General features: G+C 37.5%; 4 protein-coding genes across 12 annotated transcripts; 2 read left to right on the top strand and 2 right to left on the bottom strand.

Moving 5' to 3' along the window:
• Positions 1-725: 725 nt before the first annotated feature.
• Positions 726-10,412, bottom strand: LOC124630149 (zinc finger protein on ecdysone puffs-like). Of its 3 annotated transcripts, none has more exons than XM_047163889.1 (13): positions 10,269-10,412; positions 8,583-8,822; positions 7,950-8,027; positions 6,678-7,060; positions 6,174-6,282; positions 5,058-5,210; positions 4,655-4,984; positions 4,331-4,448; positions 4,144-4,247; positions 3,693-3,879; positions 3,361-3,480; positions 1,365-1,473; positions 726-935 (listed from the first exon to the last, which is right to left on the bottom strand). In XM_047163889.1, exons 2-13 carry the CDS (start codon positions 8,817-8,819, stop codon positions 815-817), a joined length of 2,049 nt encoding a protein of 682 aa, XP_047019845.1. In that variant the 5' UTR covers positions 8,820-8,822; positions 10,269-10,412; the 3' UTR covers positions 726-814. The 3 variants fall into 3 exon arrangements, with proteins under 3 accessions (XP_047019845.1, XP_047019851.1, XP_047019848.1); XM_047163895.1 differs by having other exon boundaries at positions 6,678-7,027; XM_047163892.1 differs by having other exon boundaries at positions 8,583-8,819; positions 10,269-10,368.
• A 2,512-nt stretch (positions 10,413-12,924) lies between these two features.
• On the top strand, positions 12,925-22,834 carry LOC124631134 (exostosin-1). Its single transcript, XM_047165334.1, has 8 exons — positions 12,925-14,051; positions 16,614-16,815; positions 19,150-19,269; positions 19,696-20,013; positions 20,137-20,258; positions 20,330-20,510; positions 20,915-21,159; positions 21,863-22,834. Exons 1-8 carry the CDS (start codon positions 13,171-13,173, stop codon positions 22,041-22,043), a joined length of 2,250 nt encoding a protein of 749 aa, XP_047021290.1. The 5' UTR covers positions 12,925-13,170; the 3' UTR covers positions 22,044-22,834.
• Positions 22,835-27,791: 4,957 nt separating this feature from the next.
• Positions 27,792-43,737, top strand: LOC124634105. Of its 7 annotated transcripts, none has more exons than XM_047169854.1 (7): positions 27,959-28,071; positions 36,007-36,123; positions 37,964-38,149; positions 39,788-39,913; positions 40,852-40,923; positions 41,980-42,123; positions 42,589-43,737. In XM_047169854.1, the coding sequence occupies exons 3-7, from the start codon at positions 38,069-38,071 to the stop codon at positions 42,658-42,660; spliced, it is 495 nt and encodes a 164-aa protein (XP_047025810.1). In that variant the 5' UTR covers positions 27,959-28,071; positions 36,007-36,123; positions 37,964-38,068; the 3' UTR covers positions 42,661-43,737. The 7 variants fall into 7 exon arrangements, with proteins under 7 accessions (XP_047025963.1, XP_047025810.1, XP_047025645.1 ...); XM_047169689.1 differs by having other exon boundaries at positions 27,964-28,071; positions 38,033-38,149; XM_047169624.1 differs by lacking the exon at positions 27,959-28,071 and adding an exon at positions 28,088-28,294 and having other exon boundaries at positions 38,033-38,149.
• A 220-nt stretch (positions 43,738-43,957) lies between these two features.
• LOC124634020 (probable leucine--tRNA ligase, mitochondrial) lies at positions 43,958-53,403 on the bottom strand. Its single transcript, XM_047169455.1, has 6 exons — positions 53,154-53,403; positions 52,520-52,969; positions 47,544-48,894; positions 46,964-47,202; positions 46,587-46,823; positions 43,958-44,191 (listed from the first exon to the last, which is right to left on the bottom strand). The coding sequence occupies exons 1-6, from the start codon at positions 53,241-53,243 to the stop codon at positions 43,964-43,966; spliced, it is 2,595 nt and encodes an 864-aa protein (XP_047025411.1). The 5' UTR covers positions 53,244-53,403; the 3' UTR covers positions 43,958-43,963.
• Between the last annotated feature and the right edge of the window lie 3,497 nt (positions 53,404-56,900).

Raw genomic sequence — 56,900 nt, 5'->3', positions numbered from 1 at the left:
CTGCGCGAACGCACACCAATAATTAGTTTAATCATTCAACTATTCACTTGCAAAATTTAATGTCATTAAATTCAGTAATTAAAGAAAGACAATTATAATACTGACGGAGCATCGAAAACCTACATAATCCGACCAAGTTCGGATAGCTACAAAAAAGCGGCCGTGCCATATGTCTAAGAAACATTCTTAACTTGGAAGGTTAGTATTTATTAATATGGTACAGTTGCGTACACAAGCGTTAGGAAAAAATAAAACAAGTATTTCTTGATTGAAAAATATTTTTTTAATAATAATGCCACTATCTACGATAAAAATAAATCTTCAATTAACAAGTACTTCTCTAAATTACTTACATAAATTACTTAACTACGTGATTAAAAATAACGTTAATAAACGTTACGCATTTTAACTAAAATGTCGTAGATAGTGGCGTTATTATTTTAAAAATATTTTTCATTCAAGAAATGCAATTGTTTTATTTTTTCCTAACGCTTGTGTACGCAACTGTACCATATTAATAATTATCCTAACCTTCCAAGTTAAGATCGTTTTTATAATTCCGCTTACTAAAACAATAATTTGTATACAACAATAGTTGTTCGGATGTTATGTCGGACGTTAAACTTGGGCTCTAGCAGATGATTATTTTCTAGACCAGGGTATCAATTGGCAGCTAATCTTTATTTATTTGGTGGGAAAATAAGACTGACAAAGAAAAACAACAATGTATTGTAAGTATTTAATTCATATTAGTTTAATAAAATATTGCTAATTATTACGACACAAATAATTCTTACCATAAGTAGGTTACATTTTAGACAGATGTGTTATTCTCTGTGTTGCTTTTTTCACTAACAGCATCTGCTGTGTCAGCAGGATTTTCACCATTTTCTCCAGCTTTAGTTTTCTTGTCACTCTTCCTGAATTTATCATACCTAAAGATAAACCATTTAATTATTAATACACACATAGCACTTATCTCGCGGTTTCACCTGCGCCCCGCTGGGAGCTACCGCCGCGATAAGAGTGTAGCTTTCCAACAGTGAAAGTGGTCTTGGGAACGCTGGAGAAGGCTTGGACAGTTTCCTCTTGGACTGGCCACAAACGGCGACCGATAGAGCAAGAGGGAAGGACAGCATAGCTTTTGAGTTTATTCATTACAAATAACCAAAAATATTATTTTTCATCTATAATATCAGTATGGATAATTATCGGTTTATTCCCGATCTTTCTTATCGTTTAGCAAACTTTTGAAACGTGAACAAAATTCCCAAACTCCTTCACTGAATTTTTATTTCAGTTAATAGAGCTGAATAGTAAGAAGCTAGTGATAAAAAGAAAGTTAATTTAACAATAGAAAATACCTTCCAAGATCCTCGTCATCATCACTGCCCTCATTGCCTTGAGGATCTACTTCTCTCAACAGCTCACCTATATCTTTATCAACATCTGCCCATAATTTATCTTCACTGCCTGAAACATCATGATAGATAATGAATGAATGACACTGAGATAATTGGAGTACCGCTACATCAATTTTTAGTCAATTATGTCGCTTAATTAAAATCTAACACATGCGTTGCCACTTGATGGTAAGAATAAAAATGGACGGAGATTCTACAGGTCGTGGGATAATGTTAATGTTATTTTTTTAAGGCATTCTGCTAGCCGCTAGAGCAGTGGTTCTTAACCGGTGGTCCGCGGACCACTGGTGGTCCCTGGAGGCATTCGAAGTGGTCCGCGAAGCTTTGCTTCTCGACGTTGCTATATACGTTATCTAGCTTTATTTTTATCGACTTACCTATGCGCGCGCGGGTTTTCGCAACATTTTACGTAATTTTGGTTTTGAGTCTTAAAAAATAATTAAAATTTCGCGCTCGCTTCGCTCGCGTACTCAGAAACTATATGCCCTTATTTTTGCATATGATAACAATCAAAAAGTTAAGCACGTTTGGGCTAAATTTTACACACAGAGAATGCAGTCACAAAAATCTCATTAAATTTAAATCTGTAACTTTTAGTTTTTTGCAAAATAATGAAGAAATGAGTGCTAATTATAAAATATGCTTGTATTCTTTATCAAGGAACTCTTAATTTAGGTAAACCGATGGGGGATTGACTTGCCGGGGACCACCCGGCAAGACAAACTTTAGTTAAAGTGGTCCCTCATGTCAAAAAGGTTAAGAACCACTGCGCTAGAGTATATACGAGCGCTCTGTGGAACAGGCACACCAAAGGATCGCTAGAAAACCTGCGCATCCATTACAATAACGTCTTTAGGATGATACTTTCCCCTTTTTAACTGACTTCCCAAAAAGGAGGAGGTTCTCAATTTTTTTTATGTATGTTCACCGATTACTCGAAGATGCCAGAGCAGATTTGGAAAATTATTTTTGTTTGATAGGGTATACCTCCCAGGTGGTCCCAAAATCATCAGGTCAGGATCTAATGATGGAAACCCTGATAAATCGAGGGCAACTTTCGAAAATTGTAGGCGTGTCGAGGGAGTGTCAGACTCTTACTGACTAAAAACCGTCGTGTTCCGTCGTAGGCCTTTCATGTGCCAGCGTCGCGGTATCTTTTTCGAACAACCCGCAGCCCCGGGAAGGTTTGGAGCTGACCTGATGATGGAGACGAGGGAAGGTCGGGAAGGGAACTCGACAACTGAATATGTTAACTACCCCGTGTTTGGGCTTATATTATTTGTATTGACGAGACCTTTGCAACAGTGAAAAATATTACGAATATTATTCAAAATAGGATAAACTGCATGAAAGATGAGTTTAGCAAGGTTTTGTATAAAGATGATGAAATTAAAAAAGTGATGGAAGGCTTACTTTGAAAAGCATATGAAAGGTACAGGCAAGGAATAATGAATATCCTAATTAGTTAATTTTCTAATCTGATAATCTTAACCTCAAAACAACAGTTTTCAAATGGACAACCCTTCTATCCCAAATCTTCTATCTAAAAAGATTTTGATTTTCATTTTTGGTACGTTGCATTACCGTACGCAACTGTCGAACGCACTTGCAGCAACTGCATGAAATCGGTCAATATCTGAGAGGAGCGATAGCACCTACCTCTGCCGCTAGGATCCTAAACGGTTTCATGTGAATGTGAATACATACAAACGAGTAGTTCAGCTGCGACCGATTTCATGCAGGTAGCAGGTAATGATGATTGAATTTTCCTTAACTTGTAGTATTGACAAAATAAAAACTGCCTCAGAAATTACAGCGTTATGTAATTACACTTTTTTGCAAATATCTCCTAAAAGGCTAGAGAGGATTTACCCGACTTTGAAGTTAAGTGACACAATAATAAGGAAATATTTGTTATGGTTAATGTATTACTGACCAGATGCAGTGGAGTTGTCCGCGCCATTGTCCAGTTTCTTTTTAGTTTCTTCAACAGCTTCATGTTTATCTGACACATTTTTATCCCCAGTCTCTGAAGCTGAAGGTTCTTTATCTTCTTCTGAAAAAAAAAAAAAACAATAAATTCTGGTATGTACCAAAGTGACAATATGACTTAAGACCTACCTAGCTGGGGTATGGACAATAAATTTTGGTGTTCTTTTGCGGACCAATCTCTACTGAATGTTACTCACAATATAACGCGTATTGTTTGCGTAAAGATAATATTTTTGGTGGCTCTGTTATTAAGCAGTGACCACACACTGTACATACCTTTTTGTTGATGTAACTGACGATGAATTCTCTCAGCATGTTTCCGTAGTGTACGAGTGTCGCGATGCTGTACGTAGCGGCCCAGGTGAATACGTAGGCGACAATGACGTCTCAGCGCCTCAGCTTCCTCCGTACCTCCAGGTTCAACTCGAGGCAAGTACACGCGGCATAATTCACACCACCACACCTACATGTAAATGATGGAATCAGAATCTAATCCTTATTACATATTTTAATAATTGTAAAGCTAATGTTTCTATGTTTTCTTAAGGTTTCAAATAGGAATACAATAATAAACCTCTTATACTGACACATTAAAGCCACCACTTGATCAAGGCGAAAAGTGATTTGATTTCATTGATGCTGAACTAGACGTTGGTCACGCATGAAGGAGATCCTAAGCTAGAACTTAAACATTTATTCAGACAGAACTCAATATTTTTCGAAGTACCTCCATCTTTTTAATATGTTCACTTCCGATGTTAATTTCGACCTTAGGCTTTTTTGGGGAAGATTCGTCCTTTTTTTCGCCGCCGGAGTCGTCATCCTCGACTTCTGTAATAAAAAAGTTTATTCATTAATAAAAAAATATTTATTTCAAGACTCTATGCCAAATAGATATTCTACAAAATACTTACCATCAACATCGCCAACAGAGTCAAGAGTCATGAAATTGTCCAAATCTACGTCCATACCTTCGTCGCCACTAGCTTCAGCTTTGGGGCTGACGCGGCGAGCTGATTGGCTAGCCTTTCTCTGAATTAATTAAAAAAAAACTTATCATAATGCAGGCACCAAATAATTACAAAATATTTGGTCAGTAGTAAAATTATAGCGCTCAAAATAATGTACTGGGTTGAAAACGAAAACATGGAGTATCGTTATATAGCCCCACAAATATTACGTATATTTGTGTCTAGTTTATGTATGGATGTTCGGATGGTTATCGAACTGCAGCTAACCTTAAGGTGCTCCAGGGAGCAAATGTGGTGTTCGTAAATCATGGGCGAACGGAAAGTGAGACGACAAATCTGACAGAACGGCATGAGGAAGCGCTTCATGGCGCGGTGCGTGTCGGTGAGGTTGTGCGCGTGGCGCGTGGTGCGGTGGTTGAGGCGGCACACGGGGCAGAACGTGGTCCGCGCCGCCAGCTGCGCGCCCGCCGCCGCCTCCAGCTCGCGCTGTGCGCCGCGCTGCGCCACGCGCATGCGCAGCAGCTGCGCCTTGTGCCGCCGCGCCACGCCGCTCATGGCCGCGCGGTGCTTGCTGGACACCAAGTGCTTCACGTACGCCTGCGGCAGACACTCAACGTTATACCACGATTCGTTCCGTTGACGTCACCCGCGAGATCACATTTCGACTCACCGCGAAGGTAGCGCATTTTTCTTTGCAGTGGACGCACGCTAAGTGCACGTAGGGTCGCGGGCGTTGTGGTGCAGAATCCGAAGCGGCGTCAGGTTCTTTATCAGTATCTTCACCGCCATCCACTTGCTCACCGTCCGAAGGCTCTGGTTCCGCCTAGTACGAAAAATGATATCTAAATGATATCTTGTAAATTCAAATCTGAAGAGTCCGTAAGTGAAACCGTGGGTAAACAGCTAGTAATGGGGGTTGGGGGCTGTCTTTTGATTTGACGTTCGAAAAGTGCTGATTTATCAGCCTAATTTGAATAAACGTTTTTGAGTTTGACTAATAGATAAAATTATTTAATGTACAAACAAGTAAGTCTCGCGTCATGCTTTTATAGTATACATTTCGTAGAATGTGTATCAATTGAAGATTTACAAACAAGTAAAAAATTTAGTTTTAGTCTAAAAGTATTTTTCTTCGTGTTAGTACGTCTCTAGTTTTTTTACTCGCGTTATTCTCAAAAAAACCCTTTCTTTTGATACACATATTGCAGGAATGCATTAAAAAAATTTGGTCCGCCATCTTGAGTATTCGGCAGCCATGTTGGTTTTAATTTCCGCGAAAAACACAATTACTGTTGATCAGGGGTGAGACCATTGTAATTGTGTGTGATCTGAGTCATTGTGTTTAACGTCTTATTTTTTTAGAATTCCAGTTAATCCTAGATGTTTTGATTTGATTCCTAGATTATTTGATTAACCGAGTTGATTTAACTACAACATACTACAGCCTGACTCTAATTTAATTAGTGTTTTTTATTTATTTAAAAAAGTAACAACTAAATGAAGAGACACTAAAACCCAATAACAAGTATATTCTATATTTTTTTTAATTATTTATGGGAGAATCGTAGAAGCTGGAAAGACTGGTAACATTATTTACGTAGACGCGCTGTGTAAAACTGCACCTACACGCACAAATGCAAAAAAATGTTGCTTCATTGTCTTTGTTGTGATTGTAGTGCAACGCTCCATCTAGACATTTATATAATCAAAGCCTAAATGTAATTTTATTTAATGTCGTCCTGTTTAAGCCAACAAAAGATCGTCAAAATCTATTATTATTTATTACCTTTGGAGACTTGATCTTGATTTCCTTTTTTTCTTCAACTGCTTCTTCCTTCTCTTCAGCATCCCAATCCTCTTCTGTCGAGGAAGCATCTTCCTTAGACTTGACCGAGCTGCTTGTTGATAAAAAATATATTAGTGTACATTCTTAAACTAACTATCTATAATCTTAATTTACTAACTTTAATAAGATAATAATAACTCAATATCCCATACAGTTGTTTCTTGATTATGCCTTTATTTCCAATTTATCATTTCTACTTTTAGTTATGAATTGTTGTTGTACCATCTCTTTTTATCACAGTTCTACATTTCTTTGATCATCTCCTTTTACTTAGACGGATATCTATGTATCTATATCTGTATACCGTCTGTGATATTGCAGTGGTTTTTATTTCAATAGCGGCATATATTTCGGCCTCAGTCAAACCACGTATATCTTGTTTTTGAAAAAAAAAAAAACTAAATGTAAGCAATGGGTTCATACATACTCAATGTATCGAATTACCTTCGGCCCTTGAGAGATCGGAACGCACGGGTATAACCGAGCGATCTTTCGGTGTATCGCCTAGAGGTAAATGTACCGCGAGAGCGCGGCGCGCCTCGGAAAGAGGCCCGCGAGCGCATAGTGCGGCCGCGGAACGATCGGCGCACGGCTCGCGGGCGCGTCGCGGGCCTTACCGCCTCTCGCGGCGGGCCCATACCGCTTGGCTTGCGGTAGCTTTCTCGGTTTGGCGAGCGTCTCCGATCTTCGCCACCGAACGATCTCCTTTCGCTGCTGTAACTTTCTTGTCGAGCGCCATATGATCCACCGTAATGGCCACCACCATCATGGCTACGTCTATCGCTCGAAGAGCCCTGTACATAACTCTCTTTGTTTCTTTCGACACGCTTTACATATGAAATAAAATAAAATGTTTAATGAGGATGAAATGGTAATATTCTTCATTTCTAGCCCTCATCAGAGTGCAAACATACAAGTCAAAGGCACTAACTGACTTCTTATACAAAGTGCCAAAGTCCAATGCCATAAAATCTCTTATATTCTCTAGTTTCACCATCTCACCTTTACTATACATAATATGGAAATAAAAAAAAACATCTTTTCTTTTGATTGTACTCGCCTAGCTGTAAATATTGCTCAGGCACGTTTTTATAAAAGGAATGCATGAGATTTACACAGCTTATGCTCACATGATGAAAAAGTAGTCCATATAAAATGAGACGATGGTCTGAAGAATAATAATTCTAACTATTCATTATTCCTCATGATAGATCACACTCTTAGTAGTGGCTTGAATAGTTTTAATTTATCTGTATCCTCGTCAAATTCTTGAAGCAACAATTCAAGCTCTTATGCATCTTTATACAATCTGCTTATTTATCATGGTACCAAAGATCTGCATTTCACATCCAAGTAAATATTTTTTCTTATTCCATTATATTCGAGATAACCCATACATAGCTATAAGTCACTAATTTCGCCAAATATTTCATATTGATAGCCTGCCAAAATGCATCTCTCTATAGACTTTCCTTGAAATTTGATTTCCATGACAATATACTTTAGTTTTTTTTGTTTCAAATTCTGGGACAAATTCTATGAGCGTGTCCTTAATTACCTGTGTTTATTACAGTTGTTTTGACGGCCATTAGGTACGTTGTTCTGAGCTTTCGTATTTTATTGTTTTTTTGTAAATTAAATATTGCAGGTATTCTATCAAAAATTCAATTTACAGTAAGTGCTATTTCCGGATCCCAAAAACTTTGTAATACTGACCTCCATCCTCATTCTCTTTCTGTCTGGAGAGCCTGAGCGACCACCATAGTCGCGGTTGGAATAATTAGCGGAGCTTTCCTACAAATAATGAAAAAATTAAAAACATTTTATTCACATCTCTGAATATTTCGTGCGTTATGACAAATTGAGTTTAGAGGTTTCATTTTTGTAGTATAGGAAATACGAACTCCTGACGCAGGTGAAATAGAAGAAAAATTATGTACAATTACACATAAAACAAACATTATGTATAATTTACAGTGGACGGTCACCGAATTAAACACCGCCTGATTTGCAGAAAAACAAACTTATTAAATAAAATGTAACATAATGAGGGATTTTCTTTTATTATTTTCCTAGCTGATGCCTAGATGGGAAAGGAACAGAGTGTCAGTTCTTATCAACGTCATCAAATTTTGAGGTCCTGTAACGATAAGTACTTGCCATCAACAATTATAAAAAAGGATAAGAGATTGTTGGGCCACGTTTAATGTAGGGATCTGTAGTTTCCCGGCCATAGCTCATACCTTTCCCCACCCCTTCAACTCAGAATCTCAAAATCGGATTTTGACAGCCTCATTGCTAATATTGCGTTCATTACAGCAATTGGGTTATCCTAAGTAACATACTTACAGATCGATACACTTTTTTGTAGGAGTCTTCCATCCTGTCACGGCTGGAATTATATCTGCTTGCACTGCCACTTGTATAACGGGAATCATTATTGTATGATGAATAGCCCCCACCACGTCCCCCGCGACTTTCATAGGATCCTCGACTGCTACTTCCTCTGTAGGACCCTCTATAACTGCTTCCGCGTCCACCACTGTAACTGCCCCTGCCTCCATAGCCTCTTCCCCGAGATGACATCTTCTGGAAAAGCAAAATATGAACTCAACATTAAGATACATGAATATAATTATGTAGGAACCCTTCCCGGCTTGACATGTGAACAAATGATATAACTACATTCAATCCCCAAATATGCACATAAAGACTCCAAAAAGGTCCATATGCATCATAGATGTGGATACCTGGAGTATGAGCCCATTTTTACCATTTATACCTAAAAAAAAATGTCTTTTACAGGATTTAGTTAAAAATTTGAAAAACTTAAAGCAAAATATGAAAAAATCGGAAATGTTAATTACACTTATTATGATTAGGCAAATTGTATTATTTTCATGTTTTGCTACACTCCTACTGGCATTTGTTAAATCTCTCTAAGTACATAGTCTCGAGGTGATAATTATCATCTCCAGAGCCTTTTCCCAATCACATGGGGGTTGGCTTCCAGTCTGACCGGATGCAGTTGAGTACCAGTATTTAAAAAATTTAACAAGGAGCGACTGCCATATCTGACCTGTCTGATTACCTGAAGTGATAATTAATATTAAAGAATTTCTTAAATATTTTAAGAAATTCCCATATTTGTTTATTACACTACAGAATTATGTCTGCATATGTATGGGCCCTCAGTTCAGAATTGTCAGTACTGAAAAATCTGCAGTAATTAATTTATCATCTAATAAATACAAATAAAATAGTTGCATAATTAATTTCCAGAAAAATATATGCTGTTGAAGATGATAAAAGAATTATGACAATTAACATCAGTTGCAGAGGGATAATGTTACTGTGATACTCAATGATTGGTTCTTATGAATATTTTAGTAATTGGTGATTGTTATTGCGAAAACAAATATTTGATTAAGGATACATTGTTTACTCTATATAACAAACCAAACATGAAAATAATTTTAATCGATTCTAGGTTTTTGGTTCATACATTTTTTAGGCATTATCCTTTAGCTAGTGGGTACATTACGTACGCAAAATTAACCTCTCATAAACTTCGAGAATAAATACATTTGAAAGCCGCTGTACTGATTCTAAACATAATGATTGCAACAGTAAGATGAGTCATGCATAAGGTATTTCGTCGCTAATTATGATTAAAATCCCTATTAAAATTTCATATTGTAATCTTAAAGAATAATAGAACACCACGATAACTTACAACCTATTTGAGTATATATAAGGGTAACAAAAGGACATGTAGTAAGTGGCATTCTTTCTTACAGCCTGTTAGTGGGCTAAACTCTATTAGCAATTGGGCTTTAGAGATGTATTGATAGAAATGTAAGAGATTTTGGAAGTATTCAGCAGGCCGTACGGCAGCTAACAGCATCGAAAATGGCGTCAACCCAGAAACGAAACGATGCTAAAACTATCATTATATATATATGCATATTAAATAAATCAATAGTAAATATATGAAAATACCTAATAAAATGAAGATTAAATTATTATACGCACCACAGAGGGAAACCAACAGGTAAATTAACTATCCTTCTTTAGGCGTCGGCAGCTCTGCGTTGCGAGTTTGCGACTTGCGTTTTCTTCCGCCCGTGTACCACAGACCACAGATACTATCATAGCCGGTTTACACTATAGACATAAAGGCCCCAGTACACGTTGGCCCAAGTGCGGCCAATACACGCCATCACCAATGTGTACACGGGGTATTGGTGCAGGTTGGCGGACATTTGTCAAGGTTGGCGCGCATTCGGCGAGTTGTCGGTTTTTTGGGCACACATCAAAGGAATCGTGGCCCTGCTTGGCGTGTGGTGTTTACACATTCGGCCAATGTTTAGTTCGTCACCGGCCGCTGAGGATAGTACACTTTTGTGTTGCTTATAACAATAAATAAAGTAGTAAATAGTAGTGTAGTATAATATAAATATAGTAGTACAGTATAGTATAAATATAGTAGTATAGTATACAAATAAACAGCCGCAGCCGTAACTACCTCGACGTCCATCGCAAGTGGTTTGCCGGGCAGCAATGAGCCATGCGCCATCGTGTAAACACCATTTGAACGTGGCCTACATTTGTGCATTGCAAAGCTTGGCCCAACACAGGCCAACGTGTACTGGGGGCTTTATATAGTAAACAGGACTGCGCACTTTTACCCAAAAAACGAGCCGGGTGAAACAGTTAGTACGGAGGTCGCTATGTAGTAGGACAAATCCGAATTTGCAAAGATTATTAAACTCAGATTGGTATTGAAATTTTAACTTACGCAGTTTGTGACCTCAAAAGACTAATATTGGCTTTTAATAATTAGCAGTATAAAAGCAGGAAGATTCGAAGTGGAGACTGTTTTTTTTTTGTATTTTTGCTTCAAATATAGACTGCTGAGGCTGAGCCGTTTATGTCGCCTTTCTTCATTTTTTGGGAAGCTATAGGTAACAATAGTACAACAGTTTTAAAATCCATCACCCATATTTTGACTCATTACAAGAATTCATGAGCACCCTAGTTGTTTGATTTACGAAAATGTTTTTATTAGCTAACCTGTGGAACGATATATTGCAACCACCATAGGATTCACTTTCACAAGTATAAAAGCAACACTTTTTCACCATTTTAATAGTTTAAATTGATTTAATACAAAAAAATATAAACAAAATTTTGAATGCTGATAACGCGCCAAGAATGTTCAGGGTTACCACTAGAAAATAAAAAAAAAGCTAAATAAAAATTTATGTTGTTTATGTTTTAAAAATAAATACGAATAAATTAATGCGATTGTTATTAATTTGTTGACTTACAATTGTTAAAATAAGATAAAAATATAAGTGATTCAATTGTTTTTTTGGGCAAAAAAAACTTGATCACAACATTTTTTTATGCTGGCAAGGTGTTAGAAAGAGACAAACGGCCTCCGTTCTAACTATCCCTCTCGGCTCGGATTTGCCTCTGTGTATTATGCAACCAATTTAGTACCTTATTGCGTTGGAATAGAGTTCATTTTCGTAAATATATATTTTGAGAGTGCGCAATCTTGTTTATAGTATATTACATCTATGGTGGTCTGTTTGTTGCTACATATAGTATATAATCTGTGAGTGGAACTCATAGATGTAATATAATAAACAAGATTGCGCACGCTCGAAATATATATTTACTAAATTGAACTCTATTCAAACGCAATAAGGTACTAAATTTGTTGCATAATACACAGAGGCAAATCCGAGCCGAGAGGGATAGTTAGAACGGAGGCCGTTTGTCTCTTTCTAACACCTTGCCAGCATAAAAAAATGTTGTGATCAACAGTTTTGTCTTCCCAAAAAAACAATTGAATCACATATATTTTTATCTTATTTTAACAATTGTAAGTCAACAAATTAATAAAAATCGCTTTAATTCATTATACGAATAAATTATTTATATAAATTATTATTCTTAAAACATAAATAACATAAATTTTTATTTTGTTTTTTTTTTTTTTTTTCTAGCGGTAACCCTGAACATTCTTGGCGCGAAATCAGCATTTAAAATTTTGTTTATATTTTTTGTATTAAATCAATTTAAACTATTTAAATGGTGAAAAAGTGTTGCATTTATACTAGTAAAAGTGAATCCTATGGTGGTTGCAATATATCGTTCCACAGGTTAGCTAATAATAACATTTTCGTAAACCAAACAACTAGGGTGCCCATGAATTCTTGTAATGAGTGAAAATATGGGTGATGGATTTTAAAACTGTTGTACTATTGTTATAGCTTCCCAAAAAATGAAGAAAGGCGCCATAAATGGCTCAGCAGTCTATATATGAAGTAGAAATACAAAAAAAACAGTCTTCACTCCGAATCTTCCTGCTTTTATACTGCTAATTCCCGCTAATTATTAAAAGCCTTTATAAGTATCTTAAGGTCACAAACTGCGTAAGTTAAAACTTCAATACCAATCTGCGTTTAATAATCTTAGCAAATTCGGATTTGTCTCACATAGCTTAATCTCATAGTCACCCTATTAGAAAGGGACAGACAGCCTCCGTACTAACTGTTTCACTCGGCTCGTTTTTTGGGTTTATATGCGCAGTCTTGTTTACTAATATTATGTCTATGGTGGAACTAATCTCGTACAATTTGACTGTCCCATCTGTAGCTTGCTACATATAGTAATCTGTGGTCTGTTTGTCACTTCAACAAACACTTAAAAATATTGTTATAAATAAATACATAATTTATTTATTATAGATTCTCTCTAAATGTAAATAACAAGTTAGGTACTTGTGTTATGAAAATAAGATGTAAGCTGTGCGGCCGTAATGTTAACAGTACCTATGGTTTATTGAATTTAAATATAAAAATCTCTGTAATCTATATAATACCTAATTAACATTGCAAGCGTAGAGCTCCTGAAACTGCATATGGTTTTATTTTCAATTATGCAAGCTAAGAAGCGCTTTATTATACTTTCACTGACCAGCGGAATTTTGGTATATTGCTACTTCGGCACATATCGTTTAAAACCAGACCGGACTCCCAACAGCCGAGAGACTCAACTTCCCAGTTTTGCTTCTTTAGAAGAGTTGTCAGAGTTACCTTCGCAACCACATAGAAAGTTAACTACGGGCTCAATTCCATGTAGAATGGAAACATGCTTTGATTTCTCAAAATGTGGTAAAGATCCAAAAATTTATGTATATCCTAGTGATGGTCCTGTGAGTGCATCATATCGTAAAGTTATATCAGTTATCAGAGAGTCACGATATGTAACACGAGACCCGAATGAAGCTTGTCTATTTGTACCTGCAATTGATACCTTAGATGCTGATCCACTATCTCCAGAGCATGCACCTGATGTAGCATCACGTTTAACTCGTTTACCTTACTGGAATAATGGTCGAAATCATCTCATATTCAACTTGTATGCTGGGACATGGCCTGATTATGCTGAAAGTGCCCTGGGATTTAACCCAGGAGAAGCTATCTTAGCAAGAGCAAGTGCTTCTGAAACTTTTTTCAGAGATGGATTTGATATTTCATTGCCTTTGTTTCATAAAGAACATCCAGAGCGTGGGGGTGTTCCACCAGCTGCTACTTACAATTTCTTTCCAGCACCAAAGCGGCATTTGTTAGCATTTAAAGGCAAAAGATATGTTCATGGTATTGGCAGTGAGACTAGGAACTCATTGTGGCATTTGCATGATGGTAATCATCTTATTTTGGTTACAACATGTCGTCATGGCAAGTCTTGGAAGGATTTACGGGATGAAAGATGTGATGAAGACAATAGAGAATATGACAAGTAAGTGTTTATTTCTACATTTCTGAATGAAATATAACTTGCAAAATAGTTGAGATAGGTTATTGTAACAGAGGGTAACATATTATGTACATACAACATTTTTGTTTACATTCACAGTTTTACGATCTACACACATTTGTCACATTTTAGTAGTCCAATGCTGTTTTGTACAGTTTCTGTAAATTTGGTGTATTTTTTGGAAAGTATATTATTGGGGACTCCTAAACTATCTGGGTTACATACCTACACTTTCGTCAACTTGTAATATCTAAGTCAATTTTATTAATTTGGTTATTCTGATTTTCCTCATGGCGTTTAGATCATACTCATTAAAAAAAATTGTTGTGTTTTTTACCTACCCTTTGATCACTGATCACGGGCTTGCACATAAATTATAAGTTTAACCCCTTTGAGCCCTGTACTTGCACTGTATGGGCACTTCTGTAACGCCCTGTATACTCCCCTATAGATATAAAAAATCTTCCTATAAACTCACAAATGTGCTCCGTTATATACTCCCTTTTGAACTTTCTTAGGTACTTTGGGTGCGTCTACTCTGTGCATGTAGCTGGAACAAGTTGACATCCGCAAGTGAAAATAGCACGCGGGTTGTTATTTGCTTGGTACATGCGTGAGACGCTGGACCCGCACGTATTTAAAATGCATGTAACCTGCGCATGTGCCTCAACATGCGCAAGCTACTTGCACCGTGCATATGCACCCTTACTCATAAACTTCCTTGTGTGCTTTCTTATGTATTACCCTTACGTACTACCCCTGCTACTCTTATATACTACTACCCCTCTACATGGGCGTAGCCAGCTTTGGGCTCAGGGTGGGGCAGCAGTCAACCTATTCTCCAGGGGAGGGCGGGAGCCCTCCTATTTTTTTTATCTTGAGCCGCAAACTTGTTAATCTCTTAATTTGAGAGGTTTATATTTTCAGGTACAGAAAATAAACAATCACACACAGGACAAAAGCCAAAAGTAAGGGCACATAGTTTCTAAATACGCGAGCGAAGCGAGCGCGAAATTTTTATCGGACTTAAACCAAATATTACGTAAAATTTAGCCCAAACGTACTTAACTTTTTGTTTGTTGACAAATGCAAAAATAAGGGCATATAGTTTCTGAATACGCGAGCGAAGCGAGCGCGAAATTTTTATCGGACTTAAACCAAATATTACGTAAAATTTTGCCCAAACGTACTTAACTTTTTGTTTCTTGACAAATACAAAAATAATATAGTTTCTGAATACGCGAGCGAAGCGAGCGCGAAATTTTAATTATTTTTGTAGTAGTACGTAAAATGTCGCCCAAATATACATTTTCATGAATGGGGGGACTAGGTACGACACACCCGATTTACGTCCATACGAAAACCTCGCTCGCATAGATAAGTCGATAAAAATAAAGTTAGATAACGTATAGCTACGTCGCGCAGCTAAGCTTCGCGGACCACTTGGAATGCCTCCAGCGACCACCGGTTAAGAACCACTGTGCTAAACGATCGTTCTATTGTACAGGGGCCCGATTCTCCTAATTTTACTAAAGCGACATACGATTCACGTTCGACTCGATTCGACTGAGATCCAATCCCGACTCGATTACGATTGAAGCGTATGTGGCATTCCGCAATTTTTCTTTGAAATAAACGTTTTTATCCTTTTCTGTCATTCAATAATGAATCATTTTGTCTGCAAATGATTTACGATTGCAAAATGATTGTACAGCAAACTACCGTATAGACCAAAATCACCAAAATAGCAGACCAATCGCACTCCAATCAAATGTCAATCGAATACGATTGGTCTTTTATTAGTAGCAGAATGCCCGATGTGGTTAAAACTGCTATTGCGATCATATTGCGATTCGATTTCTATTCGATTTTGACACTATTAACTTAGGAGAATCGGGCCCCTGGTCGTACATGGCTGGGCAAGCAAAATAGCGAGCGCGGTTTTTACACTAGGATAAAATTGCATTTCCGAAATTTTGATCACATCCACCAGTTCCATCTCCTTCAATGCATTATTTTTTGGATTAGATGGACGGCTCGGCTCGCTACGCCACATAGAAACTATTCTTTTAGGGAATACGGCTCGCTTTCAAATGACGCGCGCACCGATTACGTTCGGGAGCTCGAGCGTGCATTTTTATACGACGACTGTTATTTTCTTTTTAATATTATTTTTGTTAATTGATTGTTAGGCTGTGTCACACGCGTGCGTGAATAAACGTATTTTCTTTCTTTCTTTCTTCTTTCATTTTGTTTTGATCGCGCTCTTTTCAAAGTCGACAATTTTTTTTGTGCAATAACTTATGGATAGTACATATGATTGTTGATGATGTTAGTTAGAGTTAGTAAAAAAAACATTGTTTTATCAGACAACTTATAGGTCAGAGCCAGGGCCCAGGGTGGGGCAAGTGCCCCAGCTTGCCCCAGTGTGGCTACGCCCATGCCCCTCTATACCTTTACCTCTGCCTCTACTGGCGTTAGCTATAGCAGACATGGTGACAGGTGGACTGGTGGCATTTAATAGCGTGATTTCTTATTTCGTAGATTTGACTATGAGCAGTTATTGTCTAACTCAACATTTTGCCTTGTGGCACGAGGGCGACGTCTGGGTTCATATCGCTTTCTTGAGGCTTTAGCAGCAGGTTGCATTCCTGTGTTATTAAGCAACGGTTGGCGGTTACCTTTTGATGAGCGTATTGATTGGCGTCGTGCCGTTATTTGGGCTGATGAGCGTCTCTTGTTGCAGGTCAGTACCTAATTTCTTCTTACTTTATACCTACTGTCGGCTAATTATGTCTGTCCACAGTGTCCACCTACTTCCTTTTGTCGTATTTGAACAAATACTGGGGTTACTTGTAAGTAGACCGCATCCTTTCATGAGGTGATAGTATAGGTCAATAGGGACAAATTTGACCATGGCATGCACTGGGCAAAAGTTAACTCGTTTCAAGATAAACGAATTTCAAGATCCGTTCTTAAAAAGTCGTCTAGGTACACGTATAAATTTTTATTATTAGTCAAAAGTCTCGTTTTTGTGTGTTTTTGGATAGAAGATGAATCACTTGATACTAACAAACCATAAAACTGTACAAATCACAGAGGGAATTATGGCGAACAGCAATTACTTTTTTAGTAGCAATTTTCTCAAAAATACTACTCTTCATTTTTTTGTGCAGAATACTTAAAACATCTACATTTATCTAGCTATTCAAACAGGCACAAAACACACAAAAATCCGCAAAAACGAGACTTTTAACTAATAATAAAAAATTATAAGTGTACCTAGACGACTTATTAAGAAAAGATCTTGAAATTCGATTATCTTGAAACGGGTTAACTTTTGCCCAGTGTATCCCATGGTCAAAGGACAATGCTCAAAAAAAACCCAAGCCCGGCGCAAACGAAAAGTAACTCAAATTATAGGTAATAATAAGTAATAAAATACTGCATAGGAGGCATCATCGAAATCAATGGCTATATGTGTGAAATTGCTATTTGATTTTTAAAGGGGTACCATGAGCAGCTGGGGCTTATAGTTTAATTAAAGTGCTATCTGATATAACAAACAAGTAATATGGCAAGTAATAAGCCTCTCCAAAAAGATAAATCAATACCGAAGTACAGCTCGGGACTTTGGGATGCGACGCAAGCCTTGTCCAAACCGGGTTAACTTCACTTTAGCAGTGTTCCTTTACACCTAAATTCTTTATACGAAGGAAAATGGCAGGAATGGCATATCAGGATATTACTGCTCCTGTATTCATGGGTGGAGGACATTGGGCTGCAGCGCCCACGTCATCGCGTCATGAGCGTCTTACATTACTTAGGGTGGGCTAGACATGAGGAACAGTTCGCGCATCCCGCAACATTTTTGGATCATGTCGTGTTAGAAATAAAGAATCGATGACTTTTAGAAGTTATTATTAAAATTAAAAGTACATTCATATCGTTTTTAGTTCTATCATCCTATTATCTTATAAAAGTAAGTAGAATAGTGGAGAAGTTGCCCTAAACATGTCATTATGTACACTCTTAAACCACAACTGTATCTGTTTGCTGTTCCTTTTACTATATAATACATTATGTTACCTCTAAAATCTCGAGTAGCAATGTACCGCAGATGTTAAAATTCGAACAGCAATTTCAAACATATAGCCACTGATTTCGATAATGCCCCCTATGTAATATTTAATTACTTATTTTTACCTATATTTTGAGTTACATTTCTTTGGCGCCGGGCCTGGGTTTTTTTCTCATACTTCATGAGCATTGTCCTTTGTCCGTATTGACCTATACTATCACCTCATGAAAGGATGCGGTCTACTTACAAGTAACCCTGTATATTTTATTTATATTTTAAATATTTTGTTGTGCAATCCGTAATGTTAGCTATTATAGGAATTGTGATTTTATTGCATAAAAAAAGTATTTTATTTCTGTTTAAATAAACTACCAGTGACTTGTTTAGAATGGTAGCTAACTATCAGTGACTTGTTACGATGGTAATTTTACGACAATTAAAGTTGAAAGTTCCTGAACACTATTAGAACTAAAACAAAATTAAGTTGATCATTTTTGCTTTGAATAATGGTAATTCTTTGGAAAATAATCGTATGAACTAGTAGCTATTATTTTTTTTTAAAGAAATTGTGCCTTTCTAAAGATGAGCAAATTCTGCATCTTCATCGTTTCGTTGATCTCTCTAGGGTTATTGTAGCTAGGACTAAAGATTTAAAAAAAATCATAGACATATCCGAAAACCCGACGATTGACCCTACAATTTGCTGGTTTTCTTTACACCTACTGTTTTAGCTTCTTGAAATTTACTTAAGAAAATCGTCAATGAAAAAATATTCTTAAATTTTAATAAATAGGTATAATATGTTAAAATTTTTCTGAGTTTTCTGTTTAGGTCCAAATTATTGCCTATTTCAAAAGGACTCAGTTTTGTATACTACAATGGCTTAGGGTACAGAGCATGCGCTTGATTTGATTAAAAAGTAACATTAATAATAGCGAATTGGTGCATGTCCTGTATGTGTGTGTTATTTGTAAAAGCAAAAACATTATTGTTTGTTAGGTGCCTGAGCTGGTTCGCTCTGTACCCCCAGAGCGCATTCTTGCTCTGCGGCAGCAAACTCAATTCTTGTGGGAGCAGTATTTTTCCTCCATCGAAAAAATTGTCTTCACTACAATAGAGGTAATTTAATCTATTTCATATACCTATACCTATTTATAAATACTATAGTTCGGCCATTCAGAGAATGCGTTCCTGACACGTCGCGATTGAACTGACGACGTAACTACATTCATTGATTATTGATATAATAATGTTGTTTTAATGCTCCTCAATTGTTAAAACGGTAAACAACCAGCAAAAATATTTTTATCGTAACTGCAACGCCATTGCAAAGTTACGTCGTCAGTTCAATCGCGACGTGTCAGGAACGCATTCTCTGAATGGCCGAACTATAAGTGTTGATGACAATACGACAGTAAATGCAATAAGTTCAAGGGTCTGCTAATAAAAATAAAATATAATCTTACTGTAAAAATATCGAACCTTAAGATAAGTAGTATATGATAACAAAAATGAAGAAGAATACCTAATTATTTCTATTTTCAGATTTTGCTGGAGCGTGTGCTAGAACATAGGTCGTCGAAACAACGAGAAGCATTAATTTGGAATGCATTTCCTGGTGCCCTGGGAACTTTAGCTACTTATGGTGATTCCCGGGTTCATTTCCCTATATCGGCTCCCATTCTCCAAGCGCCGGTTTGTCCGTCCACTCCACTGTCTCCTCTGCCGGCTCCTTCGGTACCTCTAGCAGCGCCTCCGGCCACACCGGGCAACACGTTTACAGCTTTATTGTATGTCCAAACTACGTCACCAGCGTTGCATAAACTACTCGCCAACATCGCAAGTAGTGAATATTGTGAAAAGGTAAGTCTCTCTCGGTAAATGTTTAATTATCTATACTTTGTTTATTTATCATTGATTTTGATTGAACTTTACTCACTTGTAACACTAATAACTATTGAAATACTACATTTAAATGTTTAATAGGTTGTACTAGTGTGGGACAGCGAACGCGCCGCGCCTTCACTAAAGTCACTGTCGCGGTTAGCGGGCGACCCTCGGGATCCATTACCTGTTCTCGTTGTTGACGCCACCACTCATTATCCCGGGTAACTTGTTTTTTAGTTTGGGCTTATTATTACCTATATAACAGTTTTTACCCACTATTCATTGGTTTTAGGGAAGGAGTTTCAGCCCGTTGGCAACCATTGTGGGCAGTTCCAACGGCTGCTGTGTTCTCCTTAGATGGCGATGCTCCGCTTCTGGCCGAAGAACTAGATTTCGCTTTTCGGGTGTGGCAACATTTTCCTGAACGCATAGTCGGCTACCCAGCTCGGACTCACTTTTGGGACGAGGCAAAGGTGATATTTTATGTAAAACCTACAACCTGCAGTTGTACGTTGTAGGGAGATAGCTTGGAGTAAATATGTGTCTTAGCAACCAGTTCCAATAGCCATTCTATTGAACAGCTAGCCTTTTGACTCAAAGTAATATTAATAATATTTCAACTTTGAGATTTTTTGACATTTGAGTAAAAAACTTTCATTTGAGTAAAAAAAAAAACTATAAATTAATCAACAGTGTGAGTGCTATGTGTAACTAATACAGAATGTGCGCTTATCTTCGAAACGAGGAAATCTATGCTTAATTAACCCGCGGTATGTCGATAAGTAAATAGTACAACGCGATGTGTCATACTATTTACTGGAGACTTGTATTATTTAATTTTATGTCAAATAAAAAATAATAATAATCATTTGCCCAGGGTGCTTGGGGTTACAGCAGCAAATGGGGCGACGCTTATTCTATGGTGTTGCCGGGCGCGGCGCTAGTGCACCGCTCAGTGCTGGCGCTGTATGCCGCCGCGGCGCCGGCGCTGCGCCAAGCCGTGCGACGTACGCGTAATTGCGAGGACATACTTCTGAATTGTCTCGCTTCTCATCTCACCCGTCGTCCGCCGCTGAAGTTAGCACAGCGACGGCGCTATAAAGCTACTCACCACAGATATAAGTATGTTCATATTGAATATCGCACTTGCACCCGCATCTCAGGAGAATTTCTCCCGTACTCGAGACAAAATATAACCTATGTTACTCGAGGGTAGTTTAGCTTCCCATCAGTGAAAGAATTTTTCAAATCGGTTCACTAGTTTCGGAGCTTAGGGTTCAAACAAACAATTTAATTTTTTCCTGTCTACAGGTACTCTATACTAATCCAAACTAATATTATAAATGCGAAAGTAACTCTGTCTGTCTGTCTGTCTGTCTGTCTGTCTGTCTGTCTGTCTGTCTGTCTGTCTTTTCTTCACGCCTAAACTACTGAACCGATTTGTGTGAAATTTGGTACAAACATAGTTTGAACCTTGAGAAAGGACATAGGATAGTTTTTATTACAAAAAAAAAAAAAATATTCCGGACATATAGCGCCATCTATTGGTCAAATCAAAAATCTGCTGGTAGTCACTATTCCACGCGAACGAAGTTGCGGGCAAAAGCTAGTAATATTATAAAGCTGAAGAGTTTGTTTGCTTGAACGCGCTAATCTCAGGAACAACTGGTCTGATTTGAAAAATGTTGGCAGTGTTAGCTAGCCCATTTGTCTAGGCTACTTTTTATTCTGGTTCGTTCCCATGGGTTGCGGGTGAAACTGCTGGCGGAAGCTGGTTTAATACATATATTATTATAGATAAAAACATAACATTTTTATATTTCAGATCGTCATGGAGCGACCCTGAACATTTTGTTCAAAGGCAATCCTGTCTCAATACTTTTGCTACTGCTTGGGGTTATATGCCACTTATGCGATCTGTTTTGAGATTAGATCCTATATTATTTAAGGACCCTGTATCGACGCTTAGGAAAAAGTACAGAAAAATGGAATTAGTAACTTCTTAAGTCTCTTCTATATTAAGTGTAAGAACGAATCCAAGTATCGATTTTGCTTGTTCAAGCGATGACGCAAGCAGATTTACCTACTCATTTAACATTTGCAAGCAGAGAGACTCCTAACGCGGTCAGTATCTTGTTTCAAAATATACAATCAACGAAAACGTGATTGCGTAGCGATCCGAAGGCGGTGTGGTGCGCATGCGACAGGCTGCGGCGTGGTATGCGGCATCTCTGCTCTGCGTGCACAAAAATTTGCGCACATGTTAGTTGACATTAAATAATAATGTCATAGAAATGTCAGCCTCCATTATACTTATGTTAAGTACGTCACGTACGTAGCGAATCCTATAGATATCAAGTATTTGTTGACTACGCGTCGCGCCGCGCCGCCTCGCCGCCTCACGTTTACATCCAGGTCACTCACATTGGACGCGTTAAACAACACTGCCCCCACCAGGCAAAAATAATATTATTAAGAACTTGTTCGAATATGGGCTTCAAGTGTTGCTCTTTAGATATATTTAGGTACATTTGCAAAGTTAGCAGACAGCTCGCGGGCTCGTCCAGCAGTCCAATACCGCTCTTAGATTGTTAGTTGATGCAAAGTAGATATATCAAAGATCGATAAGGTTTATGTTAATGATTTTGTATAATATTATTTTTTGATGTTGGGAGCAGTTATTTAAGTGAGCTATAACCATAACACTTTATACTTTTAATGAGCCACCGACACGGTATATTTCTTTCGAGTGACATAACATGACTGTGGTTTTAATAAAATTATTCACGCCAAAGAATTATATTTTTTTAATCATACACTTATAGATGTATTTAGATGTAATAAAACCTGTTATTTTTCCTAGTGTCCTCTTTTTATGCTGCATGTTTTTCAATTGTCAAACCCGATCTTCTCAATAGGGTATTACATGCATTTTTGAAATATATCTTAAATAAATTCTTTAGTCTTGATATATCTCTAAAAAATTAAAAATATTTTTTTTTCTCACGTTATGTACGAATATAAATTAATTGTTTTATCATAATTTCAAATTTCGCGCGTATTTCGCGAAAACGCGGCACACAACGGACGCCATGATTGTTTTTTGGTCATGACGTCATTACGCTACTACAGCTGTCAGTAATACATATTTTGATAGGGTCATTTCGCCTGTTGGCGACCATTTAGTGCAGTTGGCAAGTTTGACGGCGATAATTAAAATGCTTCAGCACTCATTTCCATGTCAAATTTGTGTAATGTATTCCTTATATACTCTATTTTAAGATTAACTTTCAGTTGTATAAGAAATATCTTACGTTTTCTATTTAAATCGATAAACCTCAGAATTAGGCGTTTTACCCAGTTTGCGTCCACAAAATCCAATTCGCGTCCACCCATGGTCCAGTTCGCGTCCAGCGGCTTTGAAAAGGAATATAGGGGTGAAATTGTTAAGAATTAATAAAGAAAGATTGTATTTGAACAATTTCTTTATTTAACAATACACTTAATTATTAAAAATCAACATTATCATCATTTAAAATTCACTTTACAAAATAAAAATAATTCTTCTCAACATTGGTTTAAGTAACTTAAAATTAGGCAATTAATTTTGAAACTTGAAGAATAAACAGTAATCAATTCTGTTAATTTTACTCTAAATCACAGGGAATGCTTAAGATCCGCCTTGATTATACTAAGTTTTTGGCCATATTTTTTTTTTTTTATTAGCCTATGCTGTCCCACTGCTGGGCAAAGGCCTCCCCCATAGCCTTCCATTTTTCTCTGTCCATCGCTATTTGTGGCTAGTCCGAGAGGAAGCTGTCCAAGTCTTCTCTCCAGCGTTTTCTTAGTCTCCCTCTCGGTCACCTTCCATCCTCAGGGATCCAGTGTGTGGTGATGTTGGCCCACTTGTCCGGGTGCATTCGACTTCAACTTTGCAGACTTATTGCCCAAATCTACTATGCCCGGATCTTGGACCGGATAATGGTGTTGCGTAGGTATCCGGTCACTAAGCCGTATGCTGAGCAGGCTACGCTCCATGCTCCTTTGGCATACTTTTAGCCTGGACTTTTGAGATTCTGTCAAAGACCAAGTCTGAGCGCCGTAGGTTAGGATGGGCAGAATACACATGACTAGTTTCCGCTTCAGACATAAAGGGAGTTCTCCCTTCATGGACCAGTAGCTCTTCCAGGCGTTTTCGATCCGTAGATCGATTTCCTTTCATATTAAATTAACAAAACAATTTAATAATTTTGTGTAAACATACAACTAAAAGAATTGTTGAGTCAATATGTCAATAAATTATCAGACAAGGTAGCATATTCTTTGCATATTTTTTATCGATTTATTCTTCTCTCGAATAACATTTAACGCTTTATTTAAATCTTCTTCTGTGAATGTTGTCTTTTCCTTCTTTTTTCCTGTATCGGAAGAACTTATCTTAAATGAAATTACTTATATCAGTTGATAATTTAATTATAACCACGTATATATCTTAATAAAAAAATGTACTGTTTAATATATTAATATTAAACAGTATGTTTTAATTATTTTTTATAAGCAAGTATTTAACGAAAACAGTGGACGCAATTTGGTTTATTATTATAGAGGATAGTTTTAGTTCGCGTCCATTGTGGACGCAAAGTGGAAGTTTCGTAAAATTCGATGTAGTAATTCGCGTCCACCTTATTTTACTCGTTAAATATAAAAAAAAAAACATTACCAAATTCATAATAAACATTATACTTTTATTCATCATTAAACTGTAGAAATAGCTATCTATCCTAAAATTCACATAAAACAATATAAAACTTACCATCAAACACGCCGCTGCACACTAATTTTTATCTAAAATTCTGCGTGTTTTCGCTTTCTTGTTGAAGAGCCTAGACTAATTATTTTTTCTAAAAGGATTGGTTGGACGCACAGAACGTTTGTCTATCTGTGCGTGCCTCTTATACATTAACGTATTAGCGGTAATGACTTTTCGTTTGATTAGTGTGTTAATTGACTTGTTTTCGAGGATTTTTAAAAGGAGATCGGCAAAATGGACGCGAACTGGGCTATGGACGCGAACAGGCGAAATGACCCTATGTATTGAAAATTTTAACTGACACTACCGTAATGACGTCATTAGCATGGCGGCGACATTTCGTAGTGTTCAAAGACAGATAAAAAAACCTAAAAACTTAAAACTGCAATAAAAAATATATTTATGTACCTTACGAAGTGAAACTAACATTTCCCGATTGCTTTTCCTCTAAACAATCATTGTAATTCACTTTTAATTTTTTTCTCATCTAGACTAAAATACCCTATTATCGGGGGCTCAATGCAGCTAGCATTGAGCCCCCGATAATTGAGAAGCAGCAAGCAAAATTTAATACTGTGTCAATTGGATATCAATTGAATCTCAATAGCTTTAACCTTCGCGGGCATTCATCTACTAATATAAGACCAATCGTATTCCAATGACATTCCATTGGACTCCCATTGGTCTAAAAGGTAGTCGGCTCTATAATGTTACTGCAATCGTAAATCGACTGTGAACTGTGTATCTGACCTCTCATCCTCAACCCAGTTAACTGGGAAATCCAATACATATTTGTCTCATTTGATAATTACATTTACTCTCTTCGAAAGCTATTTTAAACCGTTTCTGTAAAGTTTTTTTTTAGACATCAATTGGCTATTTATATGAGCCCATTTAATCCCCTTTAAGCTTTACGGGTACTGTTTACCTTATACAGGGTTACTTGTAGGTAAGTAGACCGCATCCTTTCATGAGGTGATAGTATAGGTCAATACGGACAAATTTGACCATGGCATACACTGGGCAAAAGTTAACCCGTTTCAAGATAATCGAATTTCAAGATCAGTCGTCTAGGTACACGTATAAATTTTTATTATTAGTCAAGTCTCGTTTTTGTGGATTTTTGTGTGTTTATGGATAGAAGATGAATCACTTCATAGTAACAAACCATAAAACTGTACAAATCATAGAGGAAATTATAGCGAACAGCAATTACTTTTTTAGTAGCTATTTTCTAAAAAATATTACTCTTCATTTTTTTGTGCAGAATACTTAAGAAACATCTACATTTATCTAGCTATCCAAACAGGCACAAAACACACACAAATCCGCAAAAACGAGACTTTTAACTAATAATAAAAATTTATACGTGTACCTAGACGACTTGTTAAGAAGATCTTGAAATTCGATTATCTGGAAACGGGTTAACTTTTGCCCAGTGTATCCCATGGTCAAATTTGTCCGTATTGACCTATACTATCACCTCATGAAAGGATGCGGTCTACTTACCAGTAACCCTGTATAACCACTGAAAAGTTAAAAATAAAAAATGTAAAAGGCAGACTTCTAAAAACACTAAAAATCAAACAAATAAATTTTTAGGTGCATCGGTGGCCAAATAAACTGGGGCCCGATTCTCCTAATTTTACTTAAGCGACATACGATTTACGTTCGACTGAGATTCAATCCCGACTCGATCACGATTGAAGCGTATGTGGCATTCCGCTATTTTTTCTAAACGTTTTTATCCTTTTCTGTCATTCAATAATGAATAATTTTGTCTGCACATGATTTACGATTGCAAAATGATTGTAGAACAAATTACCGTATAGACCAAAATCAACAAAATAGCAGACCAATCGCAAACCAATCGAATGTCGTTGGAATACGATTGGTCTTATATTAGTAGCAGAATGCCCGATAAGGTTAAAACTGCTATTGCGATCATATTGTGAGTCAATTTCTATTCGATTTTGACATTATTAACTTAGAAGAATCGGGCCCCTGAACTGGGGCTCGATTCTGCTAATTTTACTTAAGCGACATACGATTGACATTCGACTGAGATCCAATCACGACTCATTACGTTAGGAGTGAAGCGTATGTGGCATTCCGCTATTTTTTCTTTTAAATAAACGTTTTTATCCTTTTCTGTGATTCAATATAATAAATCGTATAGTCTGCAAATGCGATTGCAATATGATTGTAGGGTAGGGCAGACTACCCTATATATGTATATACCAAATGGCAAACCAATGAAATGAATTCAATTTTACCATTATTAACTTAGCAGAATCCGGCCCCTGTTTCCAGTAAACACCAACTTTTTTAAACCTTTTAGTGTTTTTTCGAAGGATTTATTTTTTGTAAAAATTACCGATCTATCTAATAAATCCTATAATCTACCCGAGATCCCAGAATATATTATAGAATTCTTAGTTTTAACAAAACTAGCTTACCTACTTATGTCAGAAAAACCCATTAATCATCTTCATGAATAGATAGATACTGTAAATATTCTTTGGAAAATAGAATTAGCAGTTTTCCACTCAGAAATGTATTGCTTAAACTAAAATGAATCATTCAAATGCAGACTATGATGCAGTCAAGAATATCAAAACAAGGCCATAATCACAGATTACTAAATAGTTTGCCATAATGCTTAATTAAACTGAAATCCTAATTCCAGCCGATGTGATGTAATGAGGGCTACACCTAGTTCTAGCCGAAGATAAGAGGATACAACTAGGTTTAGCCCCACTAAGATGAGGCTGACTAGCTAGAACAAGGTGAATCCGAACTTCGGGGTTTTGCCTTAGCACACCTACATAACTACGTCCGGAATATACTACCTACCTACATAACAATCTTTCGCTTTCATAATATTAAGAAGTAGGTAGGTATACGATATTTATTTAGCAAGGCATAGATACTGTGATATAAAAATCATTCGTTTGGTATCTGTATACGCAGCGCGTCAAACATTAGGAAGAATCAACGCGGGCCGTCGAACTGCATCGTAATGGTAGGTAAGATTGCATAAGTAGAACACAAGCTGACATAACTACTTCGCAATCAGCGGCAGCGATGGCCTTGGCACCGATGGTGCTTGTGCGCGGGCTTCGCACGCTTAGTTTGAACACCGTGCTGCACAGTGCACTCGTTGACTTAGGCTGCGAAGACAGTGTTCTGTCGCGTTGCCTGATCACTGCGTCCATCATTTTGTAGGTATTTTTTATATACATATGTGAATTTGTCACTCATGAATTACTTTTATTTAAAATCCGATGTTACATTTTTGTAGAATTTAAGTAGTTGTAGGTATGTACCTCCTTAAATTATTGTGTATGTGCAAGTTAAGTTACGGTGTTTGCCTGTTTGCCCAGTTTCTGTTTATCTTTGACGATCGCGTAGTTCGAACCTTTGGATGTAAATGGATTAATTTATGTAAGTACCCAATGATTGTGATTACATTTTTAATATTTGTTATGGCAAGTTCGAGTTTAGTTAGTATTTAGTAGGTTTAACTATGTATCCGACCGATTCTGCTGCAGGACTGCCCCTAAGACGACCCACTGACCGACTGTTGCTTTAAATGCAAAAAAAAAATGAATTAGGGAAATCGGTGGACGATAAGAAAATAGGAATCTTTCTTCTTTTAAGGACTCAGTAGTCAACAGGCAAAAAAAAAAAAAAAAACTAAGGTTATGTAGTTTTGCCAGGTTTTTTTGTCAGTCCGTCCTTCCGTGGATAATCTCAGTCACGTTAACACTAGAAAGGTGATATTAATACCAAAATGATGTATATCGATCACGCCGACAAAGTGGTAAAATAAACAGTGAAAAAAAAATGTTTTATTAGGGCATTTACCGACCCCCCTGCAAGTAGTGTAGGTACGTTACCCAGGCCAGATGTTGTCGAAAATGGTCATTTGAATCTTATAGATAATTAGTTGTGCGGCTTCTGTAATTATTATGTATTTAACAGTGTACGCGTCTGTACCGAAATTGTAAGGTGTATTATACTAAACATTTCAAAAGATAGTACCTATAATGTTCTGCGTTTTCGCTTTTTCGTAACTGCCTAAACTTGGTCGGTACACCTGCACGTAAAGTGCGCGGAGCGTTACTATTGAATTCCGACCCTAACGTGTTATTATTGTTATATGTGCATTTAAAAAGGAATAGGGTTTAACTGAAATTATTTTTTAATGCTGTTTGATAATTTTCGGACATACCTAATCGCTCCTAAGGTAAAAAAAAACGTGTCCATCCTGTTCGTCATATAACTCGGTCTAGCTGTTGCAAACACGGCTGCTTAGCACTAGCACGAGGTCTCGGGTTCGATTCCCGGGTCGGACCATAATGTTCCAAGGAGTGCCGAGTGACCGTAGGTCCTCCGTTTGTGTTACATTTAATGCATAAGCATATAAGCTTACACCTGTAGTTTTACCCGCTTCCTGACAGAACTAATTAATGCAGCCGAAAAAAAGCCTAAATGTTATTCTGACGGGGGCTTCGTTTATAACTGCCAAACTTCTTCAAAATCCTTTCAGCCTTTTGCGCATGAAGAAGGAATACACACAAACTTTCACTTGATTACAGACAATATGATTCATTATTGAACCACAGAAAAGGATAAAAACTTTAAAGCGGAATGCCACAAACTTACGTTTCAACCGTAATTGGAAATATTGGAATACGATTGGTCTTATATTATATTACCTAGTAGCAGAATGCCCGCTAAAGTTAAAACTGCTGTTGGGATTCAATTGTTATCGAAAGAAGTTACGATTAACCTAAGAATAATAAAACAAACCACTTTTTATTTTATCACTTTGTCGGCGTGATAGATATAGGTAAGTAGGTCCATCATCATCCTCCGAGCCTTTTTCCCAACTATGTTGCGGTCGGCTTCCAGTCTTACCGGATGTAGCTGAGTAGGTACCAGTGCTTAACAAGGAGCGACTTCCCTAGGTATCTGACCTCCCCAACCCAGTTACCCGGGCAACCCAATACCTACCCCTTGGTTAGACTGGGGCCCGATTCTCCTAAGTTAATATTGTCAAAATCGAATAGAAATTGAATCGCAATATGATCGCAATAGCAGTTTTAACCTTATCGGGCATTCTGCTACTAATATAAGACCAATCATATTCCAATGACATTCGATTGGTTTGCGATTGGTCTGCTATTTTGGTGATTTTGGTCTATACGGTAGTTTGCTGTACAATCTTTTGCAATCGTAAATCATTTGCCGCTTCAATCGTAATCGAGTCGGGATTGGATCGCAGTCGAATGTGAATCGTATGTCGCTTAAGTAAAATTAGGAGAATCGGAATGCCCGATATGGTTAAAACTGCTATTGCGATCATATTGCGATTCAATTTCTATTCGATTTTGACATTATTAACTTAGGAGATTCGGGCCCCTGGTATGCTAGTGCGCAGGGCCGCGCCGCCCCTGTGTGCGAAGTGTGCGGCGCACACAGGCGCCAAGACAATAGGGGCGCCGCGCCGCCACTGCCACCTAAATTATTTTTGTTACCTATATGATTTTTTTTTGTAGTGGAGTATCGACAAGTAGGTACAATAGGCGCAACATAGGCCTTGTAAACTACAAAACATCTGTAACGCTTATTGAACAAGTCTCTCAATATTTAATGTTTATTATTATTCACGTTTATGGTTTCATTTTACGTTTAGGGTTTTAGTTTACATTCCTTACGAGCTCAACGTTAAAACGGCGGCAGTTCTTTGAACCAGGGAAAAAGTACTAGTTATTTAAAACCGTAGAGGCGCCGAGTATGAGTATGAGTGAGTTTCTGAACGCAGCCCGATGCGATCACGGGTATTCCTCGATTTTAACGAACGAGATAGCTAAGGTAAAACAAAACAAATGAACAATCATTTGATTGAAAGTGTGTGTAATACTAGTAGTATGGCCTCCTCTATGGATATTGTTGCTAAATTAGTTAATCTTTCCTGACTCATTGTAGAGCGCAGGTAATTTTTTATAAGTTTTAATTTAGAAAAGGACCTTTCCGCGCTTGCTACTGTAACTGGCATAGTTAGCATAATTCGTAATGCTATTGTAACGTTAGGGCATACAGCTTTTTTTTTTTTTTCCGACTTCAAAAATCATCAAATGACCCCTCCCGCTGTGGGTTAGCAGCGGTGAGGGAGTGTCAGACTCTTACTGACTAAGAACCGTCGTGTTCCGTCATTGGCCTTTTATGATCCAGGGCCGCGGTATCTCTTTCGAACAACCCGCAGCCCCGGCAGGCCTTGGCCCTGCTGGGCCCCGCTGGGGTTGCTGACATCTCTTTGAGGAGCGCGTGGAACAACGCGCCTCCTTCTCGAGCATGACGGCTTCGCAGAAGGAGGCGACGGCATCCCATTCCCTCTCGCCCCGGACCATGGCCTGAACCAGGGCCGGACGCGAGAGGTCGCCGCCGCCCAAAGCCTCGACGAGGACCCGGCGGTGCCCTTCCCATGCGGGGCACACCTGGACTGTGTGGTCCACCGTGTCCTCGGGGCTGTCCGCACAATGGTGACACCCGGGCGCCTCCTCACGACCGATGCGGTGCAGGTACCTCCCGAAACAACCGTGTCCGGTGAGGACCTGCGTCATGCGGTACGTGAGGGCGCCGTGACTCCTCCCGAGCCACTCCTCAAAGAGGGGACTTACCGCCACGATGGTGGCGTGCCCTGCACTGGGTTGCGACAGTCGCTCCCTCCAGGCCACCATGAGATCGCGCCGGAGCTCCGCCCGCTGCGCGACAACTTGCCGCGGCAACGGGGTTTCTCCCCGGCGCTGAGCCTCCTCGCGCCAGTCGTACAGGCGCAAGAAGACCCTCGCCTCCAGATCCCACGGTAGCAGTCCAGCAAGTAGGCCAGCTGCTTCGCGGGAGACCGTGCGGTACCCCCGGATTAGCCTAATGGCTATCACCCTTTGGGGCACGTTCAGGTAGTGTACAGCCCGCGGCCGTACCGAACGTGCCCATACCGGGGCCCCGTAAAGGGCCATGGACCGCATGACCCCCGCGTAGAGTTTACGGCAGGGGGCGTTTGGGCCTTCCAGGTTGGGCAGGAGCCGCTTGAATGCAGCACCTGCCTTCTCCAGTTTGGGGCCCAAACGTCGGAAATGCTCGACGAAGTTCCACCGGCCGTCGAGGACGAGTCCCAGGTATTTCATCGCCCTCTCGACGCCGATGGTAACCCCCCCCACCGTGACTTGGGAGCCTGAAGGTGGCGCGTTCCGAAGCCCATGAAAGCACATGGCCTCGGATTTGTTCAAGGCCACCTCCAGGCCCAGCAGCTGGATCCTCTCGATGACTGTCGCAACCCCGCGCCATTTTGTTTTTTTGCGTTTAGAAATTTCCTCGATGAGGTGGGATGAAAAGTTACGTGTTGCACTCGAGTGCAAAGATTTTTCACCTTGTGCTCTTTTGATTCCCTCGCTGTCGCTCAGGATTCTTATTATTCGCTTGCTCGGTCATCAAAATTGAGCCCGCGGTTAAAAAGCAACTTTGCACTCTTGTATAACAAATAACTATTTTATGACGATTCGTTAAAAAAGAGGCGCTTCATAGGTTTCGCACACAGGCGCTGCCGGGGGTCGGCGCGGCCCTGCTAGTGCGCAATCTGCAGGCATGTGTATCCCCGGCTTTAGTCCACATTCGCGATGCCTACGTGAACACTAATTGTATAATATGTGTGTTACCGGCCAAACCCGATTTCAGGAAAAACTAGTTTTGAACTTACTTGTTCTTCCTGTACATGGTGGGATTAACTAGTAGGTATAGCCTAGTCCAAACTAATTTGTCCTTGTCCTATTGCTGAATTGGACAAACCAGTCTAGGCTGGGCATGGGCAAACTGATTGATCCTGATATATATCCGTTCACTCTAGGATAAACTAGGACCTACTGCCTGGTCTGATTTGACATCTTAGGAGAAAAAAATCTCAGGAACCGTGTACCGAAACAGAAAGCGTTACCTTTCGACATATTTATAAATAAGTAATTTTAATCGTATATAATGTATAGAAAGGCTCAAGGAAAATTGGATTCACATTTAAAACAACTTGGTCTGATCTGAGGTGTTTGTAAAAAACTCCCCTTCACTGATTGATTGACCTTCCGTGTGTAGAACGTGTGATGTGTCCTCCGTAGTGTTTATGCATTCATTACCTACTTGTAGATTGCGTAAAAAACAAGTAAGTATATTTATGAGTGTTCAATGTCCATACAAAAAATATGAGCAACACACTGCAAACAGTTTACGAATTTTACGATATCCTTGGGCAGAAAGGGAATTTACGAAGTACCTAATTAATAATCTATGCATGTGGTGAGTGGGATGTTCGGGTAGCCTACCTAGGATTACCTACCTCCCAAGACCGAAACTTTTTGCTGTCACGGTTGTGTACTCGCAGACCAATTTCAGGATTCAGGGTGGCGGGGGTTGAGGAGTGGCTCGGGAGGAGTCACGGCGCCCTCACGTACCGCATGACGCAGGTCCTCACCGGACACGGTTGTTTCGGGAGGTATCTGCATCGAATCGGTCGTGAGGAGGCGCCCGGGTGTCACCACTGTGCGGATAGCCCCGAGGACACGGTGGACCACACAGTCCAGGAGTGCCCTGCGTGGGAAGGGCACCGCCGGGTCCTCGTCGAGGCTTTAGGCGGCGGCGACCTCTCGCGTCCGGCCCTGGTTCAAACCATGGTCCTGGGCGAGAGGGAATGGGATGCCGTCGCCTCCTTCTGTGAAGCAGTCATGGTCGAGAAGGAGGCGGCGGAACGTCAGAGAGTTCGCACCTCTCATCCCGGCCGCCGCGCTGGAGCAGGTAGACACCACGGGCGCCGGGTGTCGCGAGACGACTCCCGGCCACCGTAGGCGTGGGTCTGTGGGCGGTGAGTTCGGGTGGCTCATCGCTCATGTCTATTTTTAGACAACAGACCCGTGTCGGCGGCGCGCGTTGATCCACGCGCTCCTCAAAGAGATGTCAGCAACCCCAGCGGGGCCCAATAGGGCCAAGGCCTGCCGGGGCTGCGGGTTGTTTGAAAGAGATACCGCGGCCCTAGCACATAAAAAGGCCTACGACGGATCACGACGGTTTTTAGTCAGTAAGAGTCTGACACTCCCTCACCGCTGCTAACCCACCGCGGGAGGGGTCATTTGATGATTTTTGACGTCGTTAAAAAAAAAAAAAAAAGGATGGCGGGGGTGAGGCCGCAGGATTGTTCGAAAGAGTTACCGAGGGTAACATGATATGATCGGTTTTGATCAGTGAAAACTCTGACTCTCCCCCACGTTGCTAACCCATAGCGGGAAGAGTCTGGACCTATACCTGGATTTCCCATAAAAAAAAGGTGGTGGCCTGGTGGGGGTGGGTAGAGGTATGAACACAAGCACGGTCGTGTACTCGGGTTTTAGTTTCGGAAGAAATTTAGCTTGAGGAGCGTTTTAAAATTAAATCTCAAATCTAGATGATACCATTCTTCTTCTTTTTCTGTTGAGTACTTCTAGTTAAAGTTAATATAGGTATTGCAATTATTTTCCATAGCGTCTACGTCCCTTCTGTTCAGCCGACAGAATGACGGTATATGTGCATCGAATGCCTGAGTCCGTGAATCCGCGACAGACTATTTATCTGCTATACTGACATTTTGTGTGCCCATCATCGCGTCATCCATAATTTGTGTCGCATCTTTAGCAACAAAAGCCGCGCGAGGGTGCGAATGAATAAGATTTTAAGTTTGCTGTTCAGAAACTGTTTCGAAAAGTCGATACTTTGTTATTCGAATGTAAGCCGTAGTACCTACTGTGTTTTCTTTATTTTCAACATCATATTCGTTAGTCCCGCGGTAAGTAGGTAGGTAGGTACAGTCGACCCCAAAAGGAGATGAACACGTGTTCGTTGTAAATACTAGCAGCCTTACTTATAAACGTGAATTAAAAATAAGTAATAACTAAGGGCTGTTTAAGAAAATTCTTACTTATAAACGTTGCTTAAGCATGTCTTAACTAACATTTAATCACTACTTAAAGTCTTAAGTAATGATTAGTTAAAGTGTTGCTTAGAAGGTGATTAGAGATTTCATAAGTAAGGGGGTAGGTATTTACTAAATTATTGATTAATAATATGGGCACAGGCACATCCTGTGGGACCTGTGGGTCGGTGTTTCGGTGATTTACTTTTTTGGCCAAAATAAAAAATGAAGCTTATGACAGTTATGACATAAGCTTTCATTTCCCGGGCAAATGGTTTTCTATTGGATATACCTACCTACCGGCTAACTTTACCCATCACCCTGTCCAAATCTGTTGAACACCGTAACTACAAAACAACCAACAACCGTAACAACCTGTGACGAAAAAAGAAACAGCTAGGTTCGATTCTGCTAATTTTACTTAAGCGACATACTATTCACATCCGACTGAGATCCAATCACGACTCAATTGGAATTGGAATACAATTGATCTTATAAAAGTAGCAGGGGCCCGATTCTCCTAATTTTACTTAAGCGTCGTACGATTCACGTTCGACTGCGATCCAATCACGGCTCGATTACGATTGAAGCGAATGTGGCATTCCGCTATTTTTTCTTTGAAATAAACGTTTTTATCCTTTTCTGTCATTCAATAATGAATCATTTTGTCTGCAAATGATTTACGATTGCAATATGATTGTAGAGCAAACTACCGTATAGACCAAAATCACCAAAATAGCAGACCAATCGCAAACCAATCGAATGTCGTTGGAATACGATTGGTCTTATATTGGTCTTATTGGTCGTAGCAGAATGCCCGATGGTGATATGGTTAATACTACTATTGCGATCATATTGCGATTCGATTTCTATTCGTTTTTGACATTATTAACTTAGGAGAATCGGGCCCCAGAATGCCCGTTAAGATTAAATCTGCTATTGCGATTCAATTTTGACATTATTAACTTAGCAGATTCGGGCTCCAGAACAACAGAGTCTTTCTAATTACTAACTTGTAATATTGGGCTACTCTGCATGTGGCTCTACCTACACACCCACTTGTAACTCTGCGCACCGGAGGGGCCTCGGCTCGCAGCACCCCTTGGACTTAGCGAACGCAAACCTACGAACATCGTTAACTTAGGTTTCTTTCCTTTTGGTGCAGCATTATCGTAGTCCGCTTCAACTATGCTCCAATGTGACTGGACCCTAGTGACTGCCTCTGACAATATCTTGAACTGAACTCTGGGTAATTAAACAGAGTCTGAAGGTAATTAAACAGGTAGGTACCTACTATCTAACACCTAGATAGATATAATATGTGTTACCGATTGGTTACACTGTCAAAAGGACATATAAAGTGTTGATGATACGACAAAAACATAATTATTATTCTGCTATAAAATTAGTCTGAATATCTATATCCAGTAGTTTAGGAATAGGAAATTAATTTGTCTTTTAGATTTCTACGTGTTATTTGGTTACTATTTACAAAAGGTGTTTTATTCCGTTTACAATTACCTATGTTCGTTTCACTTTTTTATTTTTGATTAACGAATTAATTAATTCCTATGATCTGTCCGCGCCGCGTTTCCATTGATTTCCGTCGGGAATAGCGGGATCCTTAATCTACGTGACAATTCACGTAGATTAAGGATCTCGCTACAGTTTGAAGGTACATCGGAAATGCGTGACAAATCTACCTGTCCACTCCAGAAGCCTGCCTGATGTAGGTATCAAACGCTAATTTTAATGATTTTTTTTTATTTTGAAATTATAAATTGAAAAAAAAAGAGCACATATAGGTAGTACCTACTTACCTACTCGCACGTGAAAAAGTCGTTCAATTGATGTATTTCATTTTTGCCTTCAATAAAAATCACTCGATTGCGGATTCATCTATAGTAATATTATAAAGCTGAAGAGTTTGTTTGTTTGAACGCGCTAATCTCAGGAACGACTAGTCCGATTTGAACAATTCTTTCGGTGTTAGATAGCCTATTTATCGAGGAAGGCTATAGGCTTTTTATCCGGGTTCGTGCAGAGGTTCCCACGGGATGCGGGTGAAACCGCTGGCAGAAGCTAGTCTAGTAATATATATGTGGGTACTTAGTTATTATCATCAACCCTTTGTATATCTACACAACGTGTAAAGTTAAATGCGCAAAACCTGAAATAGTTTGTTTAAACCACTTCCTGATAGTAATGGTAGTAATAATCTTTAAAAATAGGTAGGGGGAGATTTAAGTCAAACAAGCTCCTAATTACTGAACAAAGGAGATCATTCAAGTCTCGAACATTTTGTACCCAAAAATGAAAGTGCCGGCCAGAGCAAAAAAAAAAAATAGATTCTTGTAGAGAATAATGCCCTGAAGATTTTTTACTATTACAAGAATCGTCTACAGTTAACCCCCAGGCTGCTATTTGACTTTGAAAATACAAAAAATCCAACAATATTTGGAGCATTACATTAAATCCCCAAACTGGAGAAGGCAGACGCTGCCTTCAAACGACTCCGCCTAACCTGGGAAGTCATCAAATGAAAAGAAAGACTGCTATTTGAGTTTAAAGTGTGAGTACCGTGAATAAAAAATCTATACATGGTCATTTAATGACTGCCCAGGTTAGGCAGGAGTCGTTTGAAGGCAGCGCCTGCCTTCTCCAGTTTGGCGACGTAATGTAATGCTCCAAACACTGTTGAATTTTTTTGTATTTTCAAAGTCAAATAGCAGCCTGGGGGTTAACTGTAGACGATTCTTGTAATAGTAAAAAATCTTCAGGGCATTATTCTCTACAAGAATCTATTATTTTTTTACTCTGGCCGGCACTTTCATTTTTGGGTACGAAATGAATGATGTCCTTTGAATAATTCTTTCATTATCGCACTATGTCGCGCTGATTTGAAATTTTTACCAGTAGAGCTTCTGTCAACTTCTTCTTTTAGAGAAATACATTCTTGAAACCGAACTTCTACAGATCACGAAACCTTTAATTTTTATAATGAGCTTTTTTCTCAGAATTTAGTCAATTGAATTAAAAATAGTTTGTGGTGTCTAAGGTTTTGCGCCTTTAACGTTTTGGTATAGTCAATAAATTATTGAATTGATTTTTATGATCTACAGATCTGCAGTGGAATACCTACATATAATAAAATTTAAACAACTCTTTTGACATGAAAATTTATTAAACAGAAAACACCTTCATTGCCCAAGGAGACTGAATCAACAATGGCGCCAGGATTAATGCAATACTTATTAGTTTTAATTGTATTCGTCGCTATGATAGCACCATGCATCAGTGCGCAGCCAGTGAGTATGCACTTACATATACATTACATACCTATAATATAGGTAATATCCATTTAAATTGTGTGGTACCGCTTTGGTGCAGCTTTAGACACTTTGACTAAGCCTACCTAAGTACAGTTAGGTAAATAAGAAAAACCTTAAACGAGAGGTAATATGCTTGAGTAGGTAAGTATTCTTCTCCCCCTGTTTCGAAAATGGTAAAACATAGGCATACTTAAAATACTCTAGATTTTACCTCTGAAGCATTATTTGCAGCGCATTTACAACTCTACATACGGTTATCAATAGATGAAGAAAGGACAATGGGCGATTCCGGTCCAAATGTCCACCACGAACGAGACCTATATGGCTAGATAGCCCGTTAAATATAGAACATTTTTTGTTATGAAAGTAAAAAAATATATTATAATGCCAGAAAAAAGGTATAGCAAAATCAAATAAAACATTTTATAGATTTTTTCAATTACATTTCGTGATGTTTGATTTTCGTACTTTCTGTAACTTCTGACAAAATAGAATTGTTCATTATCAGAGAGAAGACACCACCAGTTACATCGAACTTTCTTAGATCCAGGCACCGCTGAGTATATTCAAGCACGTCTGGCGCCTCAATTGGTTAGTGATTCGTACATCCATCGGGCAAAAAAAATATGAGCTGTTTATATGCAAATGTGTCTTGCTCATCTTAGTTTTAGATAAAGTGCGGAAATGGAAGTGGAATAAAATAAAAAATAATAATGATAACATACAAAAACTACCGAAAATTAAGAATACATTTTTGGCTATAACTTTTTTTTGGCATTGTTTTTTTTTTCACTTTCTTAGTAAAAGTTACTCTAAATTAAGTGGACTATTTGATTATATAGGTCTCGTTCGTGGTGGACATTTGGACCAAACTTCATACATTCTTGCCCATTCTCCTTTCAAAGTCATAGATTTTTAACCTACCTACATATTTTGCAAATTGCAATGTATATGTACCTACCTATGTAAGTAGATAGCTACCTGCCTAAGACAAATCAGAATCTGGCTTCCACTTTAGTTCTGGGGCGCGATTCTACTAATTTTACTTAAGCGACATACGATTCACATTCGACTGAGATCCAATCACGACTCAATTACGATTGAAGCGTATGTAGAATTCCGCTATATTTTCTTTTAAATAAAAGTTTTTATTAATTTCTGTGACTTAATAATGAATCATATTGTCTGCAAATTATTTACGATTGCAATGTGATTGTAGAGCAAACTACCTTATAGACCAAATGGCAGACCAATCGCAAACCAATCGAATGTCATTGGAATACGATTGGTCTTTTATTAGTAGTAGAATGCCCATCATCATCATCATCAGCCTATCGCAGTCCACTGCTGGACATAGGCCTCTCCAAGTGCACGCCACTGTGATGACGGATGGCAGAATGCCCGATATGGTTAAAACTGCTATTGCGATTCAATTTTGACATTATTAATTTAGCGGGCCCCTGCTGTCCTGTATAGGACCAAAGTTCTTCATTATTTTTATGCAAGTGTTTACACAAGTTAAAAATACTTCCAGGTCACAAGAAACAATAGGATTAGCGTGACTGCTTCTCTAAAATCAACAAGCCAATACCAAGTTTATTTTATTGTTTTCAGCCAACAGCAGACGAGGTGATTGAAAAGGATCGAACAGCCAGACAGGCTGCTGTAAGAGCTGGTAGGCACATCGCTGTAGCTCCAAAAAGGGGATTTTTTGGGACAATATTTCATGTTATATTAGAGGTAAGAGGTGATGATGTTTAGGAGGTAAGCAGTATAAATACCCATTCATAATAAATTTACCTTGTAGAAAAATAGTCATGGCTACTCTGATAAATAAGAATTAAATTTGAGTGTTAACGTGTAAGCCTTTTATTTATGGTAGAAGGTACCCAAGTGTATTGAAAAATGTCGTTTGGCACTTGTGCGGATTTATTCTCCCTAATGGTGTCTACACACCAAAGCCGCTGATGCCGGCGGCACAGCCCGGCGGCCCAAGCCGCCGGCCGTATTTTGTTCAATCATGCCGCATGATTGTACAAAATACGGCCGGCGGGTTGGGCCGCCGGGCTGTGCCGCCGGCATCTGCGGCTTTGGTGTGTAGACACCTTAAGTCCCGCCTCGACTGTCATATCAAATTTACCGCACCCGTAACCAAATGTACTATTTTATCATTGATGAAAACGTACCATTTTCTATCCCAAAATCCCTGTGACTTGAAAAATGTTATTCAATAGGGTTTTCACCGTATTTTGTCGTAGTGATTTTGAGAGAGTATAGTAATTTTTAGGTTTCCGATCCGCCGTGTCAGTTTATCCGTCCGTACTTCCGCGATTAATCGCAGTGATCTTTAGCACTTACAGAATGAATTTTAATTTGGTACCGATATGGAGTGGGTGGCTATCCGCCGCATGGGCGGGAGTCGATTTTACTGCCCCCGAGTCAGATATCACGTAGTTGCGCAAACAGCCCATACCAATAGCACATTAATAAAAATATTTTAGTAGGTAATTATGGTGAAATTTTTCGTACCTAATTAAAAAAAATCGTGTTCGGGTAGGTATTAATATACCTACATACTTTTATATGTATACTCAGGTACAAGATTGAGTTTATTTTATTATTTTTTACTCTATGTCGGTTTCCTTCTTCTTATAAAATATAATATTTTTATTTTACAGCAAATCAACGATACGAAAAGCGCCTACAATCAAATATCTGAATTGGTAAATAATCAATTTGCAGATGAAAACGTAAGTACCTCTATTACTGTGAATCTCACAACTTAGGTATATGAAGGTAGGTACGCAGTAGGTGCCTTCCTATGACGTGACAACTTCTGTGGTGTTGACGCTCTTGCTTGCCTGCGATTTTCGAATACGTGAAATAGGTAATTCTCATAGGTCTCATAGGTCAATCTCAACCAAGCATAGCTCATCACGATCTGCCTAGCCTTTTCCTAACTACGTTTGGATCGGCTTCTAGTCTAACCGGATGCAGATGGGTACCAATGTTTTATACAAAAGGGACGGCCTATCTGACCTCCTCAACGCGGGTTATTCCCGCTCGGTAACACTCTTTCGTAAACACTGTTGACGATCGGGAAAAAAAAGTTTCGTTCGTTCACAGTGTCCATGAATGCTGGTTTTTATTTTTAAAATATGGAAATAAAGTGACATGAATTTTTTAAATGTTTTAATGGATTATGTTAGATCTTTTAAAACACAATTAACTAGAAAATAAAAGTGACCTTATCATGTGCATAATGACCATTTTACACTAAAATAATAAATAGCGTTTGTCAACACTGTGAACGAACGAAACTTTTTTTTCCCGATCGTCAACAGTGTTGACGAAAGGGTGTTACCGAGCGGGAATAACCCCTAACCGCAGTTACTCGGATAACCCGTTACCTTTTGCTATGGCTGGTAGTCAGCCTCTCTGACTTCTGACTACCTTTAATGACTGCCAAAAATGTTCAAATGGCAGCCGGGACTCAAAAGTGTATCATGCCTTTCGAAACACGGATTTCTCGCTCGTCCATTACATGCTTAGGTATAACTTTATGATCACTCCAAGTGAAGAAATATTTTCTATGACAAAATCACCTAAGTACCTTCATCATAATAACTAATTAATAACCAATTAGTTGAAACCTAGTTTGCGTAACTTTCTTCCAATTTAGGTAATCGAATTTAAATAGTGTCGTCACTTACATAATAGGTACTTATTTAATGACTTACGAAATTGCTGATATCAAATGATTTTTTTGTTACATAAATGTTTCTTATTGGGTACCTAAATTACAGGCCGTGACATCACCCCCGGACCCATCGTTGAATGGAACCACAGAGACACCAAAAATAACTAGAGCGGAGTTCTTAAAAATACTTGACCGTAATCTAAAAGGACTGAATCGACTACGTAATTTAGAATGGCGGGAAGCGAAGAAGGTAATACATATTAATATTCATACAAGACATTCGATACATTACTCTTTAGCTATACTTCGTACAGTTCTAGCATAGTTATTAATGAACAAAACTAAGAGAATTTGGCGTTTTAATCGTTACTAGCCCCAATACTGTTAGGCAGGTATACAGGGTGTCTCTCAGTTGTACTGTAGGTAATGAAGGAGAGTTTGGCCTCGTTTTCAACTTTTTTATCCAAATACCTACAATTACTTTTTTTAACTGTTCCCCGAGGGACACGAACTAAGTATGTTTTTTTTTAATAAATAGTAACTTATCTAATAACTATTAATCAGTAAAAAGTTGAAATCGTTACTACAAGGCTTATCAGGACTAATCTGTAAGTTACATTAATTAAAACTAAATATAACACAATCATTGAATTATGGAACGATAAAAATGTGTTAGTAGTTTCATCACTAATGCCAATTTATTTTTTATTTTTAGGATTCTGCAGCGAATATTAGATTATATAAAGAAGAATTATTTAAAGGAAAGAAAACTGGCAGCGCAAGATAGCAATATACCTATAAAGTAAATACCTAAACGCCTAATCACATACTTGCATTTGGCGTTTTATGGGTGAAACCCGTAAATCGGTCAGCGTGTAACGTTATATGCGCGAAACCTCACGACACCCAAAGCTATTTTTAATTAAATTGACCAAATACTGGGAGTTGAATCCGTTTAAAGTGACAAGGAAGGTACTTTACAAAAACGTCATACCTACTAAGTGGACGTCATACAAAGCATTTCGTAGAAATTAAAAAATCGCCTCATTTTGTCCGTAGGAATCTACAAATTTATTTAACTAGACAAAAACATAAGAGAGATAAAATATAAAAATATGCAATAAGTACACACATCTGTAGGTTTTTTTTTAGTCGTCGGATATGGCATGGCTCTCCCGATAATTATTTTTGAATGTAGGATGCAGGTCAAAGTCCCAATAATGACATGTCACTGTAGGCGAATTCATTAGGTATATCCGACTTTTTATAAAGAAAGAATTTTATATGAAAACCAAACTTCATATAAGCGGAGTCATAATAAACGGATTCTACTGTACATATTGGGCAATATTTTTATAAAGATTTTTTGAAAAATGTAACCTATAATTGATTCTGCTCATTGTACCCACCTTACTGATATTTCCAGGTTTTGTGCATTTAACGTTAGACTTTGTAAGTACCTAAAATTTTATTAATTAGAAGGGTTAGACAAATCAAACTTTTTTTTTTGATAATAAAATTTATATAAATTAGGTATATATATTAGGTACCATACAAGTTTGGTAACTATGGTTGTTATTACAATTGTGACGATGTAGCGATGTCGAACGTATATATTATAAAAAAGATACATAATTATTGGGTATGGATGAGATCTGGAAAAAGTTGTCAAAAGTGTAAACTTTAATCTATTTTTTCTGCTCAAATGGGATAACTGTGGACTTAATTCAAAGCTTCTGATAAATTTATTATTTGGCTTGTGCATTGCAGTGACAAATAGTCAGGATTTTTACGGCAACCTAGCATTTCTATGTTCTGCAGGCTCCATACTTCCGTTCAACAGATATTTACAAAAGTTAACGTATTTTTTTATTTCTAGGTCTCAACAATTCTACAGGTGGGTGGGTGCGGACCTTTTTACTATGTAGCTTAGAATATTGACTCGTTGTCCGTTTCAAACAAAGTTGACTGCCAATCTAGCGACTGAACTGTGTCTGAAACGTATTTCGTTTAATTCATTTCACCGACATTTACTTACATAGATAGTATAGATTCACCTGTTACTCTACACTGTGCTACACTAGTTTTTATTACATGACTGTTTCAGCTACTTTTATTTGTTTAATATTCTTTTTCGGAAAAATATGTAATATTGCACGACAGTAAGGATACAGTTCGAATTTGGTCTTGTGTATATCCGATTTGAGTCTTTGTTGGACTGATTCTTCATTGAGCATGATTTGTAATGCCCTCTCATGGTCGAGATTTACAAGATCGCTAGCTTTTATTTTAAGTTCACATCGGTCTGCTCCATCCACCTGAAACAAACGAATACGTTGGTATTGCCATTGTAAAAATTGTTTAATGTGTTGTTAATTCCGAAGCTGTGAAAAATTGGAGAGTGTTTAGGGGAAAGCACGTATTTCCAAATTTGCAAAGTTTTGTTCACAAATTGCATTAGTGTTTAGGTATGTATATGTCGCAGCCAATTGATTTAAAAACCGTTCAATCACACTTCTATAAAATTTACTTAAGGATTAGTGTGATGTAAATATAGTTACTGTAATTGCAACGGCTACAGTAACAGCTTGCAGGTCCGCCTTTACGTATTGAACAAAGTTAACTATGTAGAGGTTTAAGCGATCTCTATATAGACGATAAATTAAATTGCGCAATATTACAAATTGTGATAAATTGGCCTGTAGGGTTGAGCAATTTAAATAAAATATATACCAACCAGCGGTTTCACCCGCATCCCGTGGAAACCTCTGCACGAACCCGGATAAAAAGTAGCCTATAGCCTTCCTCGATAAATGGGCTATCTAACACTGAAAGAATTTTTCAAATCGGACCAGTAGTTCCTGAGATTAGCGCGTTCAAACAAACAAACAAACAAACAAACTCTTCAGCTTTATAATATTAGTATAGATTAAAACGTTAGTCGCTGAAAATCATATTACAATTAACCCTAATCCTAAAAATGTATGAACCAAAAACCCGGAATCTATAAAAACGAATTATGTTAGGCAGGGTACCTAAACCTACCTACTATGTATTTGATATTAAGTAGGTAAGTAAGTAGGTATATCCTAAATCCAATATTTGTTTTCCCTAAAGCAATCACAAGTACAAAAAAAGACATAGTAATTGAGTATCACACTAAAGGCAAAACTCTATGTTGTATCGGTAGTTGTCAATATTGTTTGTTGTAGCTCGCATGCGCGCGACACAGCGCCGAGGGTTCCAAGCGCTCCGTCACGCGGAAAATCCGCTAGTGCGAAAGGTCTGTAAAACATTACCTAAGGAATCGATATTGCCACGTTTTTTTGGTGTCATAATGGTATCTCATAGGGCAACCTGGGAGATTGCCAAAGCGGTTCAAATACAATAACTAAACAATACACCAGTTATTCAACACACTATTTTACAGTTATTGTTAGATTCTGCTGGATAGTTCGGTTAGATATAGTTTTATGTAGAACCAATTGCATATTTGTGGCCTGCACTTGTGTGTTCTACTTACACAATACGTGACAATGCGTAATTTAATTGATTATATAAATATCTTTTGTAGCAAAACGCAACTAGTCTGCTGAAATAATAATAGAATATGGCAGGTTTTTAAAGCCCCTTCAGTTACAAACCTATGTTTGATTTAACGGCTATTTTAGAGCGCTTTCAAGCTAGCAGTTTTTTCGCAGTGTAACGCACGGATCGTACGGGCGTTTTAAGCATACACAAGAAAACACGCGGAGCTAAACTTGAGTTACAAGCATGTTGTGTGATACAAGCAACAAAATCCGCGGGTTATTACCGTTCGGTAACACCCTTTCGTCGACACTGTGGACGATCGGGAAAAAAAAGTTTCGTTCGTTCACAGTGTTGACGAACGCTACTTATTATTTCTGGAAATTCCCGTTCGGTAACACCTTTCGTTCTTGTTGTCAACACTGTTGACGATCGGGAAAAAAAAGTTTCGTTCGTTCACAGTGTCCATGAATGCTGGTTTTTATTTATTTGGATTTTTAAAATGTTTTAATGGATTATGTTAGATCTTTTAAAATACAATTAACTAGAAAATAAAAAAATAGCCTTATCATGTTCATAATAACTACACTTTAAAAATGTATTTTACACTTTAAAAATCCATGACGTTTTATTTTTATTTCTATATTTTAAAAATAAAAACCAGCATTCATGGACACTGTGAACGAACGAAACATTTTTTTCCCGATCGTCAACAGTGTTGACGACGGTGTTACCGAATGGGAATTTCCCGAAATAATAAGTAGCGTTCGTCAACACTGTGAACGAACGAAACTTTTTTTTCCCGATCGTCCACAGTGTCGACGAAAGGGTGTTACCGAACGGGAATAACCCGCGGATTTTGTTGCTTGTATCACACAACATGCTTGTAACTCAAGTTTAGCTCCGCGTGTTTTCTTGTGTATGCTTAAACGATCCGTGCGTTACACTGCGAAAAAACTGCTAGCTTGAAAGCGCTCTAAAATAGCCATTAAATCAAACATAGGTTTGTAACTGAAGGGGCTTTAAAAACCTGCCATATTCTATTATTATTTCAGCACACTTGCGTTTTGCTACAAAAGATAATCCGCTAGTGTAATTAACTGGCTGGCTGCGAAATACATATACCTACACACAAACTGTGTCAAGTGTCCGTATGCAGAAATGTTTGTTGGCACTCATACTCACTTTACATAGAAATGATAATTCATATTGATCGTCTACTTGTGGCCAGGTCTGTTCCAAGACATTTTTGTCCCAGTTGATCAGATTCGATGCGTCACATATTCTATGTGGTGCCGACTGTAAACCAGCCCACAGCTCGGAACAAAAATGCGGTGTCACTGGAGCCAGCATTATTATTAAAACTGCTAAAGCTTTTTCGAATTCCTTACTTTTAGCCAATACTTCGGGTGGTAGCTTGTTCTATGAAACAAAAAAATGTATATTTAAAACGATTTTATAATGCATAAAAAGTAAAATCGCATTTTTATTGTACTATTTGTAAATAAACAGCTTTATGTAAACATGTTTTATTTTTAAAGATTAAAACCAAGTAACCATACCCTTAACACGCTGGTTAGACTTTGTAGTCTCGAGATGCCAACACTAATTTTTTGAGTGTACTTAAAATGGTAAGTTGTAGTAGCAATCAAATAATTTCTTGAGTCCCATATTTTGTATTCATATTTATTAAATTGTTCTGGAGATAAAATATTTTGAGAAGGCATATTATTACGATATTTTAAGAATTCTCTCATAGTCATCCATAATCGATGCTGCCAATTCAGCACGCCAGGTAACGCTATAATAGATAAATACAAACTATAAGGTGGATATTACGACGAGGTGCTGGAAATTTAAATAAAATATGTTTTAAGTTATGAGACGCATCAGATATAAGACGTTTTGTCTTGTCATTTGCGATGATAAATATACCTACCTCGAATAATTTCGCAGCTGTTAAAATACTTATATGGCACGGTTCTTCATTTCAAGGTAGGAAAGAAAGGGCTACAGTTATAGCTAAAAGTACGTAACCATGTCTATCCTTATTTTCATGCCAAACAATCGGATCAACTGTTTAGAAGTGAATTTGAAAATATCATTAACCCTTTCGGTTACAAGTACTTGCAATAAACTTACTTGCATCTGACCACCGCCTTGGTGTTGCTGGTGGGACATCTGCGAGGATAAGCAGCCGAGTTGTATCGCACCCGTAGGTTGTAATTAGCCTCTCAGGACTTTCTCCATTGTATTTAGACTTGCTCATTTTTTCCCATTGAGTTATTACAGCTTGTCCCGTACCTTTCTCCCTATATTGTTTACCGACTTTTTCTACTTCTTCTGATGGTAAATATTTTCCAGAGTCTTTCAATTTATATGATTGGCCCATGACCATTCCTTGCACCACAAGTTTTTTGAATGGCTCTTTTGTAGGTGTCCATCCAAGAGAATGCAAGAAGTAACTCATAAATCGAGCATAATATAAATGCAGCACTGCATGTTCCTTGCCCCCAATATAAATGTCAACTGGCATTCGCCCATCAATGTTTTCTTTAGAAAAAGGCATTTCTTTATTAGTTGGATCCAAAAAACGGTAGAAATACCATGAAGAATCAACAAATGTGTCCATGGTATCAGTTTCTCTTTTTGCGTCAGATTGACATTTGGGGCATTTACAGTTTACCCATTCGTCTAATTTCTCTAATGTTTGTATACCTGAATTTTGAAACTCAATTTTGGGTAGTTCTATAGGAAGATCTTCATATGGGACCGGAACCGCGCCACATTTCTTACAATGTATTATAGGTATAGGTGTTCCCCAGTACCTCTGCCTTGAAATTAGCCAATCTTTGAGTTTAGAACTAACAGAGTGTCCACCCACATTTTTACTAAGGGCTATTTTCACTGCCTGTCGATTTTCATTTTTAATATCTACAGCATGGCAATCGTTGTTAATAGGTACATTTAGTGACAAAGCTATTTTTTGGTCTTCCTTGTCGACTTGAGAACAACCAATAAGAACATCCCTACCTACTGGATAATTTATGTCATCAGTTAAGTATACTGGTATTTCACTATTGGATATTGGATTATAGCTTTTCAGTCCAGTAGTCTCATGAGATTTCAAGTCTTGAACCAATGGATGATTTGAACTCATAGTTATGAAATCACCATGAATAAATTTATAGGGCTCTGAGGTCCAAATATCAAAAGATTTAATTTCACTATTAACTTTCATTTTAAAAGTCACAACAACTCCATCACATTCACCTATCCAATGTTTTTGTAAGTTAATAATATCTTTCCAATTTTCCAAACCTTCATTTTCAAGTCCATCATACAAATCTTTGGCAAATTTTGTAGTTTTTATATACCACTGAGTTAAATATTTCTTTTCAACTTTAACACCAGATCTCCATGAGCAGCCAAGGTCATCAACTTGTTCATCCGCTAGCACAGTTTTATCAACAGGGTCCCAGTTCACTTGAGCCTAAAATAAAAGAAGTATTTCTAAAGAGTGTTGCATGTTGTGCTCACACATTTACAGTATACCTACCAAACAAACAACTAATTTTAGTTATTACTTTTAATCCTACAACTGTCAACTAACAAAATGTTGCAGAACACAGCTTGTTTTTTAACCGACTTCCCAAAAAAAAATTGAGAACCGGAGGAGGTTCTCAATTTATTTATTTTTAGGGTTCCGTACCTCAAAAGGAAAAAACGGAACCCTTATAGGATCACTTTGTTGTCCGTCTGTCTGTCTGTCTGTCTGTCTGTCTGTCTGTCAAGACCCTTTATCTCAAAAACGCGTGGACGTATCAAGCTGAAATTCACATGAAATACTCAGGTCTATTGTCCCTTTAAGCTGGGAAAATATCAAACTTCTAAGCCAAGCCAATCAAAAGATACAGCCGATTATGTCGATATTTTCAACAAATTTTCGACACTCGCAAAGGAATCAAAACCTACAGGATACTTCCCGTAAACTCAGAGTCTTGAAATTTGGCACGAAGCATTGTCATATAATGCAAATACAGGAAAAATTTCGATAGCCACATTTTTTTAGTTATAAATTATAAAAAAAATATTTTAATAAAATGAAACTTACTACCTTATTTCTCACGAACGAATAAAGGTATCAAATTGAAATTTATACCAAATACCTAGGTCTATTGTCCCTTTAGGCAGTGAAACAATCAAACTTCTAAGTTAACACGATCAAAAGATACAGCAGTTATACCGACACCTTAGACGAATTTCCGTCACACGCTAGGGAATCAAAACCTACAAGGTACTTCCCGTGAACTCAGAATCTTGAAATTCGGCACGAAGCAACGTTATATAGTAGAGATAAAGGAAAAATTGCGAAAATGATAAATTTGAAGTTACATAAAATATTAAAATATTATTTTTGCTTACATGACATAAAATATTTTTTAAATAATTATAAACTTACTACCTACCCTTTTTCACATGAACGCGTAGAGATATTAAAGTTGAAATTCATATCAAACACTTCTTAAATATAATTGCCTTTAAACTGTGAAAAATTTTAAATCATTCAAATGTCATTGGGCACCTTAGTATGGAAACCATACCCACGGCGGATATGAACGAAATATAGCGCAGTATAATGATAAAGGCTCTGATTTACTATGGCATTAGTCGCATCAATGTGAACCATGGGAATCAAGAGAAAATCAGGTGTAAACATCAAATATTTTCCTCATTTCAATGGGGAATTTAAACGACCAAGTTTGACGGATTTGAGAAATCATTTCTTTGTAGTGAAAGAGTATACTCGCCGTTTATTTCCATTGTCATCAGGTCAGGATCTGATGATGGAAATCCTGAGAAATCGAGGGCAACTATCAGAAATTGTAGGCATGCATAGGATTAAAACTTGATTCTCAGATGTATGTCTGGTGATACTATCAAACAGTGAAGGTTTAGAGCTTACCTGATGATGGAGACGTGAGAAAGTCGAGAGAACTCCTCAACGGTATGTTTTAGTTACGTCGTGTTTGGGCTTATATTATTCGAATTGACAAGAACTTTTCACAAAAGTTAAAAATAAAAACTTTTTGCAAAAAAAAATACAACTTCTAAAAACAACAAAAAAACTGTTTATCGGTCTAGATCTCGGTGGTTAAATAAATATAGATGCATCCTCTAGACACCGACTTCTAGACCGATGCACCTAACATCTTTTTAAGTTCTTTCTTGCTTTTGTTTTCTTGTTGCTTTTTTAGATTTGTTTGTAAAATGCTACAAAATAAAATAAAGCCGACTTTATAAAACAAAGAAAGGGGCAGAATTACACTTTTGTCAAGGCTCTAGAAACGTAAAGCCAGCAGCCCCGAATCCTACTCTCTAGCAGTCGTTGTTACAATTCGACAGTTACAAGTCGTCAGGCAGTTTCGAAAAAAACCTGAAACTGGGGCTCGTTAGGTGATGAATCCCTCAAAAATAAAAGATCCCATTAGTAGTGAATTCTCATCACCTAAAATAAAATAAGCTCCAACACAAGGTTACGTTATAAATTGTAAAGGAGTTCCCATAACTATATCTGATCTTTGCTATCGATCCCACAATGGCAGTCAAACCTATCTATGTGGAAAGTCTTCGCCAATACGAATAAAATAAGCCGTTCAGGAGTTCCCTCGACTCTCTGTAGTCTCCATAATCAAATCAGCTCCAAACCTTCATGGCCTTACTACAAAAACTTTAACAACTGTTTTACACTTGTCTAAAAAAAATGTGTCTCCAAAATGAACCTTATGTCAACGTCATAATTTGACATGTTTTTAGACAAGTCTTAAACTGACGTTAAAAAGTTTTTGTGGTAAGACGGTCACTGTTTACCAGTACCCTCAAAAATACACTCACATGTCTGGTTATGACTCGATGCGTGCCTACAATATTCAAGAGTTGCCCTCGATTTCTCAAGGTTTCCAGATCCTCATCAAATCCTGGCCATCCGAATTGGCATCTTCCTTCTTTATGAAAATTCTTTAACAATAAAAACTAGCATTGCAACCTGTACAATCCTCTGAAACTGCTTGTCTTTTATATTTTTCAAACGATCCTGGACATTCGTCTCCATGGAATTTTAATAAAATATTATATTCAAAGAAACGTCATACCATTCTCCACGATTTAAAACTACTTTGATTCATGTCCGCCACTTTTTACAAAGCGGGTCAGATATGCCCAATGACCTTTAAGACATAATTAGTTATTTTCAATCAAATTTCTGAATGATAATTCTGACTATAAAATGTTGTATATAAATAACTTCAATAAAATAACTTTTACAAGGTACTGGCCTACTATTTTAGTTATATTATAAAATAAAAAATATTAACCATTTTGACTCTCACGTAATTACCATAACTATGATTGTTCTAAACTGAACGGTTGGCGCGAGACTCACTTTTTATCTATACAGGATTTGTACGGAACCCTCAGTGCGCGAGTCCGACTCGCACTTGGCCGGTTTATTTATGTATGTTCACAGATTACTTGAAGACGCCTGGACCGATTTGCAAAAATATTTTTTTGTTTGATAGGGTTTACTTTCCAGGTGGTCCCATAATCACCAGGTCAGGATCTGATGATGGAAACCCTGAGAAATCGAGGTCAACTTTCGAAAATTGTAGGCATGCATAGCTTAAAACTGGATGATGAGGTGTACGTCTGATAACACTATGCAACAGTGAAGGTTTGGAGCTGACCTGATGATGGAGACCGGAGAAGGTTAAGGGAACTCGACAACTGAATATATAAACTACCTCATGTTTGGGCTTATATTATTCGTATTGATGAGAACTTTCCACAAATGCGGATAGTGACAACTATGCTTATCACTGAAAAGCCAAAAATAAAAAACTTTTTACAAAAAAATAAAACCGACTCCCAAAAACACTGAAAGCAAAAAAAAACTATTCTTAGGTGCATCAGCCTAGAAGTCGGTGGTGTATTAACAGGTACATCCATTAGATACTGACTTCTATGCTGATGCACCCAAGAATAGTTTTTTTTTGCTTTTCAGTGTTTTTGGGAGTCGGTTTTAAATAAGTAGATAAATATGCATTATTATGACCACTTACCTTACTCTGGTAAGCTAAACCTTTTTCAAATAACTTTAAAAATATATACTGTGTCCATTTGTAATAATTAGGATCACATGTAGATATTTCTCTATTCCAATCAAAACTAAACCCCAATTGTTTCAGCTGAAGTTTCATTGAATTAATGTTTGATTTTGTCCAGTCATATGGAGGTATATTTCGTTCAATAGCTGCATTTTCCGCTGGTAGGCCAAAAGCATCCCAGCCTATAGGGTGAATTGAATTCCTTCCATTCAATTGCTCAAATCTCGCAATGGTGTCTGATATGGAGTACACTCTTACATGCCCCATATGCAAATTTCCTGATGGGTAGGGAAACATGGGCAAGACATAATATGGCTTCTTGTTGTTACTGCTTTTTGATCTCTTCACGTCATCTGCCCAATGTTTTTCTATGTTCAGTTTAATTTCAGTACTGATATCTTCTTCCTAGGTATAAACACAAGGCGAATTAGATACAGTTTAAAGTAATTACTAAGAAGTTAGGTTTTGTATAGAATTTTATACATGTAAGGGTAGAAGTCTATGATTATTATACTAAATATGTAAATTACAAGAAACAATCCCATTTTAATTCATTACATATATAAGCATTATATTTATTATAGCTTACCCATAACCTTAAGCTACTCTTTTTTCTATAAACAAAACATAGATAATTTCGGAAGGAACTTGTTTTTCGGCAGTTATGCATTGGAAGCATTTTCACTACACGAGTAGCTTTCTCGTATGAATTCTTGGAATACAAGTAAGAGATTTATCTTGATTACATTCACATAAAATGTTTTTTATTACAAATCCATTATTATAAATAATAACATAACATAACCTAAACCACCGCGTCTTTGACTTTGACAGCGTCAGTTTTTATTTTTTTATTATGGTAGGCACGGTAGGCAAAATTAAATCTGTTGCAGTTGAAAAATTAGTTAACATTCATTAAAGCATTGACATATCAATCCATAAAAGCATCGATTATTAATAATTTTTAATTAAAAATAAACTCACGTATAAAAATCAATTTTTAACTTACAAAAAAAAGATTTTTAATTAACTGATTTATTATTTTTCACGTTTTCCCTAGCAAATAATCGTGCTATTAATCTGTGGCTTGCTACGCAAATTAATCACGCAATAATCAATCTGTGATTGTTAGCTTTTATTTTGTAGGAGATTCTGGCGGGAACTTTAAATAAGCGCGGTTCAGGATTTTTTCAAAATTTGTTTTTATTAAACATTTGCTAGTTTTTTTTTTATGTAAAAGTAATTAAAACAAAAGTGCTAGGTGTGGAAAACTGTGAAAATGGTGGGAAATGAGGGGGGCGGGGATAACCCGCCCACCTCACATAAACGTCCCCGGTCTGAGGCCGGAGGCGAAGGGACTGCGATGGACTGCTGTGGTGATGGCGGCGGCGGTGAGCGTACTGACTATACACCATATTTCAAACCAGATTATAAAAGACTATATCCAGAAAATGCACCCTATGTGGACTTTAAAGTGTTCATTGAAGCCACCAACAATAAGGATAGAATAGGAAATAAGAGCCCTATCTACCTTAACCACATATTTTCTAGCGAAATAAAAGGGGTGACGGCCATACAGCGCATTAATGCGAATAAAATAGCGGTAATATTCAAGCAATATAATACTGCTAATAATTTTATTAATAATACTGCTTTTCTTAACAAACATGATTTGAAAGCATTTATTCCGGCTGCGCAAATAGAAAAAACAGGTATAATCAGATTTGTACCAGCAAACATCTCTAACAAAGAATTATATACAAAACTGTCTTCAATCTATGAAATAATAGCTGTAAGAAGATTCACAAAGAAAGTTGGACAAGAGCGAGTACCACTACAAACAGTTAGCATAACTTTTCTATCAAATATTCTTCCAGACAATGTACAATATGATTTATTTTCATACCGAGTATTTGAATATGTCCCCCCATTGCAGCAATGTTTCCGTTGCTTCAAATTTAACCATTCTGCTAGAATATGCAATGGTAAACAAAGATGTTCCATTTGTGGAGGTGAGCATTTATATAAAGTATGTGACAAACCAACAGAGATCTGCTGTGTCAATTGCAGTGGGCCTCATCTGGCAATATCTAGATTGTGTCCAATTAAATTAAACAAAATTTTAGAAAAGAAAAATAAAATAACTTACGCAAGTGCAACAATGACAAAACAACAAATGACTGATATTTCACAATTTCCACCTCTTTCACCTCCAAAAATGAAACTAGTTGATAATAATGTAAATAAAACTGTAAATAAGTCTGTACATACATCTGTAAATAAGTCTGTACATACTTCTGTAAATAAGCCTGTTGTAAATAATACTGTACATAATGTAAATAAACCTAAGGAAGTCCCTAAGGTGGACATCAAAGCACAAATAGTTGCCAGCAATGATGTACTCATGGCCCTGGTGCAAACATTGGTGGAACTAGGTAATAAGGGAGATAATACGCCTACTACCATAAACAGTATTAAAGAAACTTTACTTAAAAATCTAAAGTAATGGATCCAAGTCACACAATATCTAAGCTACGTATTGCTCAGTATAACATACAGAGTGCCAATAGTAAGAAACCCTTATTAATTCAATTCTTAGAAAAACAAAATATTGACATTTGCTTACTTAACGAAACATGGTTTAAAGATCATAATTTTAGAATACCTGGATATAATATTTATAATCAAAATTCCAATAACGCTCATAATGGTGTAGCAATACTAATTAAGCCATACTTAAAGTACACAGTTTTAAACACTAGATTTTATGAAGACATACAAACTGTTGCTTTGTCCTTATCTACTGTGCATGGTAGCTTAACTATTCTTTGTGTATACTGTCCTCCTTCTAGTGGACACCTACGAATCAACAGACTGCGTAATATAATTAATGATCTTCCAAAGCCCATCTTTATCAGCGGTGATTTTAATGCGCATCACATTGCATTTGGTTGTCTATCCACTAAGAGCAGAGGTCAGGATTTATTTAATATCATTGATGACTTGGATTTATGTATTTTGAATGATGGTAGTTTTACAACTGTTAATAACCCGAGACGAAATCCATCTGCAATTGATGTTAGCTTTGTTAGTGCTAACCTCGCATCAATATGCGAGTGGTCTGTGCATGATGATGCCATGGGTAGTTATCACTATCCAACAATAACAGAGATTACTCTACAAATAGATAAATATCAAATTAATCCCCCAGTTGATAGATTTATATACAAAAAAGCAGATTGGATAAAGTATAAAACTATTTCCAAAACAATATTCAATGATTTAGCCCTAAAATTGTATGATCCTATTTCAACCTATAATGATTTTTGTTCTCGATTAGATACTTTAAAAGAGATGACAATTCCTAAACTCACTAAATTAAATAATTTTAAAAGCAGGCCTCCAGCTCCTTGGTGGAATGACATTTGTGAAAAAAGTGTAATTGCCTCTTATAATGCATTAAAACTTTATAGAAGTGAGTCTACTATGGAGAATTATTTAGATTACAAAAGAAAAGATGCGCTTAAGAAAAGAACTATATCGGAACAAAGAGGAATAGGTTGGGATAACTTATGTAACACTTTTAATAGAACTACACCTATAAGTAAGATTTGGAATCATCTTAAAATGTTTAAAGGTATAAGAACTGGCAACAAATCATACAGTGATGAGTTTGTTTCTCCATTTCTAGATAAATTATCAGATAATAGTAATTTAAAAGATTCTGATAATTTAGGCAGTATTTTTGAATTAAACAATGACAATCTAAATTCAAAATTTTTATTACATCCTTTTACATGGTCAGAATTTAACATGAGTTTGATATCTCGGAGAGACACTACACCTGGTTTAGATGATTTTCCATATTGTATTATTAAAAATTTAGATGAATCTGCGCAAAAAATATTTCTTAATGTTCTTAATCTCCTTTGGCATTGTAAACGTATTCCACAGTCATGGAAAACTCAATGTGTCATTCCAATACTCAAACCAGATAAACCTGCAAAGTTGGCCAGCTCTTATAGACCAATATCACTCTCCTCATGTCTAGGGAAAATATTTGAAAACATGATCAAAAATCGTTTAGATTGGTATATGGAATCTAACAGCATCATTCCACATGTTCAATATGGATTTCGTCGAGGACGAAGTTGTGCTGACAGCTTCACTTCTTTAATCTTTGACCTGAAACATGCAAAAGATAGAAAGTTAAACACTGTTTGTGTATTTCTAGATGTTCAAGGTGCATTTGACAGTTTAGATCCGACTATACTTGTAGAAGTTATGTCTAGGTTGGGCGTGCCTGGTCAGCTGTGTAAATGGATATTTAACTTCT

The sequence above is a fragment of the Helicoverpa zea genome, chromosome 1 (genome assembly GCF_022581195.2).
Source record: "Helicoverpa zea isolate HzStark_Cry1AcR chromosome 1, ilHelZeax1.1, whole genome shotgun sequence".
In the NCBI taxonomy this organism is placed as follows: Eukaryota; Metazoa; Arthropoda; class Insecta; order Lepidoptera; family Noctuidae; genus Helicoverpa; species Helicoverpa zea.
The sequence above is the reverse complement of the archived record's forward strand: the minus strand, read 5'-3'. Positions and strand labels throughout refer to the sequence as shown.

Bases quoted from the DNA above. Each gene is read 5' to 3' on its own strand.
- LOC124630149 (XM_047163889.1), bottom strand. From the start codon at position 8,819: ATGTCATCTCGGGGAAGAGGCTATGGAGGCAGGGGCAGTTACAGTGGT. The intron at 5,211-6,173 runs GTAATAAATAAT...TTTTCGTACTAG, and splicing joins TCAAGATCAAGTCTCCAAAG to GCGGAACCAGAGCCTTCGGA. The intron at 4,985-5,057 runs GTGAGTCGAAAT...TGTCTGCCGCAG, and splicing joins AAAAATGCGCTACCTTCGCG to GCGTACGTGAAGCACTTGGT.
- LOC124631134 (XM_047165334.1), top strand. From the start codon at position 13,171: ATGGTTTTATTTTCAATTATGCAAGCTAAGAAGCGCTTTATTATACTT. The intron at 20,014-20,136 runs GTAAGTCTCTCT...AATGTTTAATAG, and splicing joins GTAGTGAATATTGTGAAAAG to GTTGTACTAGTGTGGGACAG. The intron at 21,160-21,862 runs GTATGTTCATAT...TTTATATTTCAG, and splicing joins GCTACTCACCACAGATATAA to ATCGTCATGGAGCGACCCTG.
- LOC124634105 (XM_047170007.1), top strand. From the start codon at position 38,069: ATGGCGCCAGGATTAATGCAATACTTATTAGTTTTAATTGTATTCGTC. The intron at 39,914-40,851 runs GTAAGAGGTGAT...TTTATTTTACAG, and splicing joins TATTTCATGTTATATTAGAG to CAAATCAACGATACGAAAAG. The intron at 40,924-41,979 runs GTAAGTACCTCT...CCTAAATTACAG, and splicing joins ATCAATTTGCAGATGAAAAC to GCCGTGACATCACCCCCGGA.
- LOC124634020 (XM_047169455.1), bottom strand. From the start codon at position 53,243: ATGCTTCCAATGCATAACTGCCGAAAAACAAGTTCCTTCCGAAATTAT. The intron at 52,970-53,153 runs GTAAGCTATAAT...GTTTATACCTAG, and splicing joins AGAGTAGCTTAAGGTTATGG to GAAGAAGATATCAGTACTGA. The intron at 46,824-46,963 runs GTATGGTTACTT...TTTGTTTCATAG, and splicing joins GTCTAACCAGCGTGTTAAGG to AACAAGCTACCACCCGAAGT.